Source organism: Anser cygnoides, chromosome 2, assembly GCF_040182565.1.
Source record: "Anser cygnoides isolate HZ-2024a breed goose chromosome 2, Taihu_goose_T2T_genome, whole genome shotgun sequence".
Taxonomy (NCBI): domain Eukaryota; kingdom Metazoa; phylum Chordata; class Aves; order Anseriformes; family Anatidae; genus Anser; species Anser cygnoides.
The window spans coordinates 99,513,686-99,585,774 of record NC_089874.1 but is presented as its reverse complement, the minus strand read 5'-3'; the positions used below and the strand labels follow the sequence as shown (position 1 = coordinate 99,585,774).

Sequence of the window (72,089 nt, the reverse complement as noted above, 5' to 3'; positions counted from 1 at the left end):
CTGCACACCTGGGTCAATCTTTGTAACTCCTTCAATAATCTAAGTCTAGATGGTATGGGTTTTCTGGTGGTATTTGCCACCAATTTATTTAAATGAAGATTTTTTTTCTTTTTTAATTAGATAGTAATTAAAAGTAATTGCATGCTCAAAAAATAGCAGCTTAGAAAAGAGTTGCTAATTGCTTCTGTAGTTTTGTTCTTAACATGGCACCCATGGGCACCATTTACAACAGTAACTGTGCACCACAGCCACCAGCAGGTATCAAACTCAGACTCTGTGCATCAAAACCACTGAATGCCTCTAGCCATCAAAAATGAAGAGATTCTGCAAAACTGCTACAACCTGTATACACTGAGTATTGCCTACTCACACACAAAATGGTGGCCAGGGAGTTGCTGTTGTGCTTTTTCAGTCCCCTTCCCCTAAAATCAAAATAGAAATAAGCAAATAACCTTTACCTTTCTCACTTCTCTGCCCCCAGTACACATACCAAAGTGAGATCAGTGCAAAACTAAGCAATAAATTACGTGGGATATTCTGGAGGGATCAGGTGTTTTGCACCCAGATCATCTTCAAAACCTCAATAGCGAGAGTTACAAGCAGGCTGCAAAAGCTGAAGAATAGCCAGATCACAGGATTCGTAATTAGAGTGAGTACATGGTGCTTCCTCACTGAAAAAAAAAAAAAAGGAAAGAAAGAAAGATGAGCAGCTGTCTCAGCAATATTAGACTCAGAGAGGACTCCCAATGAAATCAGATACTCCTCTGCAGAGAAAGTGAGTGCTATCCATCCATCAGGCAGGCATGTGTCACAGCTAGTTGAAGAGAAATGGCTTCTAGAAAGTTAAGCTTCCTCTGAAACCTCAGCATATCTATTAATAAGGGAGAATGAAAAGAAGGCTACAAAATAAACTAGAAATACAAGCAGTAGTCACCTGAGGCTGCACATGATTAACTTCACTAAAGCACATTACATGCCTCTACAAGGAGAAAAATTCAAGGAAATACTTTATTGTATTAGATAATGGCAAAAATAAACTAGTGCAGCTTCCATACCTATGTGTAACAATTTCAAGACTCAGACAATTTTTGAGACTTGATTCTGGTTTTACACCAGTTCTGTGTTGGTATAGCTGCATTTATACGGGATAAGTTTCAAAGGAGTAATTGCACACATCCATCAATTTAAATAGACACAGATGCTTCCAAGCTTTTGTTTAAGCTCTCTCTGTCTCTCTCTCTGTCTCTCTCTTCCCCCAAATAAATAAATAAATAAATGTGGGGGTCCCTGCAGAACTAATAGTTATAAATTTTATCTTGCACTGTGTAAAAATTATTTTACTGTTGCGAAGGAGTGTCTTCAAGACAGTCAGTAAGGGAGTCTAGGAAGCACAATAAGAAGTAATGCAGCTTTCTAGAGGTGGTGACCTGGGACGTTTCAAAGTCCAAGCAGTTCACACAACTGGGTCTTTTCTCTCCCTGCTCTGCTGCTAGCACTACCCCTCGTGTCTGTTCTGCACAACAGACCAGCTTCTCTCTCGCTCCAGGACCCCATCTGCTAGACACAGCCAGTCACCACTGTATCAGCAGCTGTCCCTCAGAGTCGGTAGGGGTGACGTGTGGATTCCCTGGAAGAGCCCAGCTGATGCCTGCTGTTACCATCATGTGGCGAGTACCATGGCAGAGAGAGGTACAGACCTCCCTCCTTGCCTCATTGCTTCCTCTTCATGTTTACTCAATTTCCATCACTGTTTCGAGCTGTGACTTGAAGGTTTCTGTTGCCACCACCTAGGTAGACCCCCATCATGTGCAGGCCACCACATCCACTGCCTGGAGTCACAGAGCAGGAGCAAGGAGGCAGAGTTGCTCAGGGATGCTCGGGGCTGATGTACAGAGTGTTTTCTGAAGTGAAGCAAAGGGGCCAGCCCCGAGCAGCAAAGATGGAAGCAACAACCCTCTTTATTTTTTTTACTACAGATAACTTCTATTGTGTCTGTGCTTCCATTATGTTTCTAAACAATATTATGACCTGAAAGTGAAACAGAATTAAGTTGAATCTAATTTAAAGTGCTTTAAAAACAGGTAATTGGCAAAGCAGACTAACAAAATTACATGCCTGCAGGATGAGGTGCTTTTATTTCTGTTCAATGGAGAAACAGACTTCCATGCAGTATTGTGTCTCTTTCTTCCTTTTGCAGTCAGGAGAACAAGAAAAGCAATAGCATCAGGCAAATGTTATTCTTCCTTTGCCTTGGAACACATACCACTACCCCAGCAAGTGAAATTGGTACAATTTAGTCAGATAGCAATTAATCTGTACTCTGTCCACAGCTAGATCCAATGGGGCTTCCATCTGTCTGCCGTAAAACACACAGCGGGCTAGGATCTGTGGGGAGAGCAGCAGCTCTCTCCCTTCGTTCTTGTGCAGAAGGTATAACTATGGAGCTTTGTATGGCAAAGAAGCTGAATCGGCTGTTGTAGCCCAGCCCTGCCTCTCTCTGTCCTGGGAAAGAAGGGTTTTGTCAGCAAGACTGCGCCAAAGGGCTTGGCACGCACTCCCTTTTGGTTGCATAATGCAACTGTCTAGAAAATGGTGAGGGATACAAAACAGCCCCCAAGGCAGAAAACTGCCCAAAACTACAGCTGGCACAGGCAGTACACATCATACGTATAAACACACACCTGAAACACTGAAGACAACAAATAAAACCACCAGTACCCAGACATATAATAAACCTCGATCACTCCTGAGGATGTCCAAGACCTGGAACTAAAGGCCTATACTCCAGAAGAAGCAGTCAGCACTGCAGTCTCAGGTGCAATGACTGATGAACCTCCCTACAAGTTAGCTATGGAAAAAAAGAACATTTCTCCCCAAGCCAGTAGCCTAGGCCTCCTCTGCAGCTGCTGAGGACTGAACAGCAGCACCTTGGGGTGACCTGTCTCACGTCAACCTCTCCTCTGGGGTTGGTTGAGTCACCCTTCCAGAGATACCTCTCACTTTCCATTGACCAGTTCAGATCAGATCTCTGGTGTTCCATGACTTGGACTGGGGGAGATGGGTCCTTCCCCTCCTTCCACTTGAATCCAAGCCTCTACCATGTATGCAGTTTCCTTTGTATACTAGTTTTTGGCCAGAACAGCATTTTCAGTTGCAATTTGGTAAGCTGACATGGCTTGGTAGCAGAATCTTTGCAGGGCTTTTTGTTAGTTCATCAACATGGTACAATTTAATTCTATGGTATGAATACACACGTGTTTCCAGCAAGGCAACCATTCTGAATTTCCCAGCCAGACAACTATCTTCAAATGCTGACTCACAGGTCCACCCATATAGTCCATCCGGACTGCCTGTTCCATCAGCAGGCTGAGCATGCCTTCTGCTAGAGCACCCCAAAGGAACAACGTTTTTCTGTTTCCACAACATCAGGACTTCATTTCTAATGCTCTCATAATCCTATGCTCTAATTGAATTTTTAATTTCTTTTATAGTATTAAATCCTGCAAAGTGTTAAGCTGTACAGCTAAAGAAGCTGGAAGATGAGCTTATAAAGTTTTCTACACTTGCCTGTTTTGTTTATGAAAAGGATGTATAATGACATATGTTCTTTGAACCAGCTCTTAGCAATTACAGTTGTTTGCTAATAAAAGTTTGTTGGTTTCATAATACAGACAGAAATGTGTTACTGGGCTATACAAGCAAATTTCAACTCATGCTTCAGACTGATCATTTCTGAAGATCAGTGTTCTCCACTTCATCTGCAATACACAGCAGAATATTTTGTAAAAAAGACTTAGCACATAAAGCTACAAAAGAATGTTATCAATATTTAATTAATAACTAGAAGAAGTATTACACGCTTCCAGGTTTTGTAAATTCATCTGTATAAAATGTTGTAAAGATACTACATGGGCAAGTTAACACATCTACATCGATTGGCTTGCTTACAGGAATTACTTTTGACAACAGAAGAACTTAGTGCAACACCTGCCTTATCAGTGCAAAATAAAATAGACCTCAAAAATGCTGAATTTTTATGTACAAGACGAGATCAGGCTGAAAAGACAACATCAAGTGAGGAGTTTGGAAAGAAAAATCAATTGAAAGAAAAGCCTTGTTGTAAAACATCGCAGTGGAGGCAAACACCTATATGCGTCTAAGTGAGGATTTGTTCTTTTGTCCAACAAAAGGAGGGCATATTACAATAGCATACTGCATAATCAACTGACGGAAATGCACTAATTTGTTTTCTGCTTGATGAATAATTAACTGCATGTTAATTAAGAAGAAAAATGTATGCTAATGCATTCAATAGTGAAGTTTATTAGCTACTCCTATATATATGTTTGAGTAATCCAATGTGTGCAAAATAACTTATTTTGCAGGAAAATGGTACTAGTTGAAAACATCAGCTGTGCTTAAGTACAATGCCCATTATATGTTATCATTTTGTGACTAGAGAGAACTTGTAGTTTGAGAAAGTATACTATGAAAACTCTGTACACTCCTGCACCAAATTACATAAAAGCAGGCAGAATCCAATTGAAATTCAATTAAAAATGAGATAAAGCAGAAGCATAGACCTCGCTTATATATGGGACTTCCTCCAGCTTTATCCTTTGCATTGTCAAAACTCAAACAGACGGAGCAGAAGGAGTGCATTCAGTTCTGAAACTGAAGCCAGAACAACAAGCAGAAGATCCAGGCAATCTGCTGTGTTCCTCACAAGGAGAATTTACAAATAGTGGGAATGTTTTTAATTGTCCGTCTCTCACAAAAAGAAAGGAAAATAGCTTAATGGCAACACAAACTTTTAAAGTCAGACACATCTATGAGTATTGTGTTAATACTCTGCATACAAACAACAGGTGTGAAGATTCAAGCACCAAAAACTATCATGCTGTAAAATCATGAGGGGGGAAAAAAAAAAAGGAAAAAAAGAAAAAGAAAAATCAATCTGAGAGAAATACTGGGGCAGATCTACTTCTGTACGTAGCCATAGCTGCAGTGATATGAAATGTTTTCTTAGGAGTTACTTCTCATCTTTCATCTCTTGAGTGCCTCAGCCTTTCTTGTCCACCCTTCTTCCCTATCTCCTCCAATGCAGACCCTACCATGATTTTACCTGTAGCCTGTCAAAATGTTGTCCACATGATATGTATTGTTACAGACATATAAATTGCAACTCATATGTACATTTCAGTGTGAACCTACAGACCTCGCTGTCTTTCTAAATTGGTGCGCTAGGGCTCTGAAACTGGATATCTAAATCTGACTCAGTAGTCTACGGTTCCTACAAAATGTCCTCTCTGCCCTGCTGGCAATTTCCCTTCCCCTTGCTAGTTATAACCCAGTTATCCCCGTGCAACATTGTCTGCAGAGATTGGACAGGTTTCCACCATTTGCAAATATCTTGGGTTTTGCGACCATGTTTGAAATAAACCCAGCTGTAGTAGTAGGCTCCAGGGCACCTCATGGCATCAGAAATACTAGGTACTACCTGAATTTGGATACGACTGGGGCACTTACCAAGGAGTGGGGAAACATACTTTTCCCCAAACCCTGTTCTGGACATTTATTTCATCACGGCTACTTTCATGTACAATCCATGTGATTCACATACGCATTGTGGCAGAGGACAAAACATATGCAGCTAGTAAATGTGTGACCTTTTGTGCCTAAACGAATGCATATTGAAACGGAAGCAACCACAAAATCTATACATTTAAATGTGAATATTATAATATAATCTCCGTAATTATCATTCCCCTTGCTAGTTTCCAAGATGCTCTTGGAGGATCAAAACACAGCTGCTTCTCTGCTGAGAATTTTCACACTTAGACGAGCCCCAGGTTTGTTTCTGTCCGGGCCAACAGACAGCGCCGAGCTGCTGGTCTCTGGGCATGGCAGAGCTCTGACTGTTGACTGTTACTTTCGAGAGAAGGCTAAAAACTGATAGGCTGTTTGAATACAACCAAGGAGGGGAAGGGAAAAGGCCTTCAATCCAAACGATGGTCTTGCAAAGCCTGACTGTTTTCCTTTAAGCCAGCTCCCACTAGCAATTTTTTTCCTCCTTGCTATAAGCACATCAGCATTTGAAACACCAGTGTGGGCTTAAGGAGAAAATGGATTTTCACCATATGAACTGTATGCATAATTTCCAGATAGGAAATGGCATGTTACTTTATTCACATACATTCACATTCATTTATTCACATGAAAAAGAGTTCATATTCTCAGCTATGATTGACATAAGGTACGAAGAGGATTTCTTCTGCAAAAAAAAGCAAACAAATTACAAGTACCAGGAAGCAATAAGGTTGTTTATTAACACTCTTCTATCTTCACCCTCCTGCCCACCCCATCACCCATGAAATGGCATTCCAAATCCTTGACATGAAATGATAATATGTAATATCAACCATACGTTCTCTGCCATTCCCATCTGAACCTCCAGTGCTGCGAATGCAGTCATCTTCTTTCCACAGCGGGAAACAGCAAACATTCCTACTTGTGCAGTACCTTTTATTTGGCACTGAAACCCCCGTGAAGTAGAAATTTTGCCATTTAACACAATCCCAGCCTCACAAAATGCAGCCTTTCTAAGGATAAAGAAAAACCTTCAGTGTCTGAACAGATTCGAAACACTTTACTAGCACTCTTGCAAGACTCCTGTTTAATTTGTATAATTATTCCGGTGATGGAGGTTAACTACCCTGAGCAATGGGAGGAAATCAAACTTTGATCCTACATGCTCAAATATGCATAGATTGAGTTTTTTAATTCATTTCCTGGAAGATTATTGGCTATGCCTATAGGAATGCCTATTTTGTTCATTTCAGCTTTTACTGTAACCATCCCCAGGAAACAGCAACGCTCCCAGAGATACTCCTTGAGCAGAACAGAAACTAAATTCGCGGAATACATTTCTTGGTGCAAATTGTTTACCCGAGGCAAAAATGTTTATCGATCCTTCTAATTCAGTGGCATAGTACCTGCTCCTGTAACATCTGGAGCTCAACAATTAAGTGGTTGCACTGGCTGATGCTTAAAAAGAATTATGCAAGCAGTGCTGAGTGTGAGGGTGAAACATAAGGACAGATTTTAGCTCTTTGTACGAAGGGACAGCATCATGCTCATATTACTTGTGCAAGTTCTGGCACTGAATAAAAGGAGCCTGATAAATAAAACAAAAAATAAAAAAAAAATGTAGTAAAATCCAGTTGTACGTCAGAAAGAGCCCAAAGTGTATAAAGAACTGCGGGCAACTTCAAAGATTATTGAATAGCTGAGCAGGACTCAGAAGATGTAAATTCCCTGTCATGGCAGGGCATGAGGAGAAGGAGCGCTATCTGATCCTCCGGGGTTCAGTAAACATGCAGCAATCGCAATTAATCTTAAGCGACTCGTGACTCAGTGTCACTGTACCACAGGGTGGATGACAGAGAGGTGTTCCCGGGAGAGGGGAGGGAGCAATTTAGCGCCCCGTGGAAAGTGCTCAGAGACATAAGAGAGAAGCCTGACTTAGCAAATGTCATGGTGCATATAGAATGACTAGAGGGGAACCAACGTCCTGTTGGTGGCTTGGGGGACAGGATTCCCTCCTGCCTGTTTTCCAGAGCACTTTCCCCGATCCACCCGCGAGGGACAATTCCTCCCCTGTGCGCACTACCCCTTCCACTTTGCTTTACAGGTTGTAAAATAAACGAGCAAGATGAGCAAAGAGGTGTTCACACTTGCAAGCTTGCAAGAAAGCTTGAGAGGGTCTGTGCCAGTTGGGTAACCTTTGTATAAATGCTCATGGCACAGAAGACTTGTGTGGTACATCCTCAAAGATGAAACTCCTCAAAGGGATGTAGAGAACAAAGATGGGATGGAGGGAATGGCTAGGGCAGAGGATCCTCTAGACCCCTGAGATGTGTATGACCTGCAATCTTCGTACTGGTGTCCCAAAGGGAATGCTCTCAGGAAGCACTCCATGAGTGACATTAGTGCAGACTGAGCAGGCTGCACAGCTCGGCACAGTGTGGAAGCAGCCCAAGGTTGGAATGGCAGCTATAGGCTATTGTCTTGCACTGTGTGAAACTGGGAATGGGTTTTGTTTCCCAAGAAGAAATTTCATTTCCCAAGAAGAAAGGAAACGAATTTCCTTTAATATGAACAGAATTTTTTTTAGAGGTAAATGAGTGATGCTTGGTAGGACTTAATTAATTAAAGTTGGCCAGAAGCCAGACCATCTTGGTCTGTGATTGTTTCTGCTTTTGTTAGCTGAGGAGCTTTGGGCTGGTTCAATACTTCCACTGGGAGCACTGGCAAACATGCCAGGTGCCTGGTGAGGTGCTGTTTGCAGCAGAGTTCTTCACAGGGAGTGCAAAACAAATCATGAAAAGATCGAGTAGGGCGGGGAGTCACTGGGCCACTGGGCATACCACCTTTCATATCTATTATTTACAGTCCTCATAAGCATGCTGGCTGTTAACCACATGGATTAGAGAGGTCTGATCCAGCCTTTGAACAGTTTTGAAAGTAAATATTGATAAGATAAGATAAGATAAGATAAGATAAGATAAGACAAGACAAGACAAGACAAGTCAGCAAGACAAGGAGGGAGGATAGCAAGACTCTTTAGGGAGGAAGATCAGGAAGAAATCCACAAGATGCTTTGCCATCAATGATAAATACATATATATATATAATTGTATACCTATGATCCATGCATAATTTGTAAAGAGAGACATTATTGAACTTTTTAACTTTTACTTAGTTTCCCAGAAGCTGTGTGTGCTTGTAAATCTGTTTTTCCACTGTTTTCCAATGTCAGGGACGCATTATATATGAAAAATCTTTTCTAGCTCGGGGAGAAAAGTTCCTGCTTCTGAAGTCAGTGTCCTTGAGTTCAGGGCCTGCTGATGGTGATCTCTCACCCAGAAGTTTTAGGTTACTGATGCCACCGCTCATGCTCTCGTGGTAGCTGTCATAATCAGGCACAAATGTACCTGTACTTCAGCAACATCAGAAGTGATTTAAGTCAAATCACCAAAACCAATTAAAACAAATAACTAAGCATACAGAAGAATGCGCTCAGCCTAAGATGCTCTAGTCGACCAAAGCATCTGTGTACCCAGCTGTTTGGTATATGAAGCAGATGTGACAAGATGTTTGGATCCGATGTTGTTTATGTATCGGGAGTTTTCAGTTGGATGGATTCATAGGCTATAACAAATGTCCTCATTTATCCTTGCTTGTTCCTATGCTATAGACTATTCCAGGGGTCAGACACATGGCATCCAGAAAGACCCATGTATCAGGGACACTGAAATCAAGTATGCTGACAGGCCTCAATAAAAGCCAGCTCAAAGAACAGAAGCTCTTTGTGAAATTTCTAATTCTTGAAAATGAATTTCTAACTCTTATTGAGGGCATGTTCAGTAACATGGAATATAATGGAATTATTCCTGGAGTTCTTAATCCATTCTTGTTCAGCAAAATTCCCACAAGCCTATATAGTAATGTATCCTGATTTATGGGATGTTATAGTGCGGATCTCCTAATATTTGGGATTGCAATTCAAGCTTTGCTTTCGGAGTCAGGTGCTTTGTGAGAATCTCATTGTGCCCTCAACCTCTTGTCGCCAGAGATTCCTATCTGTTCTGGTTGCAGATCCATATCTCTTTTGGTTGCAGAGAAGAGCCTGAAAACATAACCCATACCAAGTCTCAAACACCAGACGGCAAACAGAAATACACAACATTTATTTATTTATTTATTTAATCTCCTGATTTTTAACACTTAGAGTTGGCAATAATGTAACTGGAATTTGGTTTGAATGAAGACTAAGGGCTGAATGCCAACTCCCTTGCTTGCTCTCTGCAGAAAATCAATGCCTGGAAATGCCTGGAAGCAAGGGGCCTGATTCACAACTTCCTTCCAGGCAGCTCATGCTGCCTTACCCTGCCTGTAAGCCTACATCCAGATATTCAACCATATTCCAAACTAGGTCCAAATCCAGGCAGTACAAATAGCCTTTCTTTAGAGCATACTAACCTCAGGTCCAAAAACTCCTTGAATTTTGTGATATGTGAAATCTAGATCAATGTTAAATAGAGACATCTCTATTTAAAATCCAGCTCTAAGACCTCTGGAACAGAGTACGCAGAATAATCTTAGGATAGCTTGTAAAAAAATAATGTTTTTCCCCTGTTGTGTCTCTTGTAAGTGCTGCTACAAGTTGCATGGTGCTGCAAAAACTGAAAAAAACACTGCTTATTCAGAGTAGAGTGGTTTTTCTGTATTCATATGCCTGGATTGTAGTTTTTCCTCAGAGCCACCAAACACTGGAATTCCATAGAAAATGAAAAGCTGGCCCTGCTACTTTCAAAAGTTCTGGGAGTTTCAGTGTATATAGATGTGTCTACCAATGATTTCCGTTCCACTGGTGTATCTACTAATAATTTCATCTGCTCTTTTTGCATTAGCAGTTCATTTATTGATTTATCTTTTGATATTAAGAGATTATTGGGGAGGGGTTTGGGGAGGAATGTTGTATCTCCCACACACCGACCAAATCCTGTCCGTACCCAGACATACCAGAACACCAAGGGTGAATTGTGTATCTGCATATTTCTGTACTGTGCCAGCAATATTTCTCACACTATTTAAACAGCACGGGTTTACAACTTGGACAAGGTACATCACATCTCTCTGCTTTTGTTTCTATGGCACAGTTTTGGGGCCCTGCGCCCCAGTGTGCTCTGCTCAGCCATGAAGAAAGTTTTGAACAGTAAAAGCTATTGCAGAATTCATTTCATGTTAAGGGTTAACATGAAACAGTCTTTTTACAACAAAAGATGTAGTTGACAATGTGACAAGTTTGATCAGTCGTATGAAATGGAACCAGTGCCAGAATTTTTTAGTATCGTCTCCTGAGCACTCATGCATTAAGCCACAATATACTCATATATAGATTTAGTGCATTTGAGAATCGATGGGAAGAGGAGAAAGGCAGTGCTCCATCTACTCTGAAGGCCCAAGTTTGGTTGCAGTGATCCATAAGCACGATCCCGGTGCTGCTCTCTGCAATGAATAACATAACCTCTGCTCTGTAAAGCATGCCTGGGACTGCTCTCCATATCTCAGAGAGGTTCTTCATCTTAGCAACAGGCACATACTTCTGATTCATCCCTATCTGGTGCATTTCCTAGCGTGATCCCCTCCGCCACTTCCTGCGCTGCGATCTTGCACACGAGCTGTGCACGAGGAGCGGCAGAAGCTGGCCACCCCGTCCTCAGGGCTGCCTCACTCATTGACTTTCGCTGGCAAGCACAAGGGCTCTGTGGCAGAAGCCTATTACCTCAGCTGCCAGCGTCTTGTGTCACTGAAATACTTTCCATCAAAGGGAAACCTCTGTGAAACAGCAGAGCACAAGGGCCAGCTGTCAGCTTTAACTTTGTAATACTTAACCCTTTTCCTCCCCTCCACAGTAGCTCTTCAGATGAAAGAGTCTCTTTGCTTTTGATCAGTCTCCTCTTGCCGCAGTCTAGTGCAAATATTTGTTGCTGTATAAGTCATATTTATTGGCAGCAGGCTGAATAGTCTGCTACAAGTCGACTTTATCATCTTTATCGGTTCTCTTATGGTAACTGACCACCATTTGTGGCCACAGGGTAAGTCTAGCACTACTATAAATTACAATTTTTGCTGCTATTTGCTGGAGACAGACGGAAAATTATATCTGACAGAGCAGTGAGAGGATGTCACCAAGCTTCCCGAACCCTATGGACTTCATCACACCCACCCTGTCCCTTGTGGAGAATGGATACGGAAAGAAGCATTCATACACGCATAAAAATACCAGAGCACTGTATATGCTGGGAAACTTCGCTTGTGCACAACAGTGAAAATTTTGGAGAAAGTACCTTTGTAGGAGTTGGCCGAAAATTATGCCGGTGCAGCTGAAGCACAGCTATCGTTACTCATAACGTGTGACAGTAAACAAAAACGGCTCTGCTAATCAGCCGTGGGTCTGATATGCTTGTGCCTTATCAGTATAAGGTAACTGACAGATTTACCTTGAAAATATAGCTGAGCTCACCTCTGCTCCTGATATGTCCAGCTGCTGGCCGTGTGTCATTTGTGAGCCATGTGCCCATCACATGCCTGTGGCATGACAAAGGGAAGACAGGTTCTGCCTCCAAAAGGATGTTTATGTATGTTCTTTCTTGTACCAGTTTAGACAGCACGTGGCAGTGGATATCAGAGACGTATCACACGGGACGCGGCGTTTGCAGTTACATGACTGTCAAAGGACCGGGCGTTATAACAACAAAATGAAACGGTGATTCCCCAGCTAGGTAAGTGACAGTCACTGGCTCGCCTCGCTGCTGTACCCCACCAGCATGGACCATGCTCACGGCCAGTCACACCGAGACCACACAAGATGCTGGTGACCCTTGGGTCTTGAGTGTATTTTACCTAGTCAGTCTAAAGCTTAATAAAAATAGTAGGAACTGAGGGGGACTGGCAAAGACAAGGTTTTTACAGGACAGTTTATAATCAAAGATACACGGTTAGGTCTTTTTTATTTTTAGACATACTTCCCTTTCACTGGCTTTTAGTTTCAGTTTGTAGTTTCTAAAACATCAAAAAAAAATCATCAGCTAGTGGTAGAAACATGATTTCACATGGAAAGAATCCCACATAGGGTAACATCACCAGGATGACATGTTTTTAAATAAAAGTGTATAAAGACAAGTATCTAAATTCATTCATGTTTAGTCACCTAATTGAAAGGATTCATCTACAGAGCATCAAATATGTGCTTTTCTCACCGACTTGCTCAGCATCTGTCTGTGCCCTAGTGATGATTTTGCTGCCCAGTTTTGGAAGCACGTGTGTGAAAATGGTAGTTTTGATTTTAAAGCCCAGTCCTTACTTTTCAGATGACCAGCAGTTGTTCTTTTTTTCTTTTTTTTTTTTTTTGGTTTTGTTTGTATTTTAGTTGTTTGTTTTGTTGTTGTTGTTGTTGTTTTTCCTTAAGAAAATGAAGGCATTCACTGTAGTGGGGAAAGAAACAGAACTGAAAAAATCTGTCACAGGAAAATGTAAAAGATTTGATTCTGTTGTGATCAGCATACAGAAATTTTGGCTTGTGTGAAGCTTATTCAGGCTCTCTCGTGTTGAAATCAGTCTGAAAAGGGAATTAGCGTTAAGAGTAGGAAGTACAGAAAGAGATTAAAAAAAAAAAAAAAGGCAAACTTGTAAGCTTTCCAAAACATTTCAAACTTAAAAAAAATCCTCTTCTAGGAGGTTCCATTTCAGCTTTCTTCCTTAACTTGCCTTCCTGCTGCAACTTCCCAGTTAGGCATGCTAGCAGTGAAGCATTAAATTATTGCTTCTTAACTTTGCTTCCTTCTAGGAATTTGTTCTCCTGTGTAAGTGGCTGTGTGTGCAGGGAATAACCTATTCCCTACAAAAGCATGTGGGTCTCTCAAAATCCCGGGCATATGGTGATGGGAATATCAAATGAATCAGGCGTCCTGAGTCAGCACGCTGAACAAAGTGTTTCTAACCTCTGTAAAGGGCAATTCCTTTAGGTCAAGCTGAGGTCACTAGAGCAATGCAGGGGAACCCGTACAGAAAACACGATGGATGGGCCCCAGCTTACAGCCTTGATTTATGGTTACAGCACTATATTCTCCAGCATTTTCAGGGGACTCTTACGTTGAAAATCCAAGCTAATTATCTGAAAATAACATCTGTTGCATTTGAGTTTCAAAGCATGCACCTATTAGCGAGACGGATCAGAAAAGCACTGATTATTTGCACATCGTCTATTTAAACTGGCTGGTAGCAGTAACTGGGATCGTAATAATTTCCTGATCCCTGAGTCCCTCATCACACCACAAGAACTCCTGGCTCCTCCAGGAGACACCAGGATAATTAACATACCTCTGAAACATCTTCACCTTTAACAAATGCAGTGGGACTAGGAAGGCAGCTTTGCAACTAGACCACGAGACCAAAGTTGCCAGCCCTTAAAAAGCAAGTTTGCCAAATGTACTGCGGGGTTGCTATTTCTTTGCTTATCTGTGTATCTGCTGTTGTACAAAAGAGCTTTCAAGAACTGGCCTGAAGACGCATTCTCATTCTTTCTTCCCATAAAAAAAAGCAGACCTGGCACAGGCACAGTAAATAAAAATAACAAGCATATGATGCCCAAGATGCATGTGAACATTAAGTGACGTTGGCAGCCCCCGCAAATAGAACTCCAGTTAAAAATAGCCTTTGTCTAAATGTGGAAAGTGAGTAAATATAGTAGCAGTTTCAGCTTACTATAGAGGCTTGCAGGCTCCAAGTAACAGTGCTTATTATAGAGCATGTGCGTCAGCGAAGGGGAGAAAAGGGAGAAAAGAAAGACAACGCATTCTGCAATTAGTATCTACAATGAGACGTAAATTAATTTTGCCTCTTGTTATTTTTCCTGCGACTTAAAAAAAAAAAAAAAGGGACAAAGGAAGGAGCGTTTTTGAATTGTAACAGTGCTAAAGGGAAAAAGTGCTGGAACTGAGAAGAAAGATGAAACTTGCACCAGAGATCCACACAGAGACTTTTCTGCACAAAGGACGGTTGCACAGAAAATGAGACTTAAAAAGAGATGACAGGACAGATTTTGATCTCAGTCTCTCCGAGACGAATATGGAGTACAGTAACCTGGCTGGAGGGAGCGCTCCTGGATTTGCACGCACTCCTTTGGCCGAACACAGCCCAGTGAGCCAACTTTTGAGTTGACTGAAAGGAAAACAGCATCAATGCTTTTCCCTCGCCTGTATTCACTCCTGACTTTCAAGGAAATCTCACAAGTTTCCGGTGATTGCAGAACTCAATTAACTGAAGCAGAATATCTGTTTTACCTGGTGTTTCCCTGCACAAACTATTTGTGACGTAGTTAAGGCTGGGAAAGCCCACAGGCAAAAGCTGTGGGATAGCTTACACCCAAAGAAGAGTAACTGCTGGGGGATGCAGCTATACATTGAGTAACGTCTTCAGGATATTATCTCCAAGCATGATTTTGCACACAGAGAGTCCGTCAATATTTTTAACATTCTGTTTTATTTGGATTGATGAAAAAGCAAGAAACAGTGCCTGTTCTGTGTTTGTGAGCTTCTCAAATCAGAGGTGCAGGTGGGAAAGATGCTTCTTACCTCTGTCGATGTTCAATTCAATTGAACAAAGTCAAATATACAAATGCAAAATTACAAAATCACCACAACTCCAATTCCTCCCCCTGTTCACACACAAAATGGACACTTTTCATGGGGTTCAGTATGTTTCTGTACAGGCTTTCTTACCTTCTTCCTTTGGACTGAGAAGAATGGAGTGACAGTGCCGAACAGATAATTAAATATTTTGGAGTGTTAGATGAGATGCAGCATGATACAAAAGTTGTGGCCAGGTAAGAGTTGTCAGCAAAGTTGCCTTATTCAAATGGCATGGTAAATAAATGCTATAAATTCCTAAGTAGAGCCTAAATTAGCTTTTGGCGTAGTGCATCACTGTAACAAGTTAATTTTGCTGCTCCAAGGAATAGCCTTATATGGTTCACTTAAGTAATCATGCTAAATGGATGTTTAAGTGAGAACCGTTTGCCAAATGCAAAGCAAGAACCATATATAACCTCTTACACAACTCCATAACACAGCAATGCTGGCTGGTTTCCAAAATTCTGGCTTATGTACAAATTATATCTGCTGACTCCAGCCAACACCTGAGCCAAAAAGGAGCTACCTGGAAAATACTAGCATGACTGTTTAGGAATAATAAATCAGCATTTGTCCTGGTCTGTCCTCCTCGCCACCATGCAAAAGAGATTTTTTTTTCTTGTTCTTTTTTCCTCATTTCCAGTACAGGATAGAATAGTTTTGGCAATCGCCTTTACTTTCATTGTTTTGCTGAGAAAGAAAGAATAAGAAATGAAGGAAAAGAGAATACCAATATGCCAAAAGCTTCATTAGTTATCTCAAAAGAAATTCGACCTTCTTCTAGCCTAGTGCATCATTGTTCTAGTATCTGTGCTGTTTCTGTGGTGTTCTTGTCTTACAGCCATCAGGGGCCGCACCAAATGCATTCAGGGAAGGCAATTACAACGTAAGCTGTGTAAGCTTAACACTGTTTGCTTCTGCCTCCACCCCCCTAGAATCTCCCACCACCTCTAAACGTGACAACTTAAGCTAACGGGGATAACTGGAAAAGTTCAGACAGACCTGCCTATGCCTATTAGTCACCATTCATGCACTGTAGCAAAATAACCTGCAATAGATGCTGGCGTCTTTCTTGCTAGAGAGTGCTGTTGAGTTCTTGCATTCACAATAAATCTGTTTGGAAGACTGCCCTTAAAGAGTTGCCATGGTGATTATTTTGGTATCACAAAGTAAAAGAAGCTAAAGTACTTACTAGCCATATCCAAAATCTTGTCTTTTGGGGGGAAAAAAAAAAAAAAAAAAAGGAAAGAAATCAGCAGATGGCATTTGTCAGAAATCCGACATCCTGATTATTGCTGGAGTTGTGTTTTTGGAGGAATTCTGGGGTTTGAGGTTTCTGGCCAGAAAAGGGAGAATGGAAGGGGTGAGGGAAAGGGAATGGAAAAAACGAAGTTACTGTATTTGAAGTCCCTTCAGTCTGTACTATTACAACATTGTAGGAAGAGTTCCTAAAACAGTAGGTGTTAAGTAATGAAAATCTTCAAAAGAGTCTCCTTCCAGACTATTTAGTAAATACTTCACATGCTGTAATATGAACAAGGGAAAATTGTTATCTCCTTGTGAAGACATCACAGATTTCCAAATGGTTAGTAATGCATTTCTTTTGTACCTTTCTTATCGTGGTATAACAAAGGGAACATGAGAGATGTCCCGAAGAAATTCAGATATCACTCTTTCTACTTTAAACAGTACAAGTGCAGGAATGGGGCTCATCAAGCCAGGCTGGATATTTGGTTTGGCTCTAACCCAAAAGGTGAATTTGGGCTGATTCACTGAAATTAGCGCAGCTCCTGTCACTTCAGATTAACTGCTCAGACATCTATTTGCCAAATTCCCCAGTCAACCTAGTGCCTGTGTATGGATTTTACACAGATAAAGTTTCTAAGTATGGCATCAAAATGGGACAGGTGAGCGTGCTACCGTGCCCTAAGACATGATGTTAGGTATTTGCAGGACATTAAGCAGCAATGCTGGAATGGCCTGGCTTGTCACGACAGCACAGCGCAGCACTGTACAGACCCTAGCTTGTGTCCTAGGAGCAGCATAACTACATTAGGTCCGGGCTATGTGGCTCAGGCAGAGTGCCATGCTGCCAGGGCTGTAACACTTCTCGGATTTGGAGTTAGCTCAGGTATTGCTGCAGGAGGCTGCCTTGCGTGATTTAGGGGAGCTGCAATGTGTCATACAGCTTTCTTCATTCACAAGCCTCTTCTTTTACTCCTTTTAGCTGTCAGTTTTTCTCTGAGGCAATAGCAGCTTCCACTTCTTCACATACAAAGAATCCAGAGTTTTGGTGAAAAACAGCTTTGTTTACTTTAAACTTTATTTACTTAAAACTGCAAAATTGGCCCCTTTCTGGTAAAAGGTGCCAGATGAGCAGCTCCAGGAACTGAAACCCTTTATTCATTCTGGAGCTGATTTGCAGCCCATTGGAGTCAGCGACAAGCTCCTAATTGACCAGTTTTCTGGCTCCTGGATCAGGCCTTCACAGGACAGGCAGCAGCTGTGCAAACTCCCTCCTGCTCCCTCACCGGCGCACCTCCGAGGGAGAGCTCCAGTCCCTGCACAGGGGGCCAGTTCAGCCTGAAATCCACCCAAAACCTGCAGCCCGTGGACAGTAGCACCTAAGGGGGCTCAGGGTTATTCTTGTTTCCCAAGCAGTTTCCATTTCTGTACTTAGGTTTGGGGTTTTTTTGAGTGATTTGTTGTTGTTTGTTCCTTTTTCAATTTTACTCCTACAAACTGGAAACTGACATGCATGGGGAAAAGCAAAAGGCAGAAGAAAGAAGAAAAGAAGATTATCAGCATGGCAAATCCTCACCCCTCCCTGCCATTAAGGGGCTTTTGCAGGGGGAAGGAGTGGTTTGCTGAAAGATTTCCAGGAAAGCTTTCACAGGAGATGCTCTCTCTAAAAAAAAAAAAAAAAAAAAAGCTCTGGTATCTTTAGTTTCCATTCACGCATGGCTGCCAAGAAGCTTTCAGAAATTACTTCTGGTCACTTTTGACCAAGAAAGTTTGGCTTCAGATTAGTAACTGTCCCAGAAGCTCTCCCCACCATAAGGCTCTGAACTCTCTAGGCCCAGCTGGCATCTTCTGCCCCTGCAGAACTGCAGAGTGACCCAAGAGCCATCAGCAAGGCTGGTGACAACACCTCACAGGCAGAGGATAGAAAAACTGAAACTCTGTGATCAGAAAGGGCAGAGATGAGGAGAGTTGCCGTGCATTAGGAAACAAGAAAGGGCAGCTGAGGATTGTATTGTAAGAGTGAATCTGAGGATAAATAGAATAAATATCACAGTTAGTAAGAGGCTCAGGAAAATAGTCAAAGATATAGTCATGGGAGGAGCACTGAAATTATTTCACTCGGTTTCTTCTCTATGGACAAAGAAATTGGTGAAGAAGTAACATGTGCAGGTAACTTTTTTGTTGTTTTTGTTATTCAAAACTTTTGTTCAGCACAGTACCCTCTCTAAAGACAACAGTTAGGCTATAAAAAGGCCTATCTGGATGCACTGTGTACACGGTTAAGGTTTTCTGCTATAATAAGAATGCCGTGCCTTAAAGTTTAGCTTCACCATAACTCCCAAAATATTTACTGGCATGTAAACAATACCTTTCTGCCTCTTAAGTTATTACTGCTGAGGTTTCCCCGAGGAAAATATTTGTTTAATAATTGACTTACAGCAGACGTCAGAATGAATATTAGTATATTAACCAGGGCTATTTGGGAAGAGCAGGTCTGAAACAGTGCAGCAGAAGTGCCAGCAAGTAGTATATGCAGAGGCCAAAGGAGCAATGGAAGAGAAGAGTCAGCTCCACACTAGTATAAGCTTGGTCCGTGAACATCTTCCTTTGGGGCAGGGTGTCAGCGTAAGCCACTTGAAGCTGTGGTTCAAAGACTGTCACAGGAAATACTCTGTTGGCTTGGCTGGGAGGCCGTGACCAAGTCTGCTTCTGGAAGTCTCCCACACGCTATCCTTCATATGGGATGAGGCACCACCAAACAAGGTTTGACAAGAGGCTGGGAGGCCTGGGGAACAAACTGCTGAACAAAAGGAGAGGCTAGGCAGTGATGGTGTTTGCTATTTTGACCTCTTTTTTTTTATTATATATACAACTTGGACTGACTGACAAAAGGAAGCCTGGTTTCGCTGCTTCTCTCCATGGTGTTTCTCCTCTCAGAAAGCTGGTTCTTTGAATCCTGTTTGTTCACATATTGCTAAATTATCAGTGTGTTCATTTTTATCTCTGTCAGTCTTATTTCCTTATTTCTTGATGTAATGAGTTGTCTAATTACTGCGACATCAATTCCTTAAGGAACTTCAAATAATTACATCTGTGTATTTCAATGACATCCTGAAGAGTTTGGGGGAGGTTTGCTTCAGGCTCAATAGCATCAGGTGCCTCCTGATACATACACTTTCTGCCAAGATCTCCCTTCTCCCCTACTTGCTGAAGCATCTAGGAACAAATATATGTCAGTCCTAATTAAAACAATCACCCAAGTACTGGATCTGACTCAGGGATTGTCATTGTAATTTTAAGAGCTGCTGTCTCTGCACAGTTGTACAAAGTCTCATTTTATTTGGAATTTTCATGTTTCAGTGAAACCACATTTCAGTTTTTTCTCCCTTTCGTTTTCAAAAGGGGCCAAATAATATAGCTGTTCTTGCTGTAGTTTCTCAAAGGAGAAGACAAATAGCAGCGGGCCAGAAGAATTTGCTTTATTTTGTTACAGGACCACTGTAGTCTGAAATATGTTTTTTCTTTCCCAATATGCAAACAGAACTACAGGCCTGTTTGTCTTTCATGGAGCCAAGGAGAGGAGCTGTGGAGAAAGCGTAGTGGAGGTGGGTGGGACACGACACTGGTCTCTAAGATCAGCCCAGGACACACAGCGCTTCTTGGTACTGCTGTCAGCGGAGGTACCCAGAGATGGGACACAGTCCCTGTATCCCATGCTACCTCTTTGCATTTGTACAGGAGCCGTGCAGTGCCACAGTCCACAGGAGGGCTCCCCCACCCAAAGCAAGCGGCCACGAAACATCTCAAACAACATGCTGGGAGTCACCATTCTGGCTTCTGGGAGTCGCCATTCAGGTCCATCTGTTCCTGTGCCAGCCATTTACACTTGAAGGCAAAAGGGGCATTTCCAGGGTGCATTGATTTATCTCATTCTAATGCAGCTGATGTCAAATAATCCAGGTAAATTATACAAAAGAAACCCCTTCTTCCTTGTTCCCAAACTGTAAAGGGAGTCTAGAATAAAAGCTGAGGTGTTGTAACATGCATCTTTACTTCTGTTAAGGGTATTTGGGAAAGAGCTCACACTCTTGGTAGAGAGGACATTTGCGGGAAGAAAAAAGGGAAGAAGGCCAGCGATGTGTGTGTACCTTGCTGCACAGTCAGAAGACTGCGCTTACCGTAACCTTGGGCCCTTCTTCCTAGAACACTGTGCGTGGATGTGGGCGGAGGCTTTTTTAAACATTAATACTCCCTGGCATATGTTCTAAATAAATGAGAGGAATGAAAGAGCATGGAAAAATATGTTGTACTGGGATTATTAATCTCTGTGGTATTCGGCCACTTCTTAGCAACAAACATTCCCCTGAGGAATGATTTCAATCAGAACTCACTTCTTGGTCTCCAAGTCCTTTGGGGTATATTTGAATTACTTGTGGTGCATGAAATATATTTGGGGGCATAACCACAGGGCAATTTGTAAAGACCTTGGGGAGGGTTTTGTACTTGCACTGTGAGCAGATAAATCACATTTAAAGTCATCCACTTGGAATTCCAGTGTTCTTGAGGAAGTCGCTGCTTGAGATGAGCAACAGACAGCATTGTACCCTCACTGGTAAGATCCACTTGAAACACAGCTCTGTATGTCCAATGCAAACACGTCTTTTCAGATTCACGGTATTTGTTTTTAATCACATTGAAGTCCATGACTGGAAAAGTTAGAGAGCAGCACCATGGCTGCAAAATTAGGTAATTTCATTCATGTTTCAGAGGTAGTGTTGCATTTTTTGCCACGGGAGGAATAGTATATTTTTCTGGACAAGAAAAAAAAATGTGTTTTGTGGTTGCTTGCCATTACCTCTGTTTCTGTGGAAGAGACCTTGGAGTTGTAATAATTTTGCTAGCAATATAATATAGGTATTATATGCATTCACATGTATGTAAGTGAATATATGTATTATGTTACATATAGTGCAATATATATATTACATTACATACAATATGTACATTATATTATACCTCTTATAGTACATATAATTCTGATGTTACATGTAAGTGTAGAGAAAGGGTGACCTCTGAAAGATCACTTCTAGCCAAGTGGAAGTATTTCTGTAAGCCTAACCTTCCTTTTGCTGCTGCCAAGCTTGGTTCCTGTACTGAACTTTCTACAGTCAGATCAAGCATGAATACCCTTCCCGTTAAAGCAACGTCATGGCAGATCTTTGACACTCAACCAGAATGGCGTGAGTGTGTATGCAGAAGTTCATAATAGCCGTGATCCGTAGAGATGGTAAGTGGGCCTCTGATCTCACCTAACTTGTAGGTTATTTTTTATATTTCAGACACATAGATCTGAACCACTCACCTAGGTTTGCAGACAGTGGAAAGAAATGGACATTCCTAGTGAACGATTTCTTTAGAATGAAACAAATTATGAGCTGAAATGCTGGGAGAGCCCAAAGAGAATTTCACTGTAGTCATCTAAGGCCAAGTGGGATTAGCCGGATGAAGAGAATCAATGGATAGACCTAACCTCATCTCTTTGACCAAAGATCATTCTGTCTTAACTCCAGACAGTTAACCAAAGCACCCGAGTTCAGAATCTACAGAATCTTCAGGCTTCTTCAGAAGCCATCGGAGACTGAGACCTTCAAAGACCAAGACGTTATGATGGACACCAGTATCCCTACACATTTCTTCCAGTCAAACCCTACCACCTTAGGCTGAGAGATGTAGACCAGTATACAGAGACCTCTCGTCATGAAAAATATCATGCTGTTACTGCAGCTACACCTTCTGCTGTATGTTCCCTCACTGAGCCCAGATGCCAAACTGCATCTGCTGTTGCAAGCTGCACAGCTCTGAAGAGGTACCTTTGCATGTGGGGCACCTCACCTCCCACTCAATTCTCCACCGTGAGACAAAGCAGCGTAGCACGCCATCTTGGCACACGACTTAAAAGAACAAGATCTCTTATCTTGGATAATTGCTATTGTTTTATCCATTTGGTAACTAATTTTCATTGTGTATGCCAAGTTTCAGAGGCCAGTTAAACATTTGGCAACACTTAACAATTAGCAGATTTTTCATTTACGTAGCAGTAGTCTTTTGGCAAACACGCTGGCTTTCAGGAGAACACTTCCTTGCAGTTTATTGATATTACATATATTTCAGACATTTCCTAAAATAAATACTGATCGATTGCTAGAAAGATCAGTATCGGGAATATTCAGTCCTTTCTTCTCACAATTTATTTCCTGCACCAACAAAGTCTCCTTTACTGTGATAGCAGTACCAACACCTATTTTACCTTACTGTGCCTGTCCTGGAGCTAAATAAGTAAACCATGGGGAGAAGTGTCACATAAGGCCTTTGATGACATTAATTTTTATTTTATCTTTTTTCATACTGTTTAGAGAGATTGTTGTTCAGCCACTTTTTCAATATCAGCTCACATTTTGGCCTCCTCTAACAACACTATAAATAATTATTTTGATTTCAATTAAAAAAAAAAGAAAGTTAGCTTATTAAATTGTCCTTGTTATTCAATTTACAATAGTTAGAGCTGATAGCTTAAAAATCCTCATTCCCTTCTGGAAAATTCTGACTGAATAAAACATAGGAGGGAGGAAAGAATAAGACGCAGCTTTGTAAGTATCCTTCTTTCATTCTCTTGCAATTAGCTGCCTGGAATCTAATTTAAAATATATACATACAGTAATATATAACTTTGATCATAATCATCAGTCACCAGGTGTAGGCTGCTTAGCACTGCACACACATCCTGCCAAAAAAACAGGGTTTTCTAATGTAAAGACCATGTTTCTAGCACTTTTCTAACAGGTCTAATCCTTCATATTAGAGATGGAGGAGGGGACTTGTTATTGGGATGGGGAGAATTCTTATCAGAAGCAGCCCACAATGGAATAGAAGGCAGGCTTTCTTGCTTTCACTGCATTTTTTCTTCATTTTCTTTGTTTTCTTTAAAATTAAACTTCAGTAAACTTAATTTTGAAATGAAATGAAACAAAACATTCCTCTAAAGAAAAAAAAAACTAAGTATAATTCAAAAGCTTTGAAATAGAACTGTCATTTCTTTTTGAATGAAAACAATGTAATGAATTTTACACAGATGTTTCAATTAACTTGAAGAAAGGAAAAACATCCCCTCTGCATTTTTTTTTTCTTTAAATGCTGTTAGAAACATACTCTGCTTTCACTAAAAGGTGTTTGCTGTTCTTGGTACAGAAACAGAACTCTGTCCTAGTCCTTGCTGCCGCCTGTGGTAAGAAGCTACGCAGGCGAGCCTTCTCTGCTCATAAATACAAGCTAATTCTTGAAGTTGGCTGCCAGACTGTACCCCTTCCTATTTTTTATGTATTTGTGCAAAACCTGGGCACAAAATATCTTTTTTTCCCACTTGTACCCCTTGCACAAGCAGTGGACAGGAAGGGATTGTTTGCAACTAGGGATGTTGCAGCCCACTGGGGTAGAGTAGAGTAATGGGAGTGTGACCGAAGAGGAGACATCCAGAGCATTTAGCAGGCAGTAGGGTTAGGCCTACCAGAAGGAATCACTTTTTCGCACATCACAGAAGTGTTGTGGAATGAATTGCCATCGGATATTGGGGAGGAGTAAAAATAATTCAAACAGGGATTAAAACAAGTTCACTGGCAGCCTATCTAGCTATCATACGCTAAAGTGTAGAGGCGATATCTGGCCCAAGAAGCCTACACGTCCCTGGTTTCCCTGGCAAACTGCTGAAAAGTGTCTCTCCATAATTGCCCTGTTTTTCTTCTCTTTCTCTAAACATCTGCTGCAGGCCGCTGTCAGAAAACGTGTGTCGGGATGGCTGGACCTTTGCTCTGACCCACCACAGCAGTTCTCTTGGCGTGCACTAAGGGGACGAGACTATCTCATCCCGCACACCAGCCAGCGAAGCTGACAAGATTCAGAAAGGAGTGCAAACGGCACCCTAATTAATAGTGATGCAAGAGCAGCTCTGGAGGCACTGTGCCTCCCTAAGACATGACATCTCCCAGAACTGGCACGGGAGTGATAGGGGCTCTACACTATCCCTGGAGCGTAGCTTGTTGCTTGATGCCATAGTTTAGTACTAAGTATGCGAGTGCATTTTCAACATAGCTGGTGGCAGAAATTGCACTTCTAAGCTGTCTGGTGGATTTATATGCTTAAAGGATTATGAATTATTGCAAACCAGTACCATTTGCGATGTTTTGCTTTCTATCCTACAGATCCAATTACTTGAGGGCATATTGCATTGTATATGTAGTTAGAACAGGGGTTTGCTCTGGTGATTTTACATTTTCATTACAGCAAGTTAATACAGAGGCAGACTTCAGTCTAACAGACTCATGCTGAACTTCAGCAGTATTACTTAACTGAGTAAAGCTAAGCATATAAGTAGGTATAGAATTAAGCACAGAGCACAACAATCAGGCATCTCTAAGAATGTAACCACACCACAAGCAAACAAACCTGGAAGGGTATAAACCACACCTAATCCTGCCTGAATGGCAACGATTGTTTGTGCTTGAGCCACTACCACACAACTGGATTTGAACAAACAATTTCTGGGATAGGAAGCAAAATTTGTTGTATATATTACTGGCCAAGTAAATAAGAAAAGTCTGTCAGCTGTGCTTGAATAGTCCACCTGATCTAATCGGGGGTTCAAGAGCAGTGGCCTCCATTTGCACATCCATTTTGCGTGCATTTGTTCACCCTGGTACTAACGCAGGAGGTGCAAGCAGCATGTATGTTACCATGAAGGTAACAGAGGAGTGAGCACACAGCATGAGCCAGGCCACAGAGAGAGGCCAGGGATCTGGAGGAAGGCACCGGGACCTCTATTCCACCTGCATTCAGAGACACCGAAAGTTCAGGTCTCAATTGCAGTGGCCAGGAGTAGTCTGCTGGATTGAACTGTGATAATTTTCACTGAAGAAAACCCACACCAAACCCACACAGAAGGAGGAGGCATCCTTTCAGCATCCCTGTGGGACCTACAGGGCTCATTAAGGACCAATTTTTTTCCAAGCTGTGATCTCTGCTACCATTTTGAAAATCTATGATAGGACACAGTAGGGACAATTCTGGCACAGCTACCACAAGGGGAAATTTTCACTGACTGCATTTTGATAATTGAGATATTTGAGGTATTTTGGGATCTAGATCACCTTTCTTTTCATATTCTCAGGTAAGGTCTTTAATGCTCCTTCTGGCTACTCAGGCCAGCCGTACCTCATTCCTGGCCTGCAGAAGCCTCTGCCCAGCAGGTTCTGGTTTTAATTACTCTAACTTGACAGTTGTTCAGAGCACCTGTCTTTCTTCATCGGCCATTCATACAGCTCTGTAAACAATTGCAGCATAACTAAGTAGTGGGTGGTTACAGAGAAGACAGGCAGACTCTGTTTGGAGATGCAAAGTAAGAGGGCAAAAGGCAGTGTCTGCCAGTTGCAACAAGTGAAATTCCAACTAGATCTAAGGAATGCATTCTCCACAACTAGAGGGGTCAAACACTGGATCAGATTGTCCAGAGAGGATTTAGTACCTTGATCCTAGGAGTTACTCAAATACCCAACTGGACAAGGCCCTAAACAACCTACTGTAACCTTGGAGATGGTCCTGATCTGATTTGGGTGTTGGAGTAGAGAGGTTCCTTTTTCCCTTGAGGCCCCTTCCAACCTGAATACTGTCATTCTATACTGACAGTCTGGCAGAGTATGGAAAAATGAAGTATTGTATTTTTAAAAACATAACTTGACAACTTTTGTGAGTTTTGTCTGCTTAGCTCTATGCCAACCCTTCTTTCTTTTTTTCCTGCCCCTTTTCATCGTATATCTGCATGCATACGTATAAATGCTTAAAAATTTGAAACTTTTGATTTGTCTACATAGGTGGTTCCATTCAGAGCAAAGTAGGGTTGTGATTGTTCCTTATGTACTCATTCAGTCCTCAGAGCCAGTGAACTAAGTTTCTTCCAAAGGAAACTAAACTGGAAGCTCTGCTGTGAATGCAATTCTTGATGTGGATGTTGATTTCCAAAGTGATGTATAGGCCATACTATTACTTTAGTAATAGACATTAAAGTCCTGTTGTGTGCATCTGATACTTACTCACTTCAGAAAATTTTGGATTGCATGGATATTTGAGACATTGAGCCTAGGGAACTGGAGCGAGCCAAGCTCAAACTTCTCAAACTACAGATGAAGATGGCAGGAAGAGCTTAGGCAGTGCTAGAAGGTTCTCTGAGTTTCATGTAGTCTGGTGCCCCCACCCTTACCAGCTGCTTGTGAAAGCCTGAGTACGTTTCATAACTGCATGAGCTTCCTCAGTCACGTTCATATTTCCATCTCAGGTTATGTTTCAGATGGAGCTTGGTCATTGGCTGCATTTCCCCTCTATCTGATCAAAACTGGGTTATATCACCTCAAAAGACTAGAATGACTAACCATCCCCTTACCAGCCATGATCCTTTTGTGGTGTTGTTGTGGTTTTTACCTTTCACTCTCCACCCACCCACCCACCCCTGACACATCATCTTTGTCTTTTATTTAAAAGTATTTGTCCCTTCAGCCTCCGAGTGACCATCACTACTTCAAAGCACTCCAACCTGGGGAGGGAGAGGGGAAAGCTGTAACCTCTGTGTACAGTCTGCTCCCCAAAGCAAAATTAATCATCTGGAGGGGGGAAAGGAGGGATTTCCTACTACCTAAAGAGGAATTTCTAGTCTGCTGTGATCAGTCCCTGTTGATCAGATATAAAATGTAGATACTGAAAGACACCACTGTAAAACTCCAGGAGCTTTCAAGATATAGAGAGGGTGCCACAAAAAGCAAGAACAAAAATCCAGGGACTGCGCACAACTTACTTGCTAAATCTACAGCAAACTGGGAACACTGCCAGACCAAACTGCTCCAACGAAGAGAGGCATTTGCCACAACAAACATTCCACTTCACATCCTGGATCACACAGTTTTAAAAAGACATATTTGAGTAGCAAATAAAATGCAATGACAATATCAAATTTAAGATCAGAGAGGAAACTTTTAGTACCTGCCAGTCCTTTGAGTGTCAAATATGGGGAAAAATCAGAGAAGCTAAGACTCTGCTTTTTGCTTTCCACTGTTTGTGATGAAATGACTTATTCAGAGGACAGATACTGTGAATATGTGAGCTGTGCTATGACCAGCTGGCCTATTTTGGATTTCAGCCGCAATACACAGATGGAAAGTATGTTTCTAGATTGCATGATTTCTTTTTAAAATCTGCTTCTTTTTTTTTTTTTTTTAAACAGCAATTACTGGGGTTAAGGAGAAAGTGATGCAGTTGCTTTGAAGCTTAAAGAGAGTCCAAAGACCATTCAAACACCATTTTTCTGAATGCTCTTCCAGAGATCTGCACATCTCTCGTAATCCTACTGCAGAAATCACAGCACAGGTGACAGAAATTATATGTTGTTTCATGGCTTGCCCTATGGAAAAGGAATTGAAAATGTCAAAGATTTCACAAGGAAATATGAAAGCCACCATGTGTGTTTGCTGTCTTTGTCAACAAGAGCTACATTTAGTCTGGGCAGGAGTCTTTCATTATCAACACCTCAAGGAATACGAGGAACTGGAGAAAATAGAAAGCAGGACCGTTCTAGGTGCCTTGCAGCACTGCTAGAGTCAAGTTGTCAAAAGCAATCTCTCTCCCTGTGCAAGATCAATTTGCATATAAACTGCACAGGCTGAATCAGTCCTCTCTTTCTCCTCGGAATGCTGCATGGCAGCATTTCTGGATTAACTTCCATTAATGATTCCTGTATCCCAGCATTTTTCTTTCTTTTACCCCCCGGCCCCCCACCCCCCAAAAAACACCAGACAACACCAAACAAAAAAAACCTCACAAGCTCACTCAGATTTCAGATTATAGTTGCTATACCAATGCCCTATTTAGGACAGTATATTTTACTTGGGTGTTCATAGGGACATATCATAGGATCAATATATGTGGTATATTCTTGGTGTCCAAGGGGACATATTATCAGGTAGGTTTAGTTCTCCCAAAACATGGTGCTCACACATAACTAAACCCGAGTGCTGTGTGAGATAATGGGAAAAGGGATGGTTCCAGGTGTACCTAAACACCCACCTGATTTCTATTCTTCCTCCTTCAGGAGACAGAAAGCTCCTATAATGTGGCAGCACAGAATTACAGCCATGTCTTTCCTTCCATCCCTTCGCCAACCCCAAAGGGAACAACAGTCCCTTCATCTGCATGTGCAGGAAAAAAAACCTCAAAATTTGATGTTCTCCCTACTTAGGGAAGTAGAAGAGCCAGCTCAGGCCTCAGTAAATACAGAGCAGACCTGGTTATACAACAGATAGGTGGTTACTTCTTGAATTGATGCCCACATATATTCGATCAAGCCTTTGTTATTTTGATCAAGTAAGGCTTGTTAAAGAAAGATTTTATTCCAAAATCTGAAGATTTACTAAGTGCAATCACTTGTCACCTTGCAGGTGAAACAAACACATAAATAACATGATTTTTATTTTATTGTACAGGGAAAAAAGCCCAGTATCCCCCCGCCCCCCCCTATTCTCCACCTCCACACACAAAGCACTTTAAAACCACAGGATTTTCACTCACCCATAAACAAATCAGCGGTTTAGCTCTCTCTATTTTTTTTTTTTTTTTTTTTTTTTACTGGCAGGAAATGGTCTTCTCTGACCTGGAAAACTCAGCAAGTTTCTGAACAGATATATCCACATTTCTGGGTTGATTTTTTTTCATTTGTTCTTTAAGAGAAGTCTGTAAAAGTATTTTGGTCAAAGATATTGGCCCGTACCCAAATAAGAAAAAAAAAAGAAAGGAAAAAAAAAAGCATTGTAGCAGAAAATGTATTCTGGGGATGTGTAAAATCACCTTTAGATAGTTTCATATTGACCCATTTTCTCTTTCTCAACAAACACAGATTGTCTTTCAAAACAGCGAAGAAACCTTGTGTGAGTATGCCTGTCTTGTAATGTTTTCCATGCACAGTGATCATGTATGCAATTGACCTAGAGAAAGCAAAAGATGAATTCTATATGATAGAGGACATCCTGTTTGTATACTCTGTAAAAATGTGTTGCAATATTCCAAAATTGGCAGCTGCCCCTTTTGACAGACAGACTAAAGAGAAGACAGAGTATAGGCATAGCCACAGAAGCAATATATTTGTTCAAGTCATGTACCAAGAACTACCTTTGCTGTTCAATCAGATTCAACTCTTTTTAAACAATATGACAGAATTTTTGCCTCATGTTAATGTAAACAGGCAGTGTTCCAGATATCTCCACTGAGAATATCATTTTAAAACTAGGCAAACAAACAAACAAAAAAGCCTCTTGAATAGTTTCAATTTTCTAGAATTTGCCAAGGCTGCTTACTGCTAGGCAACTCTCCCTACAGCACTATTTTCTTGGACAGAGAGCCCAAGTTCCCTGGTTTCTTCAAGCCTTCTGCCTTGTAAGCATTATGCCCATAGAACAAGCAACAATACACAATTATTTGAAACATCAGAACTAAACAAAACAGTTCACATGTTGAGTATCAGGTGTCAACTTCCAATAGTAAATCATTTGCAATTAACCCTTAAAGCAGAAAAATCAGAGGAAAATTGTATTTTAAAACTTGCAATGACTGGAATTTTCTTTAATTCATTCAGTTTGGTATGGGGGCTTCACATAATTTCAGAAGAGTTAAGAGAGCCACTGTACTATGAAGAGGAATGATTTCTAAAAAAAAGTAACTTCTCCATCAGATTCTTTTCCCCATGCCATCTTATAGGCATATCCAATGATTTTTCCGCCTAAATGTGTTTTTGATTTCCCAGCACAACTTGGAGTATTAGAAGTCAGAATAGACTGAAATGTGTTACGTTTTCCTTATGCACTTTCAACAATGTTACTTTTAAGATTTGAGTCAATAACATTCATGATAGCCCATTAGTGGACATGAACCTATTCTGAGTTCTCTTTTGCCGGGTACATACAGGAACACTTCAATGTATGAGAAAAATTAATAGATTGTCCTCACTTACACTGCCTTTATTAGTAGGCTTTTGTGGTATTTGCCATTATAGGACTCAGGTTCTGAAAGAAGGATTTGAGCCAGCATGTAACATGCAACCCTAGTCTACATTCACCTATTCCCTTACATATGAGGTTCAATGAGAAACGGGGATTCAGAAAGCAAAACAAGGAGTGAGAAATGAAGTCAAAAGTGCAAGAGATACATTTCATGCTGATGACAAGAGTGCCTTGTGGTTGTTCTCACCTTTGTATAAGCCACTGGGGAGCTGTGGCAAGTCACTGGGAAAGCCTACAATATCAATTTCACCAATTCTCTCCATTGCAAGTATATCTATTAGAACTGCTGTCCTCATAATGTAATTTAACCCTAAACTGATATGAACAGAGCTGCATACTTACTAATATATATATATTTTTTTCCCTGTAGAATAATTGTTTTAAAATATTTGCTTTTCCTGCAGTTCTTTCACTACTGGCCGTTCAATGTGATGTAAACCTGTCCACCAGCATTTGTGCAGTGTTTGAGTCTTAGTGTCCAGTAGACTGGAAGTTAGGAAGCACACAATACAGAAAAAAAGATACATGCCAGAGCATGCTCCTGAAGGTTCCCTTTTTGATCCTCACACCCACATTTCTCCAATCTCAGGCAGATGCATTCTCACCAGGCCAATCCCACTGCATAAACTACTGCTTCCTTGCAAGGATATTTTGCCTTCAGAGCTGGCTGTCAAGAAGCACTGCTGGGAGCGTCGATGCGGCTGTCAGGAGGTGGCACCATGGAGATACAATTGACAGCGCTGTCCCCAGGGCGGCCGTGCTCTTCTTTGTGATTGGCTCCAAAGCAAACTCTGAGTTATCGGTTATTTTTCCAGTAAGAGCATAAAACGCTAATTCTGGTTGCTGGTTGGATATCTGACAGAAATAGCTACGTCACTCGCAACAAAACAAATGGAAGAAAAAGATGCTGTCACTACCTTCCACTACCAGGTGACCAAGGTGAATGACATTGTGCTCCATCTTGTTCAGAACAGAAATTGTAGATATTCCTACTTTAATTACCATTAAAAAAAAAAAAAAGGCATACAGAAAGTAGAAACCAGGTTGGGTGTGAGTAAGATCAAGCATAATAAATATGTTAAGCACATTTAAATAAAATTAGAAAAGCCTATGTGAGATACCCAGTGAACAATATGAGTACCATCATGTTATACTTTCTGTAATTATATCAGAGCTAAGGAAGTGATCAGAAGAGCTTTGGTACAGTTATTAAAGGACAATTAATGGTATTAACAAATGAGACTGAGATTGTTTAACTTTTTATTTTTTTCTTCACTCTCCACTTAAAAGGTCAATTGCAAGCCAATGAGTAGCATGCCAGATCCAAAGACTAAAACAGGTTGCTAGGGCAGGTTACAAGAATATATTCTGTTGTTTTCAGATCAGCTGTGCAAATAAAAAAAAAGATTCACATAGAAATACTCTGGGTCAGACATTTGTTACAAGGAGATTTGTAATTATTTCTGAGAACTCACAGAAGAGAGGGAGGTGCCAGAAGATTTTAAAAAGACAAACTCGTGTTTTAATTCATGAATGGGAGGAGTAGGTTGGGGGAAATCAGTTATCTTTTCCTCTATTTTCAGAACAAAAGTCATGTAAAAAAGAAAACGGACAATATTTTAGTAGCTATTAATAACTTAGAAAGGAAAATGACAAGTTGTCCTATGAAGAGATTTGCAGTAACATTTCTTGGACTTCTTAGTATTCAACATTGTTAGTGTGGACCTGGAAGATGGTCTGGAGAGCCTGCAAACTTAACAAGCACATAACAGCTGGAAATGACTGCTAGAATGCAGAAGAATGGGCTTAGAATACAAATAATCCTGACAAAACGGAAGAATATCTTTGAAGAAAAAAAAAAGCATAAACATAGGTGCAGTTCAGTAAGAACAACTGCAAATATTTACACTTAGATAGGAAAGAGGAAGTGCACAAACAAACATGTAGGGAGAATAACTGGCTAAGCAGCAGTTTTGCAGAAGTGGATCTAGGTAATACAGATCACAAGCGGAATTATGTGACAACAATGTAATGCTGTCATGATAATGGCAAATTGTAAAAAGATAACTATAAGGAAAAATGGAAAACATTGAGCTTGCTGACAGAAGTGAGATATTTGATACAACAGCAGAAAAAATAGCAATGGGGGTCTTTCAGTTGGGAGTGTATAAATATTTAAAAAATATAAAAAAAATAAATAGCAAATGAAAATAAGCCAAAGAAACCAAAGTGGAATAAATATATAATATCAATTGTTTTCTTAAGGAAATTTAACCTATTGCAATTTCACTCATGCTGTATATCAGAGGTTAATATCTGAGTAAAGTTAGCTAAATTGGCTTTTTTTTATTATTATTGAATTATAATCACTTGAGCAATTATAAAAACAGGTGTTGCTGATTGAAATCAATTATTCCTTCACCTGATCACTACACAGCTGATAAGAACTCCAGATTGCTACACAAGTACTCTCTCACTTGTGCTGAAGCCTTCTTGAAAGGCATTTATTAAGCCAAGATGCTCTGGAAAGAAACTCCACTGAAGGACAAGGACAAAGATTAAAATCTTCTAAGAAAGAGCATGCAGGCTGTGGTGTCTGCAGATCTTGATTTGATCATTAAGTAGCCTTGATACTTAGTTGACTGTTGAACAGAAGTGTTTTCCATATGTCTACGGGAATTTTCTCAGGCTTCTAGACCTATCATTTCATCTTATACCTTGCAGTCTATGAAGTTTGCAAGAGTACAATGCAGTAATATATTTAGTGGCTCAGCAAAGCACAAGTTGAAGTAATAAATAGCATGTATGTAGCTTAGCAGTAGGATAACTGGAAAAACACCAGGAGGTTCAGAGGCAGCAGAAATATTTTCCACGAGTGGCTCAAAAATAAGCTTGGCTGCAAAACCAGTGGATATAGCTGCTGCTCTAAATGGAGTACTGATATTTTGCAGGAAGTAGTAAGCATTATCTGAAATATTCTGATTGGGTCAATACAATTCTGTATAGATGATAATAAGGAAAAAGCCTACTCTAAGATAGTTTATCTGCCATTTAACAGATATTCGTTCTGATTTCCCTTTCTCCGTAACTTTCCTTGAACAATTTTTTCTGGTCTGGAGTAAATTAAGTCGGACTTCTTTTCTTAGTAAGCTGGCTACACATTAAGGTCCATTAGTGCCCTTTAAAATTTTAATGTGGATTTCAGTCATTCTTCTCATTGATCATCCATTACAGAGCTTTGCATATTTGTGTCACTGTTGTAAGTGACATTACACCTTATGTTTGGCATCATCACACAGCAGGCTATGTATTCTGAGTAAACGTTTTATATATTCCCATGAAAGTTTCTTTAGTAATGTGTAATAATGCAATCCAGTGCCTTTGATCACTCAAACATGTATAGCAGCCAGCAGTTTGAAGTAGTAAGATTCTTCAGCCTCTAAAATGTAAGTCTATATTTCACTCTGGAGAAGCTTGCATATGTAATGATTTCCTTCTTCCTATTTGATACAATTATTTTGTAGGTGGAACACCAATTGCTTCAAATGCTAGCTGTCCCAGCCTTATCAAGAAATATGGAATTTAAAAGAAGCTATCTACAAGTTTTTAGAGGAAGACAAATGTCGAATTGTAACATTGGTGCTTTTACTCCACTGCTGCATTCTGCTTTTGCTTACTTTTGCTTGAGTAGTATGAGAACTGACCTAAGTTTGCTTCAAGTACAGATGTCATAGAGACTATGCTAAGTTAGACCTTAGCATGCAGTCTGAACACAGTTCGTCCATCCAGCTGCTTTGCCTTTTGAGTAAGGCAACACCGACAGAAAGCTTTCTCAACTCGTTACTGTACATTCTTATCTCAGTGGATGATCTCTGTAGTGCAAACATTAATGCTCTTGGTAAAAGCCAAAATATCAGATGCCAGAAATAAAAGAATAAAATAGCCTTTATAGAAGAATATTTTCTATGTTGGGAAGAATTGCTTTCGGGGACATAATTCATGAAGTGGTTCCTAGTGGTTTTCTGGACTTCATCTAACCCCATCTACACAAATAGGCTCCGGGTGGTTGTAGACAGTTGGACACAGGTTAGAGCAGCATCCTAGAGAATCTTTTTCAAGTTCCCAAATCAGCAGTGGAATCATTGGTGGTAAGTATCACTAGACTTTTAGACAATAAATGTCCCAAAAGCAAAACTGGCTGATCTTGCAGAGAGAAACAGAAAACTTTCAGGGAGTGAGAATGAAGTAAATGTTGACTGATAGCAGGAAAAAAAAATTGATAGCATTTCATGAGAACTTTACTTGAAAAACTGCAATGAAAACTATTTAAGAAATTCCAAAGAAGCGCTTTTATAGGCTTTGAATTCAACAAATAAAAATCGTGATTTACATAGGTCTTTTTTAAGTAGCAGTAACATGGACAAGGATATAAACAAATCATTCAAAACATGCACAGTTTAGAATGGTCTCCATAAGTGGTTAAGTACCATAATTGAAAAGTGAAGTCATTATGTCAGATATCTCACAGAGGTTAGGATTTTTTTTTCAAAGACACCAGCTGACTTTTACAGATCATTTCTGGAAATAAATGTTGGTATGTATACTGTACCTGCACTCTTTTTGATAGTAAATGTTTGAGTTGCTCTGTGTACATGAATGAAATGTATGTATTTCTCTGTGGTACCTCAGTTTATAGGTGTTATCAAATAATGTTTCCAGGCTAAATTTCTTTTACTGAATTTGTAAGAAGTATTTTCATAAAGATTCTTTAATATTTGTGTGCCATTAATGAATGCTTCACCCAGTGATCTGTTTAGTGAAAACAAAACAACACAAATTTGGATAACATTTTCACTGAAATATTTTAATTATTCAATAATTTCCACCATGAATCTGAAGGTTGAAAAACCAAGCCTGTGTTATTTCTGTCTTCTTAGAAAAACCCAACCTAACATTTTAGAAAGGAAGAATGTGGTATTTTTAATACTGAACTGGTTAAAAATGTGAAAAATTTCATAACAAAAAATGTCTTGAGCCTATAGAGAAATGCAGTGCTTTCCACACCTCAGTCTTTGAACCCCCAGCTTTCTATGAGTCTGTTCAAGTGGCCGGCTCAAACCTACTTTGCTGGTTGGTATTTATTGCTATAATTTGTCAAATCACCTCTGACTTGGCAAACCATAGTTTCAGGGGTATTCTGAGGACACCAAGCACTACCTGATGATGTGCTAGTGTGCGGGTCCCAAGAGATGGCATACATCACCACGGTTCCACCTTGTTGGCTTGATTTTGATGTGATAATTTACTCCCTCCTTCATCAGTTTCTCATGCATAGAAAAGAGGCGTTACTGATTTCGTAGGCTGTACCTCTAAGAAAATTAGCTTATTTTCATAACTCTTCCCGTCTAAGCTTGAACTGCAGTCTCCCTAGACAGAAATATTCTCTGTATATAAGTATTTGTACATACTTATGCAATTTAATAAAACATTTCTTTTTTACTGACAGGTGATATCATGCAAAGAGGTAGTAAGTACAATGTCTATCCAAATTTTTTCTCCTTTAAGCAGCTTCATCCGTAAATGAGCCATGTGAGTTTGGTTATTACTAGAGTAACAAAGGTCTGATCACCATCAGAAATACTAGAAAAACTTATTAAATGCCCACAAAAGCTGGATTACATTTCTTGCTCTTCCACCATAGGAGGAAGTGTCCCATGTCCTCAAGAGTATGTTAGGTAATCATAGAATCACAGAATGGTTTGGGTTGGAAGGGACCCTAAAGACCACCCAGTTCCAACCACCTGCCATGGGCAGGGACACCTCCCACCAGACCAGGCTGCCCAAGGCCCCATCCAGCCTGGCCTTGGGCACCTCCAGGGATGGGGCAGCCACAGCTTCTCTGGGCAGCCTGTGCCAGTGCCTCACCACCATCACAGTGAAGAATTTACTCCTAACCTCTAATCTAAATCTCCCGTCTTTTAGTTTAAAACCATTCCCCCTTGTCCTATCATTATCTGCCTGAGCAACAAGTTGGTCTCCATCTTTTTTATAAGCCCCCTTTAAGTATTGAAAGGCTGCAATGAGGTGTCCCCAGAGCCTTTTCTTTTTCAGGCTGAACATCCCCAGCTCTCTCAGCCTTTCTTCACAGGAAAGGTGCCCCAGCCCTCTGATCATCTTTGTGGCCCTGCTCTGGACCCGCTGTAACAGCCCCACACCCTTCTTGTGCTGGGGGCCTGGATACAGTACTCCAGGTGGGGCCTCACAAGGGCAGAGCAGAGGAGGACAATGCCCTCCCTCCACCTGCTGGCCACTCCTCCGGTGATGCAGCCCAGGACGCAGTTGGCCTTCTGGGCTGTAAGCACGCACTGCTGGCTCATGCCGAGCTTTTAATCCACCAGAACCCCCAAGTCCTTCTCTGCAGGGCTGTCCTCAATGAGTTCTTCTCCCAGTCTGCGCTCCTGTCTGGGATTGCCCTGGCCCAGGTGCAGCACCTTGCACTTGGCCTTGTTGAACCTCATGAGGTTCATATGGGCCCTCTTATATAACTTGTCAAGGTCCCTTTGGATGGCACCCCTTCCTTCTGCTGTATCAACCGCACCGCTCAGCTTGGTGTCTTCTGCAAACTTGCTGAGGGTGCACTCAATCTCACTGTCTGTGTCATTGATAAAGATATTAAAGAGTACCGGACCCAGGACAGACCCCTGAGGGACACCACTTGTCACCAGCCTCCACCTGGACACAGAGTTGTTGACCACAACAATCAGAGTGTGGCCTTCAAGCCAATTCCTTACCACTGAATGGTCCACGCATCAAATCCATATGTCTCCAATATGGAGATCATGGCAGCGGGGTTGGAACTTTTAAGGTCCCTTCCAACCCAAACCATTCTATAATTCTAATCACATCCCTCAATCTACCAGCTGTGCTGTTACTAACAGAGCCCAGGTTGCTTTTAGCTGTCTTTGCTGCCAGGGCACACTGCTGGGTCATGTTCATGCTGATGAACCCCAGCACGCGCAGGACATTTTCAGCCGAGCCATCTCCCACCCCGTCAGTCCCCAGCCGTTTTGTGTTGCGTATGGACAATAAAAATGGCAACCATCACCTGTGTGATGCGGGACCCAATCTTACAAGCACGCATTCATGCTGATTTTGACCTCTGAAGGAAAACTCTCCACATCCCATGAGTGGCATATAAAGTGTAACCAATGTCAGAGGTTCCAAAACATTCACTGTTGATACTGTTCTCTGCAGCTCCTTCAATCAGACAATGGAAGAAGAGCAGGGTTATTGGGGCTGTTGGACTGCAGATGCAGGAAAAAGACATTTCCAGGCTACATATATTGTTTTTCAACTCTATTTTATGACCAGACTACTTCAATACAATTCCAAACTTAGCTGTCACTATCAGAATTAATTATGATGAAGCAATTTGAAACACAGAAAGATTTAAAATTTGATCAACAATTACATTGAATTTTCTGTTAAGAGACCTTCTGTAAGAAAAAAGTCCCATGGGATTTTTTGTTTTTCCAAAATATTTTAAATTTAGCCTTCAGTTCTGTATTTTCTAGAATAGAAAGTTTTCAGCTCTTTGTCTTTAAGAATGTTTGAATTACAAATGAATTTTATTTGCAACTTTATATAGTATATAATATATATATTAGTAATAAATATTACAATTACAAACACAAAATTTAAATCCTTTCTCAAGATTCAGTTACATTCAAACTCACCTCTTTCTTCAAAGGAACCAACCTCTTGATTGCTGATGGAAAGTATCAACATCCAAAAGCTGTACTGAACATGTTGTCATTCTGAATTTATAGCTTGTTATTAGCTGCACTTTTTCCTTCACAGCTTTATCAACACAGTACAATACACAGCAGGATGATTTATGATTGCTGAGGGCTAATTAAAAGACAGTGATATTACAAGTAGACTAGTTTATGTCAGACTATGTTATATTCTCTTTTTCCTGTCAATATATTCTTTCTCCAACACATAGAATTAAGACAATAGTAGTTAGATACACTCCTACTTGTTAGAAATCAATTTACATTTTACTTATTTCTCAGCAAAGAAATTCTTAGTAAAAAGCCCATCATTTGCAAAATAGCAAGCAATGCATTACATTTACTGCACAGGGACAAAAGCTGCAGAACTATTTATTCTGCTCATCTGAGTCATATTATAACTAAGTAAGTATGATAGGGTTGGGCCCTAATTTATTTTTAAGTGATGAACAATATATTAGGGACTTCCTTAGCTATTCTTTAGTCATTAACACTAATACGTGTCGAATTCTCAGTGCTTAGCAGAAACCAACAATTCCCCATAGCATTACTTCTGCATCTTTGGAGATTGGCCAGCACAGATTCTAATGAAATAAGCCAACCATGCAACAGGGGATTTAGGAAGTACTGCTATGCTGCCTACAATGACATTTTGTTACTGATTAAATAATCTCTGAATCTGACTGTTCTGCAGTATTTTGCAACCTTCCACTAGCTAGATACAAATCTTTTATGAAAATAAGTATAATGTGATTCTCAGAGAGTCTGATCATTTGAAAATGAAGTCAAGTCATTCAAAAACAAGCAGATTAGCTAGCTCGTTGCAAATTGTATTAAGGCTGTATTCAAGCTGTATATGCAGAGTGTCTTTGAAAACATATAAATACATTTGGGCATATGCATTTTGAAAATCAGTTTATTCACTCAGTAATACAAACAACGTTTCACACTCATGCTTCATAGACTCTGCTAATGTTTTTAAAAGTTTCTAAGTGGAGATTTAGGCTAGGGTCCTGGCTCTGTGAAAATCTATTCCTCCCTACAAGCCTCACCTCTGTTATGTCTCTGAACCCCTATGGCAATAACAGCATTTTGTCTCTTTGTCCAATATTTTACACTGTCTCGATGGCCAGATCAAGTAGCGCCCCTCCTTAGAATGGAAGGATGCTACAGTTGGAGCCTTTTCTGTAAAACAACCCAGAGTGTGGCACTGTGCTGCAGAGCCTGCCCTGCAGAGCTTCTCTTTCTGATGGGATGGACCCCACTGTCATAGTGGATCAGGGTTAGCAATCTCTGTTATTTACGTAGCTTAATTTACTTTAATTTATGCATATACTTTTTTATGGGTTTGGTTATAGGGCAATTTACCTGGGCTGGATTTTTCTTGAAATGCATGTCTTATAGTACCTAAGACAAGTACCAAAAGCTACTGCATAGGCCTTCTTTCAAAAAAACACAGTTCCGTATATCCATAGTAAGAACTGGAGGAAAATGTAAGATCTCAGCATCACCAAATAAATTAACCAGTTGAGCCAAATTTATCCAACCAGCTTAAAAATCAGTCCTGCCATTGTATGAAACCGTGCACCACCATTCTTAGAAAGTTTCAGATATTTTCACTGGCATAGATCTCAAAAACAACAACATACAGTTTACTTCAGGGGAAATACAGTCCATGGTATTCATGCTACATTTCGATCTACTAAAGATTCTTTCAGAAACCAAGAGATCTGTCCTTTCCAAAGTGACTCTTTAAGACCAGGAGCTGTGTTTTAAGGCCTGGTGTTCACACTGTCATTGGAGAAAATGTCTGGAGATTCTTGCAAATAAATTGGCACAGGGCTTTGTAAGACATATTCTTTGCTTTTTAATATATTTTTTTTTCTTATGAAGTTTAATATTACCTTGTCCTAGGGATGCAATGGCAGTGTTTGAGTTTTGGTGTCCCTAACTGATTTGCAAATCTTGATGTCAATGAAATGTAATCTATCCTCAGGAAAGACAGCGTTATTTAAAACATTTGGGAGGAATTTTACTGTATTTGTTCCATAGACTCCTTCTTAGCCATAACTACAACTTTCTTTCTGGGACTTCTTGTCATATTTATGGTTCTTACCAGGAGTGAATATGGTTTGTATTTAACAGTTATGATGAATAGTTTTTATGCATCACAGCAAAACTTTATATTTTAAATTTATAGTTGCTTTGAATTCAAATCATGAAATATTCATTACATTTTCACAACAAAAAGTTCTTCTAACAAATCATTCACTCAGTTCATTTTATATACTAATTTCATGTAGGTCTAGAATACAAATTCTGTGCAGAAGTGGGAGCGTTTCCACAACAGGGAGCTGGCTACCAAACATTTGGAATCTGAGTATTTGAAGGAATAATATGACTTTAATTATTTTTTTTCCCATAGGCTTGGGCGGAGTCATAAATTCTTTGTTTGAGAAACACTGCTCAGACTCTTGAAGTTAATAGTGTTTGTGTAAGCAGAAAATCAACACTCCTTGCCCTGCTCTGTCCCATAACCTGTATCTATGAAAAGCTGATATGAGCTCCCACACAAATTTTAACTGACAGTATTTTGGCATATTCATAAGCTTCAGACCTACTTAAATGATGTACTGCGTTTTACCTGGTTTAATTTTTCTGCAGATATCCTTCTACAGCAAGACGAATCACCACAGAATATTGTCTTATATGGAAGCACAGAATAAATGGTTTCATGATTCTTTACCAGACCCTAAAAATACAGAAGCTCAGACTGCATATTGTACCACTTGGCTTAGTCTTCAACCGTGCATGGAAAGCTGCAGACTTTTTCCATATCCATCCATCCGGTGCTGGCGATGCTAGGGTACAGGGGGAATATTTCACCTCCGTTTCTGACTTCCACCACTGGTAATGGCCAGGCTAGGCACAAACACACAAACAGCAAAGAATTGTTAGTACTCCCAACAGCTGGCCACCACTTTAGTTCAGCCATTCATATTAGTAGTTGAAGATGAAAGTAGAAAGCCTACAAAATTTTGCTGTAATTAAGCATGACAGCACTTAAAGCTAATGACTGATTATGCATATTCTTATATGTAAGATTTAGAAGGATCAAATTTTGAAGCTTGGATCATGATTTCTCCCCAGAAACTTGCATGGATCAGTGAGCATCAAAACTGATCCAACAGATATCAAATTGATATCAGTGATCTATCAAAATTGCTACCATTCTGGGAGTGGATCAACAAGAAATCTAAGATGTGTATTCAGCAGTAGGTATAGCTCCTAGCTATCTCAGTAAGAGTACTAGACTTGTTTATGTATTACAATTTCTATATTTAATTAAATTTCAATAATAAAAGATTTTCTATATTTTCAGTCAGACAGTGAAAGAGAAAATCAGCTGTTTAAGTTCAAAATGAACCCAATGTCTCTTTTCTTAACATATCAAACCAAAAAGGTTTCACTTTGTGGATTTTCATTTTAATATATAAAAAAAAAAATCCAAATTAAATTTAGAAAAATATTGTAACAAAATTATTTTTCATTTAGAATATAAATTTGCTGTTAAAGTATCAGAATGAAAACAGTCTGTTTCCATGTTTTCTTCAGACTTTTGCCTGACATGTTTCAGAAATTCTGATTGGGTAAATTATTCAATCATCTTAAAATCTGAATTATTTTTAATTGTTATCATGTCTATTCACAACTTTTGAAAACATGCTTGTAAAAAATTGCTGTACCATGATGAGTAAAATTCAGCTTGAAGTACATTTATCTTTATTTTTAACTAGGCATTCTGGTTTTTTTTAAGATCAATACAGATTAGAAGTTATGGTTGGTCTGCAAACTTTTTAGTACAGGGCTCTATCCTTTTCCCAAAATCTTTATCACTTTGACTATTCTGTGGGTACACAATGAATGAAACCAAAGAAAGAAAAAACATTACAAAAGCAAGACAGAATACATTCATTTAATTTCTGTGATGCAAATGTTTTTAAAGTCTGAATCATGATTTCAACACTTTAATGTGTCAGTGAAAGAATCAAGCTATGTGTTTGATAGATTTGCTGAAGACAGAGCCTGACCAATACCCCTTTAGGCAAAGCCTTAAAGGATCAGCATTAGTATCAGATCCAGACAAAGAAGTGTTTCAAGCTACAAGATACCACCAAATTCCATTGTGGACTCAAAAAGCAAATGAAATGCTGAGAAAAATAAATAAAAGGTTGTTAATTAAACTAGTAAAATAAGGGGGAGAGGTTAAAAAGAAAAAAAAAAATAATTCTGAAGCATAAACTGAGAGAGAAAACTGGAAATTCCATCATTAGACAATAGAGTATGCAAGAGCACAACCCTTAATCTCTGCCGTTTCTTCAGTATAAACAAATCTGCTGGATGCTAGCATTATTGCTGAAAACAGATCTCATCAAATTGTACACAGAGAATAAGTTTCATGTTTTAGAAATAAAGCTATTACTCCCATTATATGTCTTTCTCTGGGAGACCCACATTTAAGTCCAGATTGAAAACAGTCAAAGACACAGTTTCTTATTAAGTAGTCAACAACCTGAAGGCACTGCTTTCACTAAACCCTTAAAAAAAAAAAAAAAGGAAAAAAGAAAAAAAGGAAATAGGGAAAGGGATCCAGAAGGCAGGATCTAATGCAATTTAAAACTGGAATTACATCAGCAGTTTCAAACAGATGGCAGAATGTGGAGATAAATGTGTTAGCTCCTTTAGCTTATTTGGTCTCTCCATTGTTTGCATCATTAAAAGCAGGAATAGTTTACAATTTAAAAATATAGTAGGTATTATACATTGGAAAAATGGACATTCACCTACTGAGTGGAAGGAAGTAGGATTAAATTAATTTGCCATACTTTAATGTACAGTATCTGGGATGCTTTAGGCAAGTCTGCAAATAGGTTTCCTAGGAAATGAGATGAACAAAAATATAATGACCTTGAAATTATACCCCCAAATGTCCCAAGTATTTAGCAACCTGGCTCAGAAGTGGTAATTACATAAAAAATACAAAAGATCCTTAATTGCTTCAGTTATAGTGTATCTAGGCAGGTCAGTTACTGTACACAGCTGCAAAAAATGGTACGTGATTAATAGGGAGTTGCTTATGATAGCGCTAACTAGCTATAGTGTATAGTGCAAAACACTCATTTCTTTTCCAATTAAAGAAAAAAATCTGGTTTTGATTAGGCTCTTCAGAAGGTCTAAGTCTGTAGCAGCAAAATACTCCACTATCACGTTGTTAAATGTCTTAGTCAAGGACCAAGCTGTGTATATTCATGCAAACCAGAAAGAATTAAAGTACTGTATTAAAAATGCTGCAAATATAAAAATAAGACACTTCAGACCATTCTGGCCATCTGAGTTTGTTGGTTGTAAAACAAAAGAGTAAACCAGTTCAGATAAATAAGTCTGATACAGGTGCGTTTCCAGAGCTTGAACCAGGTACAAAATTTTCCTGTGAATTGTTAAACTGTAATTAATCAAACTGACCACTTAGCTCTAAACTCATTCCCGCAAAGTTTGAAGCAGAAAGCATTCAAAAACCATATAAGAGAGCTCACAATGCTTCAACATAGTTTTGCAGTCCCAAGAGATCAGGGGAAAACACTGAACTGGATGGAGAGCTCTCCAGATCTGTGAACAGGGCTTAGGTTGAGAAAAACGTGCAGCTGTGATCTTTGGAGCGTTAAAATGGACCCAGGGTGTGCATATACTGAAAATATGATTTGTCCCAGTGCGATTCTTGAGTCTGACTATCTCCTGGGCGTGCTTTCTGTGTGTCCATGGGCTCTGTTGAGCTCTGGGTATGACTCCATTGGTGTCTGGGGAGGGGAGGGGACCAGGCCGAGGGCAGAGGGCAAATGCCAGCCATCAGAAGGGCTGGAATCTTGAACATTTGTGCGTTTCCTTCTCCTTTCATCTCTCAGGAGAGGCACAATTCAGTCTCAACGGCTGGCTGTAACATTCATTGCTTCACAGAGGTGGATGGAGCAGCTGACTTCAGGCACTGGTTAAGGATTCTTCTCACAGATCTTGGTTCGCATGCCTGAAGTGTACTACACCACGGTAGCTAGGAAGTGATGATGTTTTACATAGTAAAAGCTGAGAGTCTAGGAAATGGAACAAGATCTTCAAACAAATACTGAAGTGGGAATGGGTTTCTAAAACTGTTCTCCAGATCTTGGTCACCCCCACAACCTTCACTTAAGAACAACAACAACAAAGTTAAAAGCTATTTTTCTAATTTCTGGTGTGTAAGTGTGCTCATATTCACACACATTGAATTTAAATCCTGGCTAACTTGTAATTTTCAGACATAGTAATAGACGTTTTTAAAGCCATTATAAGTATCATATTATCCCTTGGTAGAAGAGTGTATTTAAAGGCAAAATAGAATTATTTTGCCGTATGATTTGGCCACTGATGCTTTCCTGCATATTAGGTGATCAGAAAACCACAGTATTATATCAAGCTCTGGGAAAAGACATCTGGGAAGAGGTTTCGAGAAGTAAACATAGACCTGAATGCTGCTCTGCTTATTTTTGGGATCAAGGAAAAGTAATGGGGGAGAGTTGGGATGCAGGGAATTAATGCATCATTAGGAACTCCTGAGAAAAATCCTGAGTGACCTTACCAGGGAACTGCTCTTGAAGTCTCACTCAAGCAGTCTGTGGCAACCCTCTTCTGCTGCCTTTAAAAAGGTATAGAGGTTGCCAGGCTCTGTAGCCATTCAACAATGGTTCATTGTGCTCCCACACCACGCTCCTGCCCAACTCTCCTTGTGTCTTAGAGAAGAGTCCAGACTAAGCTCTCCTGCAGCTTTCTGATTTGGTCCTCTGTAATCCCATCTACAGCATCTGTGCAAGGACCAGCCAAAATCTCACTCAGAGAAAACAATATTTTCTGCGGCATGGGCAAAAGTCACACTGAGTGGTCTAATTTCCTTAAAGGGCTTGATTTTACATGTCGAAATTCTGAGTGGACAGTGATTCTCAAGTGATGTCTTTCTTATATCCATTCCTACTACAGATTGCCACTTACCAGATCAAAAATGCAATTTTCATTTTTTAAAATTGAAATGCAGAACATAGACGGTATCCCCCCAAGAGATTTCTGCACAAAACAATATTAACTGCGAGGCAGGTCAAATGTTCACTGACACATCTTGACAATGCCCCTTTTCTTTACATTGACTCTATTTGATTAAACTGATTGAAATGCATTTCATACTTGTGCTTTGTCAGTCTATATTTTGGGCTTCATGACCAAAATGATACTAGATTGACTTACCCAGATACTTCACATAGCTTGTCATGTCGAATTAATTAACATTGCTTGTACAGCGTGAGAATATGGAGATTCATCTTTTCATTTCTGCATTTGTTTTATAACTAAGTAAGGGGATGATAAAGCATTAAATAAGTAGTTAATAGACCTTTTAAATGTGTTCATTTCTTTAGAAGCAGACAATCGATTTTTCAGTTATACACATTATGTAACATTAGTTACATAAAACCAGAAATGTTACAATACTAACCAAGAGCAGTCATGAATTAAACTAGCTGATGTTTTCTCTTTTTTTTTTTTTCTTTTGTCTAATGGATGGAGAAATGGTTAATTACCTACAGAAACAGATCACACATGCAATTACCGTTTAGAAATCTGAACATAGAAAATTTAACTAAATTCCCAAAGTCTTATGAGGCGTTTTTGTCCCGAAGAGTCTTGTGATATTGATAGTGAAGTCATTAGAATTTTGTTAACTTCATTTACGACAGTATGGTGCTTCCCCTGTCTCACTTATAGGTATAATACGCATTTGGGCTTTTGGAGTTTCTTGTGACAGCCAAACCCCTTGTTGTTAAACACTATTCTTTAATGATGTGGAGTCCATTTTAGTGCAATTCTTTTTGTACTAAGTAAAACAAGTAAGCAGTGTAAAACAATTAGTTTTACAAATGCAATTAGAAACAAAGATGAGAATGACCTGTATTTTTAGGTAAGAAGCTTCAAATATGATTGCCATTCAAAAAGATTTAAGATGGTCAAATACATTATTCTGTGTAGAAACTGTCATTATTTGGTTTGGTTCTAAAGCCCATTCCCCCTTTTATTCTTTAGTCATGAGACACATAAAATAGCATTTAAGTCATTTATTATTGTACATATATTGCTTTATTTCAGCAGCAATGGAGTCAGAAGTCCAGATGGAAGCTATCGAATCTCTCATTGCCAAAAGTTTGTTCACTGTATTTATAGCTTGCATGCCATAAAAATATATTAATACATTTGAGTGCCTAAGGAAGTTTGTACTGGAGAGGAGAGGAGGGGTGGGGAGGGGAGGGGAGGGGAGGGGAGGGGAGGGGAGGGGAGGGGAGGGGAGGGGAGGGGAGGGGAGGGGAGGGGAGGGGAGGGGAGGGGAGGGGAGGGGAGGGGAGGGGAGGGGAGGGGAGGGGAGGGGAGGGGAGGGGAGGGGAGGGGAGGGGAGGGGAGGGGAGGGGAGGGGAGGGGAGGGGAGGGGAGGGGAGGGGAGGGGAGGGGAGGGGAGGGGAGGGGAGGGGAGGGGAGGGGAGGGGAGGGGAGGGGAGGGGAGGGGAGGGGAGGGGAGGGGAGGGGAGGGGAGGGGAGGGGAGGGGAGGGGAGGGGAGGGGAGGGGAGGGGAGGGGAGGGGAGGGGAGGGGAGGGAGAGGAGAGGAGAGGAGAGGAGAGGAGAGGAGAGGAGAGGAGAGGAGAGGAGAGGAGAGGAGAGGAGAGGAGAGGAGAGGAGAGGAGAGGAGAGGAGAGGAGAGGAGAGGAGAGGAGAGGAGAGGAGAGGAGAGGAGAGGAGAGGAGAGGAGAGGAGAGGAGAGGAGAGGAGAGGAGAGGAGAGGAGAGGAGAGGAGAGGAGAGGAGAGGAGAGGAGAGGAGAGGAGAGGAGAGGAGAGGAGAGGAGAGGAGAGGAGAGGAGAGGAGAGGAGAGGAGAGGAGAGGAGAGGAGAGGAGAGGAGAGGAGAGGAGAGGAGAGGAGAGGAGAGGAGAGGAGAGGAGAGGAGAGGAGAGGAGAGGAGAGGAGAGGAGAGGAGAGGAGAGGAGAGGAGAGGAGAGGAGAGGAGAGGAGAGGAGAGGAGAGGAGAGGAGAGGAGAGGAGAGGAGAGGAGAGGAGAGGAGAGGAGAGGAGAGGAGAGGAGAGGAGAGGAGAGGAGAGGAGAGGAGAGGAGAGGAAGACAAGGGAGGGCAGGAAGGAAACAACAAAAGGGAGGAAAACATCAAAGGAGATAGGCATAGGTAACAGACTACATAAGCAATGAAAATCAGTCTACAAGTTGAAGCCAATATGCCTAAGGAAGAATATGACAAAGTACCGCTGTGTGTCAGATTTGTAATAATGCAGTTTAATATTAGCGATGAGAAAACTTAATGATCATCAAACCATGCTAACACTGGAGTTGCGTTCCACCTCATCTGCAAGTGCTATGAGGCCCTTCTTTACCCACAGAAACTGAGATGAGATTCCAGTGTTACAAGCAAACCACCAAGTATTGTTTCTTATTGTGGGAAAATATTTCAGTATCAGTAACTGAAGTTAGAATTTCAGTATTGGTAACTTCCTTTCTGTTAAGTTCATAAAATTGTTCTATTTATCCAATATTTGTTTAATATTGTATAAATCCATTTGCTCTAGTCCATGACTAATATTTTCAGTTAAGTGTTTTTCAAATAAGTTATTTGAAATATATTCCTCTCCTGCAACAGCTAGGAACAAGTGCAAATGCATACTTGCTGATTGAGATAGAATATAATTTTAGTAGGATAGGTATTTTGTAGGATAGCCAGAATTGTTTAACAGGTTTCAAGTGACAGGAGCAAGCAGGTATGTAGTTTCCAGAGCTTAAATAAGCACATCAAGAAGTAAGCATGTAACTTCTAGCTTGATTTATCTACATTTACTTTCTATAAATCTGATTTCTGCCGTTTTCTTCAGTGTTCAAGAGCTGTCTTGTGTGCCATAAATGAGACATCTTTTAAGATCCTTTTATAGAAACTAAATATCATATTGCATCACTCACACCTACATAGGTTTTACAGACTTGTAACTCTTTTCTGAACTCTTTCCTAATGCCAAACTGGTGTATAGAGACTGGACAGGATCTGAGCAGCAGTTTCCTCAAGGTAGTACCACCTCCTATTGCTACTTGACAGCTTTTTACAGAGGATGCTCAAGTACTCTTACCCAAAGAGCACAGAGGTTCATATTCAGCTGTTTATTCACTAAACATTTGACTCTAATTCACAGACACTTCTTTCCAGATTATTCTTTTTGCAAATAGGTTATTCTATTTCTGAACGTATTGTTTGAGCAAACTCAGCCCAGACATCATATTGTTCTCAGAACTGATCAGTTCTTGCTCCTATTATTATCTTCTAATCCATATCTGCAAAATGGAGTAACTCCACACTCACATTTTTGCCTGGATGAATGCACTGGAACTACTCAAGACAGTTCCCAATGGTTCACTGCTGTGAGTGCCCCTTGATGATGTTGATTACCCATTGACAGTATTAGAATTAGAACAGAACAGCAGTGATGCATGTCTGTGCAGGTGTTGGGAAGCTGTTCCTCCACTCAGAAACAAAATAAATTTACAGTAGTCCACAGAGTCTTTTACGGGACCACTTCTGTCCACCTACTGTTGTTCTTCTGATGGATGTTAAGTGGCACTCACACAGTTCGCATTTAATTTCTTGTGTGGACAAATCTATCTGTTCACAAACAGGATAATTTCTTATTTCCTGAACCTTTTTTGTTCAGTATTTAATTTTCATCCATTAGAATCATTATCCTGGTTTAAATTATTCATAAAGGAGTCACAAAAAGCAGGCAACAAACAATTCTCCAACAGTCAAATAAAATGTTTCATGAGCAGCTCCCACGTCTTCACATCAACTACTCCTCAGGTAGCAACCTGTAGCAAACAAACAGTTCAACATATCATGAACAATATTCATTTATGTGTTGCAGTTGAAAGTTTGTGGTTGAGTCTCAAAGAATAGAATAGAAGTTAATTTTGTGCAAATGAATAATTGGACCACCCTTGCTATCTTCAGTATAAAGTTAGTATAGACCAACCACATTCAACTGGAATGACAGTACTTAATGGAATAGACTTCATGCTGCATAATTTGCTCAGCCAAAATTGTCTTCTGCTTTAATTGGCCTGGGTGTGTTCCACTGAGAAACAATGCCAATGCCAATCTCTAGAAAGGTTTTGGAACATCTGAAGACACACGCACAAGTCGCAGTAAAAGCAGACAAGCCATGAAATCACTCCTGCAGTCAGAATACCGTTTTTTGCATCTTTGCATTGTCCAAAGCAGAAAGGAAGTTCCAGCTTAAAACTCTGAGTAGACAATCTGTCTGCCTTCAGGATGTGAGAGGTGCTATTGGGTTTTTGACTTTCCACTGTCTATAATAGTGAAGTATAAGAACAGGAAGTATAAAATTGTACATCCTGGTAACTGGAGGCACCAGACGGAGTTAACACAACAAAACCACCACAGAGCATATAAGCTGGACATGGAGGAGTCACACAGGTGTGGCTGGACCTCCCCATCTTGTTGCTCCTTTCTAGTTCCGTCAAGATTTCAGCCGCTCCTCCCAGACCATGAATGCTAACACCACCAGGAAAAAGGCTCAGTGTCAAAAGTTATTAGTAACTGAATACAGTAGAGCTGCTTATTCAATATCAGTTGTGAATTAATTGGATCGTATTGTAAACAAATTTGAAATGGTTTCAGATTTGGTCTGTCTTCACTGTGTAATATGAACAAAAGCTCATATAATGTGAGCAATTTACTAGGATACTTGCCTACAGCTCTGTGCAGCAGTTAAACAATTGGTTTGGCACTTTCATAGGAACTTAGCCAGTTCCCATGCCTCTTCAATGTATGTAAATTAAAAAAGAGAAGAAAAACCATACTTATCTCTACTTGTAATGTGCTAAATCCTTTCATATTTCATGCTTAGGTCTCCTTTCTGTGAGATTGCCAATGACAAAGAAGGATGGATTTCAGTAAACTGTCTGCTGCTCCTAGATGTAGATGTAATAGATGCAACGAAAAACAAAATTACAGATATATTTTTTTTCATGTAGACAAAATACACTTAACTTGTACATCTTGATGTTAATGTTGTAGCCAAAATGGATGTTTTTTTTCTCCTACATTATAAAAGATCAGTTAATAAACTGGTCAGTCTCCTTGCTCAGTTAATATAGCAGGGAGAGAGAGGTTCTTTAGAAACATCGTTATATTGACAAGTGAGACTTGTATCTGGAGTTTTCATCTTTAAAAAGAATCATATTTTACTGCAGAAAACAAGAGTTGCTTCCTGTGTAGTTTCCTTGAGCCTTGCTTAGTTCCTATTATCTTCAATGGTGGTAATATGTAAATCTGAACTAATATTTTGGCCCTGAGAAAAAGAAAGAAGAGAGATAGAAGCATTTTTATTTCAATGTCTGCACAACTCTAACTTATTTTCTTAGTACAGATGAATCTACTGGTCACACAGCTAGCTTTTCTTTCACTGAACACATAGCCCCAAAGAGACTTTTGTCTGGTACTTCGTGGATGACTGAAGTGTTTGTTCTGTGGGACATAGTCTGGTGGATGGAAAGGTGGAAGAGAGCCATTTTATCCCCAGCATGTGTTTATCTTGTTTTGTTGTACCTCCCGAGCTAACAAACACTCTTCTGGTCATGTGTTTCTACCTCTTCAGAGGAGTATGGAGGGTATTAATTTTCCATCCTTGCAGGGCATGAAGGAGGAAAGAGGGAAAAAAGTTATTTCTCAAGGAAGACCTCTCAAGCTTTTTCTGTTGGTATGATCCACTCAACAGAAGGATTCCAAGTGTGAAATACTACCTGCTTTGCCCCTGCCCACCTTTACAGTTAAAGCAATACAACATCTAAACTCTTACTTCTCATCTCAGCTACACCACGGCAGACCCACACGTGTATATCAGCAATAAGTATATTAAAAAGAACAGGCAAGTGTGTTGACTCTCTTCTCTTTGACATTCCTTTTTCAAACCTCTTTTGATAGTTTCCCCCCAGAAAGAGAGCGAGGAGTGTGCGCAAACACTTGTTCTCCACATCAAGCCTGACTGAACAATTCCTCTGCTATTCTGAGCTTCTGGTGAACTGAAAATTACCAGCTGTACTGATTTGTGACAAACTGTGTGTGTGTGTGCATGTGCGTGTGTGTATGCATGTATGCATGCATGTGCATGCGCACTCTGGGGAAGAAGGAACAAAGAGACAAACAAACTATCATATGTGACGAAGGTAAATTCATTTCCATATATATGACCCAATCTAGCATTTTAATTCTGTGAAATACAAATGCAAGCCTTAGCTTATGACTAAAAAGTATTTCCTGGAGCCCTCGTACAAGCACATTATGGAGCGTATGCAGAACAAGGAATTCTCAAATGCATTTCCTTGCTGAGACATTGTTAATGAATAGGACAGCAAACACACAAGTGCAGTCATCATTGCTCAAATTTGAAAAAGAAAACGAGATTGGGTTAGGGAAGAAGACAGGTATGCTACTTCCACTTCATATCAGAGGATGGCTGGTCCACATCCAGATATGTTCAGAGCTGATCAATGACAAGCTAATTTTGTAATCTTCTATAAAGAAGATTAGAAGCAATCAGGTTATCAGAGCTTAACTAGCTAACACTCCTCAGCTGATTTGCAGTGACAAACAGTAACTCATTAAGCTGCAGTAACACATTTGCCACCCTTTGATGTCTATACTCTTAGTTGCAAAGTGGTAACAACCTAAGCTTTTTTAAAATCAGTGTTATGTCACCCCTCGCATGTCAAAATAAACCACAGTACCTATAAAAAAACATGTGGTAACAACTCAGCTTCCTAAATCCTTGCCAAAAGTTGACTTCAATAGCTGTCTACAGAGTCTGCCAGAATGCTGTCAGCCAACTCATACCATGTGTGCCTTGTAGGGTAGTGGCTTCAAAAGGACATCAGATTTGCCAAAATCTCTCCATCTTTTCAGATGTAATCCTTGCCATCACTCATGAAATGTAGTCACATCTAACAGGAAGGAAATACACAACAGCCATCAGCACAGAGCACACCTAAGAGAAAATAAAGAATGTTTTTAATCCCTGAACAGGAGCACTTTGTGTTGGCAAAATATAACTACCCAGAGTAGGATACATAATTACATCCTGAAATAACGCTTTTAAAAACACTTTCTATGAGCTGTGCTTACCTGGGAACCTGGGAGCCAACCACTGTTTACGGGTGTTCAGACAGTTAGCTGAATCTCATAACCGATTTTCTCAAAAGACTGTTATAAACATACTGTGAAAACTGCCTCCCTTCTGAACACCACCGTCCAAGCAATCTGTCCCCACAACAGAGCTGCTCTTGCAGAAGGACTCTCCTCAGAGGCTTTCTAATCAAATATGCCCCATCTTTCACCAAAACTTGCTGTTCTGGGCAAGGAGCTGGACAAGAACTGCAGACTTGAAAGTCAAAGATGTGATTGTAGTTTCACCATAATCATAATCAGATTACCACTGAACGTGTACAGAAGAGCTCTGCACTGTAATTGCAGCAAGCCCACTGCATGTGGGACAGGTGATCTGTACTGCACAAGCACAGCTGAATTGCAGTAAGCATACGGGAGACAAGAACCCTCCTACTTTTAGATGTGCAATTTGGGGGTCTTTATTTTATCTAACAGAGCTGGCAAGAATGCTGACCATCAGATACTTACAGATCAAGAAGACAGTCTGAGTGATGGCTCGCTGCAGAATCCACTCTAGTGAACTTAGGGGATACAAATCTTGTGTCTCTTTTGTGAATTCAGAATCCCAGGAGGATGGGCTAGGACGAGGTCACTGATGAACTTGATAAGAAATCTTATCACCCCCATTACCACTGCTATTTGCTCTATGAAAGCAGCTCGGGAGCCCACAAGCCATGAAACACTATGGTTTTGCACATCAAACTGATCTAAAGGATCAGATGGAGTTTCATAACTGAATGGGACAGTGAGCAAAAAGAAAGAAGAGACACCCAACTCCAAAGAGCTGGGCTGAGGCTGGGTGTGAGCTCATTCCACAGTAAAACTCTAACAGCAGGGCACACTGTGTGCCCATGTGTAGGGGGGAAGCTGGCAGCAGCGCTGTCAGTGATGGCACTACATGCACTGGCCATTGGGGAGGGGTGTGTGTTTTTTTTGGGGGGGTGCAAACAGCTTCAGCAGCACACATGGAAGAGAAGAGCAAGTGGTTGGTGGAGAATTCCCCCTCCTCCCTTTGTCATCCACAGTGATTTATGAACCTCTCTGCAGCTCTGTCCTGGTCTTTTCAGTGAAAGAATCCAGTTAGCTTTCTCATAATGGCAGAAGTAATTAAAAAGGGGATCAACTTCAGAGGAACATAAAACACACACAAAAAGTCTGTCTCTTTAATGATATCCCCTACATCCTTTACTGGCGGGGATTCTGCTAATCTAATACCTGTTAATTTTCTTTCTAATTAGGGCTATAGTTCACCAGAGGCTGTTTTATACTTAATTTGTTGGGGTTTTATTATATGGCTCAACAGTCAGCCAACCATTGTATGCATCATGTGATCCTGGTTGAGATCTTTCAGGCATTACTGCACACTGAGGCCCTTGGAGAGAACGTGCCACTACAATTTGTGAGTCACCCGTTCTTGCTCTGCCTAGGTCTTGTCATGTGTGTGCTTGTCAGGATTCATCTCCATCTCCATTACCCCTGGGGCAGAAGTCATAGTTTGTTTCTGCTCACTTGTCTGATTTTTAGCAGATCATATTCCCATCTTCAGAACCCTAAGCAAGTGCCATCTTTGGAGAATTTAAGGTGGAATTGTAACTGCTGATCAAATTCAACTCAAAAACATCTTTAAATTGATATAAAATATCCCCAGTTCAACCACTTTTTTAAGGCTGAGGAAGACTGCTATACAAAGGAAAATAATTAAGTTAAAACATTATTTACTGTTACCAAAAAGAAAACTGTTTTTGTTGTTATTCTTGTTAACTGTTTCCCTTGTCTTTCTGTCATTTTTTTATATATCTACATCCAAGATTTTAGAATGAAGATGAGGGCTGAGGCAGATTTTATTTGTCTGAAACACATCTGAGATATTTATTAATTTTATTTTGCCAGAAAGCTTTGCAAACAAATTATGCACCAGTTAAACAATTAGCTGGGAAATCATCAGGAGAAAAATGAGAGTAGATCACAGAAAAGCAAAGTCCATGGCACCTTATTGACCAGAACTCTATGGCACAATGTATGCATATAAAAGAACATTTTATTAAGCTACCATAAGCTGGCCCAGGAAACTGGCTTTTTTTTTTTTTTCCTTTAGGATGTCTACTTCTGAATTGACAATGGTATTAGTATAACATTTGCTCTAAATTGATGACTAAAGGTCACCAATAGCTGCCAAATATTAAACTTCATCAACCTACTTCCGTGAATGCCAGAAAGGAGAACATCTAAAAGTTCATTTGGGAAGTTCACAGCAAAGTACCAGCAAGGAAGCTGGCCTTCTATCTACTGTGTAGATGTACAAGATGCCGCTGAAAATTCAGAAGAGCAAGTGAGTTATTTTTCATCAGCCTTGGAAGAACATTTGTTCTAGGAACAAATAAATGAGGGTACAAGGTAATGTGTTGTTCCATTTCTACCCAGCATAATAAATCATCAGGAAATGAAACAACATATATCAGCTGAAAAACTTCTACTTTACCTTCCCGTGGAAGAATGCAAAACACAGGAAAACAGACAACGCAAACCTGACCAGCAAAAGCTCACAAAAATGAAGGATCTTCAGATGGTGAGAGATGTTATACCGGATGATGTGATATTACAATTGTATTTTTCTGAACATGCCCTGGCAGGCCCAGGGAGATGTCTAGAAAGGAAGTCCTTGCACAACAGGAAAAAATAGTGAGGGTGGGTTTGCACAACACACGTTTAAATTATGCATCTCAAGTCACCCAGTGCCTGGTAGGCCTACAAACTTCTCAGAAAGACAGCAAATATATGTGTGTCCACTGGGAGTCTTCAGACAGAAGTGTTCAGGTTCTTGACCAATAAGTCTCTAACCCAGAGACTGCCAGAACTACAGAGGAAAGATGTACCAAGGGAGGAGTCACTCCAGAAGTGGTCTGTTCCTTACTCTTCTGCAGGCACCTGCTGTTGGCTCCTCTCAGAGAGAAGATGCTGGGCTGAATGGAACTTTTCTACACAGAAAGCAGTTCCTTTCCTCTCTACACACTTGCCATGAGCATCCCCTTCCACCTTCAGCCCTGTTTCCACATGGTATTCCAGTTCCTGTCCTCCTTAAGAGAGACTGCAAGCATCAAGAGACATTACTGCTGATGCGATCATCAATGACTGTTACTGAAAATCCATGCAGAAATGTGTGCTGTGCACAGGGAAGCAGAGCTAAAATATCCATCTCTTCTTCCCTCTCTCCCTTCCTCCACCTGTAACAGAAAGTCAAGGAATCTAAGTACCACTATCTCCTGTCAGAAGGCTATTTACATTCCTTAGGGAAGAGGTTAGCTAGGGCAAGTCATGTCAGAGTGGCACCCTTTGCATGAGTGCACCTATACCAAACATGCAAATACTAACATGTCCATGTAAGTGCCTAATTTAAGCCAGGACTTTTTAGATGTGCAGGAATGAGGGAAAAGGGCACATTTCATTTCATGTACACACGCTGGTCAAAACCACAATGCTTTGCTCCGTCTGGATAACCTTCCTCACAAGAGGGACAGAGAGAAGGTCAGGTAGTGGAAGCACCTCAATCTTTTTAAGACAAAATGAAGCCTTGCATCTCTAGGAGTCCTGATCAGTTCCCAGCCATAACTCTTTTGATGTAGGGAGCAGTGGGTGCCAGCTGCAAGTCAAGTTTGCGGTGACAGAGTAGGTCCAATGTGAAGCCAGAAACATAAATCAGCAAGTCAGGATCAGCCCTGACATAAACAGAGTCATACACAGTCTCACAATCACTAGGCAAGTCCATAGCGAAAAGGCAGGTCCAACATCAAGCTAGGAATTCGGTCCACAGGTAAAGATCCAGCCAAGTTATCAGAGCACATAGCCAGGCATTACTACAACAGAGCTGGAGACAGAGACAGGCACACATACAGCGTAGCTCAGGTAAGGTATAAGACGCAGTGGAGCCCCTGAGCAAACGCTGTGGGGTGGAGAACGCAGGTGAGGCTTGCCAGACCAATTAAGTCCCATTAATGCATGCAGGACCTTGACACAGTTTTTCTAGGAGCTGTGCTTTAGGAGACAAAGCGCCAAGAGACTTTGGCCTGAGCCAAGTAGCATCCAGCAAAGTGACGAGACCCAGCTGCTCCAGCAGGGCTAATGCTGCAGCACTGTCAGACAGGCTCAGCCGTTTCCTGTCCCATCGTTTTGCCCCAGAACATTCGAAAAACAAAAAAAATAATGGTTAGGACCAATCTTCAGTGACCATGCTCAAGAGAAGAGGCAGCTAGCCAACATGACATTTGCTTTCCTTGCACCCAGAAAAGCCAGCAGCAAACAAATTCTTAAGGGGGACTAGGATGAACATTAAAGTCCTCAGGTTGCACTAGATTGAAAGATGATTGTTGTAAAGTTTAGCACAAAGTAGTATCTTAATAGAGTGTTTTCATAATGTATGGTTTCAGTGCAAGAGCACAGAGCATTGCTTTTGAATTTCTCAGCTTCTGTGTTTTCAAAGTCAACCTTAGGACTCTGATCATGACGTTTTTTTAATTGAATTTCTCTACAAGAAAACAAGTAGCTGGGCGAGCACTGGAACTAATGCAGCCTAATTTTAAATGGTTTTGGAACTAGTGATAACTAGCTTAACCCCACTTCTTAACCCCGCTATTAATGACCAGAGAAAGGGAGCCTACTCAGGAAGGAAAACTTTGCTGAGGAGTAGATAGATGCCCCGTTGTCTAGAGCCATTGACTCTGAATGAAGCATTACCTGTGGCTGGACATTTACAACTACTCTTTTCCAACTGGTATCTCTGACAGATAACAGGCAGCTATTTTCCCTTCATGAAGATAAAGAGAATCATTCTTTTATACTCTGGGCCCAATTTCATGAAGCATCTAGGAACATAGGATGCTCAAGGTCTCTGATTCTTTATCAGATCTCACCAAAACTGGCCAGCTCATACAAAAGACATATGTACATGCATAGAAGGTGAGAGAAAAAGAATGCAGGATTGCATGAGTCTCATACCTTAGGAAAACAAGCAAAAAAGAAAAAATGTGAATCACAAGATAGTTTCTCTAAGTAATTTTCACAGGAAGGTTGAAAAAGCTCTGTAAAAACAGAAAAGTGGAAGTTTTTTTTGAGGGGATATGTAAAAACAACAATAAATAAGGTACTCATATCTTATATTTCCTTGTAATACATAGATCAAACTGTCTGCAGACATTGAATAACTTACACCTTAATCTCCGAGGCAGAAGAGTAATGACATTTACAAAATGGAATATTACAAAGGTTTTGAGTCTTGTGCCAGATCAGGGACTGCGTCCACTGCAGCGTTGAGAACAAAACCTAAGCTTTAATGTCTCAAACTATTGCAGAGGAAAAATTATATCTTTATTCTATTGCTCTTTCAATAATAGAGCAAGAAAAGAGATAATAACATGGGTATCGCTTCATCACATCTGACAAAATAGAACAGCAGCCAGCTATTTTCTTAAAATCTTTGTGGAATCTTTTAGGGAAGATAGGAATAATTCCTTGACTCTTTTTTTTCTCTTCCCTTTAGTATTTAACTATAAAAGAATGATAAGAAAGATCATCGTCTTTTGGTATTATTTCATGCTTCACCTCTAAACTGTAATAATCCTCTCCTTCCCCACTTGTTGTGCATCATATTATAGAAGATATGACTGGAAATGTTCTCAGAAATCAACCTAGTTCCTCCTTTTAACTCACTTCCAGCCATACCTGAGAGATACTTGCCTAAAACCATGGCCAATGCCTCCTTTAATGATGGAAATCTAACAGCTTTCCTAGGAAATATAATTCAGTATTAGAATACTCTTTAACATTTTTTTTCCTTGATTAGACCCTGAATCTCCTTTACTGTGGTATAGATCTATTGTTTGTATTGTTTATATTTAGATGTGGTGTCCTATCCATTTTGAATGCTCCAACAACAGACTATTCCTTCCTGCATTGGCATACCCGAGGAATATTTCTCCCATCCTCCTTTGGAGTTCTCCTCTTCAAACAAACCTTATTCTATGAATTATTTATTTATTCATTTATCCTTCCTTGTCACAGACTTCAGTTACTCTTTTTAATCTCTGCAGAGCACCTCTATTTGGTCCACATCTTTTCTGAAATTTGGTTCACAAAATGCTATGGAACACTCTGGCTGAGATTAGTCCATATCAACATTTTGATATTTCCAGATGGTTTCTTTGGTTTGGTTTGATCTTGTGCAAGCTCTGGAAGTGTGTAAAGACATGCATATTTAGAGAAAGAAAACAAACAAAGAAACAAACAAAACCAACCAAACAGAAAAGCTGCAAATTAAATTAAAAACTGAAGAGTTAAAACCAAGTGTGGGAGTTTGTGGGGCAGAAATACAGTGATAGAATGGGTTATTGCTAGTAATAACTAGAAGTTCAGAAAACAAAAATTTAGCCTCATTTCCTCCTGATTGGTGCCCTCTATTACTGCCAGCATTAATGATGCACATAAACTCCTTTAGAATCCAAAGACTTTTCACACATTCTCTCTCTGTGACCTCCTATCCATTTCCTGGTAGAAGCCAATCTCCCATTCCCAGTGCGACAATACTTGCAAATTTTCTTCAAGTGCAAGTTCTTCAAGTGAATTCCTGAAGTTTGTTCCTCCAGTTTTGCAAATGAGTCCAGTGTGACCTTTTAAGGAACAGAACAACAGTGAAAGCTCCATGGACTCATTTCAGCTGGATCACACTTTTGATATTGTATAGTAAAGAACTATCTCTGCAAATAACAGAATAAACACTGAATGCCCTAATACTTTTTTTCCAAGTTTAATTTAAGTGAGTCTTTGAAAAATTGTGGGAAATGATTATCTCTTGATGAGCCAGTAATCTTGTCTCCTTCAGTAAAAGCTGGGGTTGTTCTAGATGGACTGTGACTCCATAAGGCAGCTAGGATTCCTGAAAGTCTAGTTGTTCACATTGCTCTTCAACCTAACTTAAAACTACTGCTCATAAAGAACTGCAGACAAGAATTCTGACTGACTACACTAAGTAGAGCTAAAAACAGAGAATTTCCTGTTAGCAAGAATTTTTTTGTAAGGCACATTGAACCACACCAGTGGGATATGATATCCTTGGATGACCTGGTTTTCAAAATAATCTTCGTACAGCCACCACTGGATATTTTCTAATCTTGTTCCAACACAAAACTTATATTTGCCAGACCCTTTCTATAAGCTCTTGGCAGATTTATTGTCATGGTTCTGTGACAACTTCATCATAAAGAAAGTGCTCCAGCCATAGAGTATCCCTTGAAGCCTCTTCCAGGACTTCTAAAATCAAAATCTCAGTTCTGTGATGGGAAAACGTGAAGAGCCTTCTCCCTCCCAGGGCTTTCAGACTTACAGATTTGGGAAGCCTCAGAATCTGTATGTACTTGGGAATCCAGATTTTGGCAATATATTCCTCTTTGGATCTCCCCTGAAACAGTTATGAAATACCTGCTTTTCTAGGAATCCAGCAAATCCAGCAGGAATTCTTCAGGACACCTGCGTTTTAAACCAATGAAAAATATTTGGAAAATACTCGGGCTCAGGAACTTTTGACTTCAAAAGAGGTCATACTTGTCCATATACAGTTCCTTTTCAGAGATGGTCTTTAGCCAGTAGCCTGGTGTTCTCTTTGTCTCACTTCAAAGCTGTAGGGACACCAGGGAGGAAGGAGGATGAAGCCAGATATTTGTAATTCAATTCTGCTAACAGCATGGTGGCCCTAATTTTCTGATTTTTTTCAAAAGGCCTGTGATTTTTTACATCACATTGCCTAAAACGTGACTTCAGTGAAAGTCTAGACATTTATGGCTACATTGAGTTTTCTTCCTATAAATTCCCTTCTATTCATACTACAAGATCCATGCATCTTTCATGGTGGTTTTGAGCCAAGATAAAAAGAACTATTGATCTTCCAGGGTCTTGTGTATCGTGTCTTTCTGTCTTCCACTCACTTCTTCTACCATCTCTTTCCGTAGTTTCAGATTCTTTACCTGACTGAGGATTAGGCCCCTTGACCATACCTACATATAATGCCTCTTGTGAGCTATAGCCCTAATTAGAAAGAAAATTAACAGGTATTAGATTAGCAGAATCCCTGCCAGTAAAGGATGTAGGGGATATCATTAAAGAGACAGACTTTTTGTGTGTGTTTTATGTTCCTCTGAAGTTGATCCCCTTTTTAATTACTTCTGCCATTATGAGAAAGCTAACTGGATTCTTTCACTGAAAAGACCAGGACAGAGCAGCAGAGAGGTTCATAAATCATCGTGATGACAAAGGGAGGAGGGGGGAGTTCTCCACCAACCACCTGCTCTTCTCTTCCATGTGTGCTGCTGAAGCTGTTTGCACCCCTGCACATCTAAAGAAACAATTGCCAGCTTTGCATGGTAAGTCTTAGAATACCAATGTGCAATATTTTTCCTTTCAACAGAGTGCTATAGCTTTCCCTTTTGGTAACATAAGCCATAGAGCAAGGTAGAGAAAAGAAATTCTTTTGAACCCAAGCAACTTCTCATTCCTTTTAGTTTTTTGTTTGCTTGTTTGTTTTTCTTGATTATATGGCATTCATGTAATTAATTTACATAATACTTCTGCAAAAGGTCTTGATCTGCTATGTTCTTTGTAACCCATATTTTGATTGAAAAATTATAATCCTATCCATTTATTCCCATACCTCTACCAGAAAGCATCAGTAGACTGCAGACCTTAGCTGATCCAAGATGCTGTGTCAGTAGCCCAACACTTAGCAGAAACCGCTAGAAATGAAGTTATTGTCAAAAGGTGACTGAAATGCTCCTCTAGAAATGTTTTGATTCAGTGTTCAGTAATTTGGAATAAATATGGGTTAGACTGTCACAAAGTAAAGAAATTGAGGCCAGTCAGTCTTAAACACACCTTAGCAACGTCATCTGATAATAGAGAACAAATATTTACAAATTCACCTCTCCCTTTCTCATGTTATTGCGAAGAAAATGCAAACCAACCCAAAAAATCCAGTGAGTAGCACTATGGATTCATCATTATGTATAACACACCTCACACCTCCAAAGAAGCAGTGCTTTATTGAGGTCCAACCTTCATACCAAAAGTGATTTAAAGGTAGGTCTAGATGTTCTTAGAGGACTTTTCCAACCTAAATGATTCTATGATTCTATGATCTGCCTCTCAGAGCTCAAAGGAGGCAGTGCAGTGCATTGCTCATTTCTGTTCATTTCTGTGTTTCACTATTATATGGTAAAATCCTGGATCTAATGAAGTCATTACAAACCTGTATTTTTAAATGAGTACTACTTTTTATTCAACAAAAATTGTTTCTATGCATTTTGGCATCTTTTAGACTCTCATAAACCAATTGAACCTGTTTTTCTGTCTTTGTCAAATCTATAGAATCAAAGAATAGAATCACAGAATGGTTGGAAGGAACCTTAAAGCCCACCCAGTTCCAACCTCCCTGCCATGGGCAGGGACACCTCCCACTAGACCAGGTTGCTCAAAGCCCCATCCAACCTGACCTTGAAGACTTCCAGGAATGGGACGTCCACAGCTTTTCTAGGCAACCTCTTCTACTGCCTCACTATCCTCATCATGAATAATTTCTTCCTTAGGTCTAAATTAAATCTACCCTCTTTTAGTTTAAAGCCATTACCCCTTCTCCTATCACTACATACTGTTGTAAAAAGTCTCTCTCCAGCTTTCTTGTAGGTGCCCTTTAGGTAATGTAAAGCTACAATAAGGTCCCTCCAGAGCCTCCTCTTTTCTAGACTGAAAAACGCCAACTCTCTCAGCCTGTCTAGGAGACTTGCTCCAGCCTTCTGATCATCTCTGTTGTCCTCCTCTGGACTTGCTCCAGCTGGTCCATACCACTCTTATGCTGGGGGCCCCTGTGCTGAATGCAGTAGACTACATGGGATCTCATGAGAGCAGAACAGAGGGGTAGAATCACCTCCCTTGACCTTCTGGTCACACTTCTTTTGATGTGGTCCAGGCTATAGTTGTCTTTCTGGGCTGCAAGCACACTTTTCCAGTTCACATTGAGTTTGTCACCAACCAACACCCCCAAATCCTTCTCCTCAGGGCTGCTCTCAATCCATTCTCCACCCAGTCTGCATTTGTGCTTAGGATTGCCCCAATCCAGGTGCAGGACCGCACACTTGGCTTTGCTGAATTTCATGAGATTCACACAGGAACCAATTCAAGTTCAAGTCTAAGTCCAAAAATTCAGTTCAAGTTAAAAAATTTGAACTGAGTCTTCAAGGACTTAATTGTCTGGAAATTCTTATACGTATATCTCCTTATAACTAAGGAAAAGTTATTTATGCAAGAATAGAATGTTCTCAAAGTGCCATCTAAGGCTAAAATTATTCTCCAACGAACTGAGGATCACCACAAATCTCATTCCCTTCTTGTACAAGGTTCTTTGAGTTTACTTTCAGTAGTATGAACAGCAACACATATTTAAAACAAACAAACAAACAAAATTGGCGTTAAAAACGAAAGCAGTGTCAGTAAAGCCTTAGTAAAGTCAATGGTAATTCCAGATAGTGTTACAGCAAAATTCAATTCAAAGCTGAAAGAAAATATAACTGCTCTTTGCAAAGTCATTTTGTCTTGAATAACCTACATCTAGCAGTGACTTTACAGTTGACATAGAATTTGAAGCAGCAAAACTCTACTCCATGTGATGAGATGTGGGACAAAATAATGATGCAAAAATAGAAGGATAAATATAACTAAATATGACACTCAGAACACAGAAAGCTGAGGCAGGTGTTGTTATAGTTGTCAGCTTTCAGGTTCTTTCTCTCTTGAAATTTTCCAAATCACATCTTGACACTTCCTTAAAAAGCATGGAAGAGCAAAGTAAGGAGCAGCTATCAGACATTTGGTTTTATATCCATAATTCCAAGTGGTTTGAAAAGCAGTCTAAAAATGCTGCAAATCAGTTTAAGAAAAAAAAAAAAAAAAAAAAACACAACTTCTGATTTTCTTTTCTTGCTCCTGTAAGATTATGAAAGATGAATTTCTGGAGAATTAAAATCTTAGATAAAACTTGTAAAAATACAATTAAGTATTTCATAGAAATGTATCTAAAACATTTTCACTTGTAAACAAAACAGTCTAGAGGAAATTTTAGCATGAGAGCACTGAGTCTGGACTTCTTAATGAAGTCCCAGAGGCAAAAGTATCCAAAGGTGCGTTGTTTTTTAAGGACTGAAATGAGAAAATCCACACCATTGTGAGCGTGTTATAAAAACAACCACCACTGGCAATGGAGAGTCAACTGACTTCAGTAAATGAGGGAAATACTGGCAAACATAAACCTTGACCTCTAGCAGTGATATTCTCATTTCAAGACTTAGAGGTCTACACACACAACCACCTATTTCTGTCAGAGTCTACTCTGCTGCAATCCATCCCTGGGCAGACGGCCAGTGCAAAATCTCTCCAGCACAGAAGCCCCATTTAAGCCATGGGTTTAACAGGAACATAAATGAAGGGAGTGGTTGAAAATAACCTGCCCTTACAAGGCAATCATATTTCAGGATTCCCAGGCTACGGACAAAAGGCATCTGTAAACAACAGAGTCCCTAAGTCCTGCCTTTCCACATCATCTTCTTCCCTCTGGAAAAGGAAACCTTGAGCAATTTCTGTGACAGGAACAGTTGCAAAGTAGGAAAGAGGGCTTTTAGTGGTTTTGTTTTTCTTTAAACTCTCCCTCTATGTCTATACTAACGGTAGCTGAGCGATGGAGCGCACTTTTTTCCAGTTCTGCACAATGTGAGAACAGGGTGATGTGCACTCGTAGAACCTCTTTTGCAGATGGTGAGGTTTTCCTTGATGCCTTCGTCTTTTCCGCTAGCTCATAATCTGCCCCCTAGCTTCCCTGGAGCCAAGAAGATGAGGATGATCTTTATATAGCTCTCCTCAGGGACTGGGTGAATCACAGAGTAACATCTAATCCCTCCTGCACTCCACAACTATATAACATCCCAGCTGAATATCAAGCCACAGAAAATAAGTTGCAGTTTTAAATACAAAAATCAGGCAGAAAGAACAAGCATGGTTAGAGTAGTTATCAATTTCCACCATTAACCTCAAACTGAAAAATTAAACAAAGCGAAGGTAAGAAAACAAAACAGAGATGGGCGAAGATGCAAAACCTGCCTAGGCAGGTCAAGATATCACACTCTTTATTTTGGCACCTGATTTTTCTTAAGTTTTAAATATATGTATATTTTAGAGGTATTGGATGAATCTACTGCATGATTTTTATTTTATTTTTTTCTGGAGAGGGCAAGCAGCCATGGTTTTTTAAATCCTTGGCCACCATGTTTGGTATCTGAGCTATATCTCATGTACTGTTTGTCTTTTCACGCCACTTAGAACAAATCCCAGCTGGCTGGAGTCCTAGCCCTGTGGACTGTGAGTCATGGATATTAAATGACCATCATGTGAGCTCCTACATGCTGCCGTGCTTAGTGTATGACACTGTAAAGTTGTACAGTATCTTATCACAGAAGATCATCAACATGAATATACAGTTTGAGCAGGAGCACTTTCATAACAACACGAAATTAAATTCTTGTTTTAGCAAGCAGTAAGCAAAGGGTAAGGATGTGTGAATCTGAAGCAAAGGTACAATGTTTCCTTGTTTTTCAGGGGACCAGTAAGCTGCTGGTTCTGGCACAGCAGAACTGGATAGAGAATGGAAAGATAATGTCTGCAATGGAGGATCTTGTTAGAAACTTTACGTCTCCTCAGGTAAATCCCACGGCATTCTTTTCGGGGGTAATTATAACCCAGTCCAGTCTTACTGACATATCCTACCAGCATAAGGAACCGAACAAAAACATTTAAGGGTATGGCTATTGGGAACTAGGACAAATTCCAGGATTGGCTGAAACACTACCTCATAATTAAGACTTTTAAAACAAACAAACAAAAAAAAAAGAGAGATTTTTTTTCACTAATATAATGTAGACAATCCTTGAGATGAATGGTTTTAGTCTAGAAGTAGCCCAAATTAGAGGATTTACTGAGTAATGCATTTCATGCTAATCAATGCCATGCAGGAAATCTGGACTATAAATCAGACTAGAAAAATCTTTGGGCAAGGAGGAAATATTATTTTCAAAAAAATAACATTATAGCATTTCATACCTGGATTAGGTAGTTTTATTCCATCCTGGTTATGAGTTGGGTAAATTCCTGCCATCTGCAGTAACATGAAAATCCATTTCAGAAAACATAGAAGAAAACCCCGTAAGAGTTAGCTACAAGAGACCATTTCCATCTTCACTAGCATGACTAAGTTATTCAGGAAGGAAATTCTTGGTATCCAGTAAGAACTGTTACCCGGTTATCTTCTGCAGGTTACTGTGAAATTATGTACTGCCGTCAAAGATGCATGTGAGTCTATAATGCTTCAATCTTCAGTCCTGGCTCCGATAAAATGACTTCTCTTGCTGCCAGTTCCAGCTTAGATCTGTTTTTCAGTTTTGCATTTGTTTTTCCTCCTTGCAACAGCTACCAGCTTCTTCCCACTATCCCAGCAGTTTCCCCTACCTATGCTTATATTTCTACCACATCATAGCTCTCCTTAGGTCAGCCGAGCCAGGCATTCATAGCTTGCACTTTCTAAGAATTTTCGAGCACTGAGGCATTTAAAATGGATTAAGTTTCTTGAGTGAAGCATTGAAACCTTTTCATTTGAAGTCTGTTCGTGGGCCAAAAGAGACAGTTAAAACTCACTACTGATTTTTGGTATAGCAGTCGAGGTTTCTGCAGAGATAAATACAACAGGAATCAGATGTGGAAAATTTATTTAAATTGATTCATACATCATCAAAATGACCGTTATAAAGAGATCAACCAGTCATATCAGAGAAGATTAAAGCTGTTAATGCACTGTATGCACGTTACCGTGACTGTCAGAAAAAAAAAAATTAAATAAAATAAATAAATAAATACAATGTTGGGTAGTATTAATAGAAACAACATGTAAAAATACAAGTGTCACTAGAGATAACTCCAGTCTTGCATTCCATATTTTAAATATAGGTGCAAAATTGAAAAATACTGTAGAACATCTTCAACTACTGAAAAGCTTTCAGGGAAAGAAAAGACCAAGAGGAAGCAAGATTATTCACAGAAGTACAAAGGGATACTAGATGAGAGAGAAATCAGTCTCATTAACCAATTAGGAAGACCAGGAACTAATAAAATAAAGTGTTAACATAAAAAATTAAGACTGAAAATTAGGGAAATTTTCATAACTGTATGAATTCAGAATGAAGCCAGCCGCCAATGCAGAAATGAGATGCCAGGAAAAGTTATGAAATTAATGTCACTGAGGATATTCAAGACACCAGCCTGTGGGGAGTCACTTCAGCATAATAAAACCAGAGCTTTCTGGAAGCAAAGACATGAACCGGAGAATCCACTCACTACCTTGTAACTCAAAAGATCCAGAATAGCTTCTGTTAGCCAAACCATACTTTGTCACACATAGTCCCCACATATTACAACTCAGTTTACTTGAAATGAATGGCACAGACCAACAAGTATGTTGAAAACAACCTCATAACATGCAAACAATCTGACTGTGACAGCAAGGCTAGTCAGAAACGCTGGGGTATCTGAGTAGAAGTCATTGATATTTTTCCAGTTCCAATCTTTCTTTTTAATTTCTCTTGTTTAAGCGAAAGCATTTAAAAGCTGTTTCTTGAAAACATGCTGCAATAAAACCTCCAAGGGATTTTTATGAATAGATGTGCCTTGTTTCTAGGAAGGATTAATGCTTTTGTGTAAGGGTTGGAAAGTAGTTATACAAGCAAAGGAAAACAGAAGTCACCATTGATCTCTCAGAGAGATTGCAGGCCTGTCAGACTGATTTTGGTGTTTGGAAATAGAAATATTTTCTTCTTTTCTTTCCACAACTGTGATAACAGTCTGTAAGCCAACGTACAACTGAAGTGTCTCCAGAAATTACAGCATTTGCAAGAAATGCACTTTAAAATGGTTATAATAGCAAAATATACTGAAAAGCTTGAAATCTGCATGCCCACAGGGCAACATAGCACTACATTTGTGATTTGATGTCACAGGCATGTAGAGTTATTTAGTTTTATAAATACTCTTCAAGGAAATATTTAACTTTTCTCTCTGAGAAAAACATTAAACCCTACCTCAGAAAACTGTATAAAAGGAAAGAAATTGGGATTGAGATGGCCATGTTTTGGTTTCCAGTCACTGAAATCAATTCCACTCCACATATTTATTCCAGTCTTAGGATCATAGGCCTGCTGCAATCAGACATATTTTATCCTTTATAATATGTACATACTTGTAACATTTCAGAGAGTTTTTGCTGTTTTCCGTGATTCTGGAGATACATGATTACTTTGGTTTTCTAAGGAAATGAGGTTTATATGATCACACAGTCTGTCCATTCATACATCTCTCTTTCCTCCTCTCTTTTGGAACAGCTGAGTAATTTTATTCACACTTGGCATATGGATGAAGATGTCAAAGATAAAACATTTCGACAGGTTCTGTGTTTGGGTAAAGGAAAGAGAACCGAGCTGGTGCTGTCAGAGGGATCCAGCCATGGTGCGTGATTAGGGCCGGCAGCCAGGTGGCCACCAGCACCAGCATGTGTGCATTGGCAGGGCAACCATTGCCCAAGTAGTCCTGCCCCTGCAATGCTGTGTGCTGCCACTTGCCCAGCCATTCAGGCAAAGGTCCTGGAACAAAGCTGGGATATCAGAAATGTACTACAGAAAACCAGCTTCTTTCTTCAGAAAAGAGTGGGGATTCCAGCCTCCAAAAGCACACAGCAGAACAAGATAAACCAGATCTCAGCACTGCCAAAATCATGTAAGTAATGAATCCTCAGCATTGCCAAAACAGAGACAGATATCCATAATTACTTAATATCCAGCAACACTGAGGTTCTGCAATAAACGCTCAATCACTCAGGACACGTGCAGGGGTATGGCGTTGGATCTCTATTTCTGTGCCAGAATTCATCCTGCAGCACTCGGTAAGGCACTACTTAGCTTGGACTGCAAGCTAAGGGTATTAGTACCCACAGAAGCATCCTGCCCAGTGCTGGGAACTTCGGCACAGTTGGAAACCTATGTAGCATACTGGGTAGCTGTGCTGACATGCAGTCCAAACAGTGGCTTTGCTGCCATAGCTGCCATACTTTGTTTAAAGGTAGTTCAGTTATGAACTCAATCGGCTTCACGTGCTTCAGTATCATCGTACAAATCAATGCATACAAAGAAATTATTTGTACCTCTCTCTGACCAGCCATCTTTCTGGAGGGGGGAAGGAAGGTCTTTAAGGAATTAGGATTTAGAAAGCTTGAAAGCAGTTAAGCAAGCACAAACTGGAGAGAGGACTTACAGAATAGAGTATCAAGTGGATAAAGCTCAAAAGTGCTATCCAGCCAACAGCCTAATTATGATAACGTATTATTTATCTTCACATTATCCCTGTTAGGCTGCAAATCCCTATAATTTTTATGTTTTACACACACGACTCTGAAACACTGCCTGCAGTGTTGATGTCCACACATAAACCCCATATAGGCAACCTTCAAATTCAAAGGAGAGAGGGCACTTTGAGAGCAAGAGCTACCTGAGCAACTGCAGAAGTCTGCTTTATGACGAGACAAACTCCTTTCTGGGAACCCGGCAGCATGTAAACACCATGCAGTTGGTCCGGAGCTGGCACTGACATCAGGAGTGGAGGCACAGCCTCAGTCACGGGGCTGAGAGGAAAGGGAGAGCTGAGACTGACAGCTGTGTTACAGGGAGCTGAATTGAGAAAGGCTAGGAGAGAGGGTCAAATTGCTGCAGAAGTCAAGTGCCATGGTGTCTGGTTTCAAGCAAGAGTCAGCAATGATCCAGCTGCATTTAACTCCCATATATTTTTGTATCCAGTATGTTTCTTAACATACCAATTGCTATAGGACCTGAAGTCCACATAGCGACGCTTCACATGGATATATGCCTATGAATCACCTCAAGTCAGAGGATGGGAGTGACTTTTCTCTCTCCTTAGGCAGAATTGTGCAAGAGATCACCCTTAGCTTAAAATAGTGTGACTTACAGATCCCAAAGAAGTGAAATAATACTTAATTTAGTTAAGAAGGTCAATGACAAATTCTGAAATGGGTTTTGGTGTGAAAGAAAAGAATTCCGTCTGAACACCAGGCAGTTCTTCTGTGCTGTGCGGCAGACGGAGCACTGCCACAGGCTGCCCAGAGAGGCTGTGAGGTCTCCTCCCTGGATATCTCCAAAAGCCGCCTGGACGTGGCCCTGGGCACCCTGCTCTGGGTGTCCCTGCTGGAGCAGGGCTGGGACCAGGCGGCCTCCAGAGGGCCCTGCCAGCCTCAGCAATGCTGTGATCCTGTGAATTTATCAGGAATGTCTTCAAGACAGAAACTGGCTCTAGAAGGTAACATGCTACACTAAAGTAGAGGCTATGTGAAGGACTGAATGGGATAACCCTTTCACTGGGGACAGCTAGTTAAATGGGCAAGGGAAAGAGAGAGACAGCAATCTTTCTGATGTAATTTTTGTCAGTTAAGCATAGAATTTCTTCCTTACGTCTTTTACAAAAGATTATAACTATTATGTACTTGGTACTTATAACTGTATGTCTCAACCCCAACCTAACTTGAGATGAGCATAGCGTGGTTTTATACAGATATCACCAGCACATTCCTGACCAACAGATGTGGCAAATCCCAAAGCAGGACCCAAAGGCACCTTAGCGTGCACACTCACTGCCCAACATACCTACCAGAGCATCCAAAGAGATGGAGGTCATGTCAGGAGCTTGTTCAGGAGATAACACAGGAGACAGGAGAGGCAAAAGTATCTTCTAGCGAATGGTGATAAGGAAAAGGCAATCTGACATGCAGTGAGATGCTAGGGAGGCCCTGAAGAACAACCAAATCATTAGAGCATCCTTTCTCCCACTGTGCAGAGCTGTGGTAGAGAGATACCCTGATGAGCTGGTAGGCCAACCAAAGAATCTGGGCAGAGAAGGTTATTTATAAATTTCCCACCTTTTTACTCCTCAGGAGTCTGAATGAAAAACTATCCTGAGGGGTCCAACTTAAAACTATGGCCTCAGTTATCACATGGGAGATAAAGAACAGAGAGGAGCTTGAACAAGCAAAATAAGCATGCTGGCTTCAGTGTGATGATCATAACCCAGAAAAAAAAAAATTGTCCCAAAAAAACTATTGTCCCTAGTGAAGGTTGTTGATGAACAAACAGGATGCAACCATCAATCTGTTCATGAGTCTTAAATGCAAAGGCAGAAGAGGAGGCTGAACTCAGAGAGATATTGTACCTGGCATACCACATAACCATGTTGCCATATCAGGTAAATTAAAGGTACTCCATCTTGAGTTGCTCAGCTGAATTTCAATTCACATACCAAGGCCAGTGAAAGGAGTAAAGAGAGAGCTTCTGTGAAAGCATTTGATTGCAGCGGTGCTGAAAACAATTAGTAATGAGGAGGAAGGATTCCAGTCACCATGAAAGCAGCACCATAACATCTGCCTTATATGTGCTATGGAAAAGGTAATTCCACTCTGCTTTATGGCTCTTTCTAGAAATGTTTACTGTGTGTGAGTGCCCAGGTGTTGTCAGCAGGGAGCTGCAGGGCTGTGAGGTGAGGCCAGGGCTGCCCTGTGCTGGCTGATGCCAGCCAGTTCTGATGGCCCCACTGCAGGGAACAGCTGGGCCTCGCAGCTACAGGTGGGTGCCTCTGAGAAAACATATGTAAGAAAGGGCAGAAAACACCACACAGGCAGTGAGAAGTGAGGGGAAAAGTGTGAAAGAAACAGCCCTGCAGGCACCAAGGTGAGTGCAGCAGGAGGGCAGGAGGTGCTCCAGGCACGCAGCAGCAGTTCCCCTGCGGCCTGTGCAGAGGCCCCTGGTGGAGCAGGCTGTCCCCCTGCAGCCCATGGAGGACCCCACGCTGGAGCAGGTGAATGTGCTCTGAAGGGTGTCGCAGCCCATGGAGAGCCCACACAGGAGCAGGGGAAAAGTGTGAGGAAGAAGGAGTGTTAAGAGAGGAACTGTTAGGGACCAACCACAGCCCCTGCTGCGCTGCTCAGGGCTGGAGGAGGCAGAGGAGTCAGGAATCAATGGGTGAAGCTGAGCCTGGGAAAAAGGGAGGTTGGTGGCAAGGTGTTGTTTTGACTTTTGTTTTTGTTTCTCACCATCCAATCCAAATTTAATCAGCCAGTTTCC

General features: G+C 40.5%; 1 long non-coding RNA gene across 2 annotated transcripts; it reads right to left on the bottom strand.

The window, feature by feature from the left end:
- Nucleotides 1-35,429: 35,429 nt before the first annotated feature.
- On the bottom strand, nucleotides 35,430-66,548 carry LOC136790148 (uncharacterized). 2 transcript variants are annotated; one of them, XR_010829571.1, is made up of 3 exons: nucleotides 65,968-66,548; nucleotides 52,462-52,612; nucleotides 35,430-41,361 (listed from the first exon to the last, which is right to left on the bottom strand). It is a non-coding gene; the product is annotated as an uncharacterized lncRNA (long non-coding RNA). The 2 variants fall into 2 exon arrangements; XR_010829570.1 differs by lacking the exon at nucleotides 35,430-41,361 and adding an exon at nucleotides 47,644-50,540.
- Between the last annotated feature and the right edge of the window lie 5,541 nt (nucleotides 66,549-72,089).